The 53067-nt window shown below is 45.8% G+C and overlaps 1 protein-coding gene across 5 annotated transcripts; it reads left to right on the top strand.

Annotated features, from left to right (window-relative positions):
• Positions 1 to 8059: 8059 nt before the first annotated feature.
• Positions 8060 to 50211, top strand: Mturn (maturin, neural progenitor differentiation regulator homolog). 5 transcript variants are annotated; one of them, XM_027429670.2, is made up of 4 exons: positions 29657 to 29905; positions 30410 to 30514; positions 36889 to 37011; positions 45448 to 50211. In XM_027429670.2, the coding sequence occupies exons 1-4, from the start codon at positions 29744 to 29746 to the stop codon at positions 45553 to 45555; spliced, it is 498 nt and encodes a 165-aa protein (XP_027285471.1). In that variant the 5' UTR covers positions 29657 to 29743; the 3' UTR covers positions 45556 to 50211. The 5 variants fall into 5 exon arrangements, with proteins under 5 accessions (XP_027285470.1, XP_027285469.1, XP_027285471.1 ...); XM_027429671.2 differs by lacking the exon at positions 30410 to 30514 and having other exon boundaries at positions 29662 to 29905; positions 45448 to 45540; positions 45924 to 50211; XM_027429669.2 differs by lacking the exons at positions 29657 to 29905; positions 30410 to 30514; positions 45448 to 50211 and adding exons at positions 8060 to 9733; positions 39297 to 39694.
• Positions 50212 to 53067: the final 2856 nt, after the last annotated feature.

Genomic DNA, 53067 nt, shown 5'->3' with positions numbered 1-53067 from the left:
CCTCTGAGACAACTTTTCATCCAGAGTTCACAAGCAAGCTTGATAATGCTAAGCAATACATATGCTTTTATGGCTACAATATCTCCTTTTAAAGGTATAAAGGATGATCAAAATGAAATGGCCTTCCAAGATATAGTGTAGATAAACTGTTAGACATTCAGTCCTTGGCCAGATCCAGGATAATTAAAACTCGCAGAGGTGTGGGAAATTGATGCAGCGGGTTTGTTGAAAAACTAGAAATCGGGCTGGAGAGATGGCTCAGAGGTTAAGAGCACTGACTGCTCTTCCAGAGGTTCTGAGTTCAATTCCCAGCAACCACATGGTGACTCACAACCATCCGTTATGAGATCTGGTGCCCTCTTCTGGTGTGTAGATATACATGGAAGCAGAATGTTGTATGCATAATAAATAAATAAAATCTTTAAAGAAAAAAAAAAGAAAAGAAAAACTAGAAATTACTGGGCGTTGGTGGTATGCGCCTTTAATCCCAGCACTCAGGAGGCAGAGACAGGCGGATATCTGTGAGTCTCCAGAGCGAGTGCCAGGATAGGCTCCAGCTACACAGAGAAACCCTGTCTCGAAAAAAAACAAAAAAGAAAAAAAAAAGAAAAACTAGAAATCTCCAACCATAGTCTCCTTCCCTTCTCAGACTGTAGAATGATGACATCACAGGGTCAGGACTACAACTTCAGCAGATCTCATTCCAGTTTGTTTGGGGGGCTCCAGTAGTTACCATATCATCAGGCCTGGCAATCCTCTGCTCCACTCACCACACCAGACATTCCAACAGCCATCGAGCCTCATTTTCTTCCTTCAAGAAAACACAAACATGCCCTCGACCACATATTAAAACAGAACCAGCTCCTTTCCATAAGCCAGTGCAAGCATCTTTCCATTTGACTTGAGTGAAAGTCACTTGCATGCCATCATGCCAGAATCTATCCATGGCAAATTGCTCAGGGGCATCCTAATTCAGAAGATCTGAAATGAAGAGTTCATGATTTAATGCATTATGTGGAGACTAGGGGTACAACTTCCCTTTACTTATTTTTTGAAGTTTTTTTTTTAAGGCTCCATGGGCATGTCAATTTTATGCTCCATTTGAGTCAGCATTTGCCTAGCATCTTCCATGAGCTGTCTAGAGGAACCAGAGTCACAACTGCCCTTAAGAATCTCACTGAGGGGGTCAAGATCCCCTGTAGACATTTTTAAATAGGGTCATATCTTTCAATAATTTTTGAAAATTATTTAAAGTTCGTAAGTAGTTTTTTCTAATCCAAGCTGCAAAGCTTTTATTAGCTGTATTTTCTCCTTTGTATTTTCACAGATGCCTTGTTAGGTGGGGCGTAACAGAATGCCAGTTCCCTGAGGCTTTGTTTCATTAACTTTTTTAAAAATCTTGAATTTACTTCCATTCTCTAGATTTTTTTTTTTTAACACGAAAAGTGAAGAATTTTTGTATCCTCTCCTCTCTTAAAGGCTATTGAATTGTCCATACATACAGGCTCCTTGGGCTCTCAGGCCGTGTTGGCTTTGGCCGTTTCTCGCCGACTGCCTCTGGAGGCCGGGCATGAGAAGTGCAGCTTGCCAAACCTTGTTAAATCATTGTCTGACCTGGTGTCCTTGTTGACTACATCCAAAGCAATTTCAAGGAGGTCCCTTGGCCCTCCTTTTCCCTAGGCCATTACTAGCTTGTTGGAATAAAACATCCTTAACTGACATCCCTTGTAATACAGCAGACATAGTTAACCCCTAAGTGTATAAGGGTCCAATATTTGAAAAAATTGGAATAAATTTAGGTATGTTGCCTTTTTTCTATAAGGTTTCAAAGCAGTTTCTGACAGGCTGCATTAATTAGCATTTTCCATACATTTGGCTGCATGTCTGCAGTAGAGGTAGTTTTCAAGGCTGCAGGCTTGGAGGCTTGGCCTTTCTGCCAAGGACTAGGAACCAGAGGCCTCAGCTGTGTCCTTTGCCCTCTGGGCCTGGCTGGGCTCACCGCAGGTCAGCAGTGGCTGTGGCTGCTTGCAAAGTGAATGGCAGCCACAGTAGCAGCTCGGAGACCATGGCACCCCATGTCCTGTTGACCTGGAGCATGTGTGGATGCATCTTCACTTTCCCAAGGCCCCTTGCAGCTCTGAGATAGTTGCAATGGCGACTCCCTTACAAGGGAGGTGTATTTGCAAAATTAATAAATTCTAAAATTTTTTGTGCTGGCTTTTGCTTTACCCCAGTTTTGCTGGCTATTAAAATATACCCGAATATTTCATTTGACTATATAATCATTTGACTAACTTTTTTTGTTTTATATCTACAATTATATACAATTTTACTCCTGGGATTGATGTACCACGTTTCACTTTATCGGAGCACTCATTTCACATTTTATATCCGTGGTGTCCATTTGCTGCGTCTATCATTTCTGGTATGTGTCGTGTCTTGTCTGTCCATCCCCCCTCCACCCATGCTCAGGCCCACATTGCGGCACCATCTGTATTAGCCCCCGTTTCCTTAGGAAGGATTAGGAGGTGTGACCTTGTTGGAGGACTACGTCACTGGAGGTGGGCATTGAGGTTTCAAAAGCCCACGCCAGGCTCAGTTTCTCTCTGCCCCTGGCAGAGGATCAGGATGTAAAGCTCTCAGCTAGCGCTCCCACACGTGCCTGCCTGCTTCCTGCCATGATGATCGTGAACAAATCCTCTCAAACTGTAAGCAAGCCCCCAATTACATGCTTTCTTTTGTAAGAGTTGCCTTGGTCATTGTGTCTCTTCCCAGCAATAGGACAGTAACTAAGACATGTAGGTATTTCATTACAGTGTCAGAGATCTAATTAGCACTCCTATGGACATGCTTATTCATTCCTCCATCCTTCCTGTGCAGACACAAGACACTGCCAGGAAGGGCTTATATTTGGCTGGTGCCACAGTATATGATGGTGCTGGTCATATACTTTCAGGTAAATACACTGAAAAATCTCATACTGTCTGGCTTTCCTAGCCCCTCTCACCAGAAGCTCCCTGCAAAGGCTACCCCACAGGCCAGTACCTACAGCAGTAACATACGACCTAGCAGGGAGCCTCTGACCTTGCAAGAGCTATGGTCAGCATCTGTGTTGCTTGGTCAATATCTGTGTCATACTGATTGTTGAATATTTTTAGTGTTAACCTTTGCAGGAAAACACACAGAGTATAAGCTCAGAAGGAAAGAGAAAGGACTGCCAAGCAAGATTGGAAATATAACAAGGCAAATGACACTAACATTGTATGAAACTAACAAGCAGTCTGAATGGAGTAGCATGCCACAGGTGCAAGCAATTGTAAACAAAACGATCTGGCAACTAAGTGTGCTCTGGTCAGAAGAGGGACCTGTATGGGGAACAGGTGGCTCCAGTTTAGAAGAAAAGCTCATGCAAGCAGTGGAAGTTTCTGCAGGTGTACTCTGCTCCCAAGAAACTTAGAACATGAATGCCTAAACCAACTCTGAAAGGAGATCATGAGAAAGAAGGAAGAGGTCTGAAAGGAGAGGTAGGAGAGAGTGGTAGAATATATGTGTCATGGAAACAGGTAGGAGAACCAGCAAGATGGGGAGAGGGGCTACATGGAAGGACAGTCCTGTGGGGGTGAAGAAGAAAGTGCATAATGCCAGGTGAGGTGGTGCACGCCTTTAATCCCAGCACTCAGGTGGCAGAGGCAGGTGGATCTCTGTGAGTTCAGGGCCAGCCTGGTCTACAGATTGAATTCCAGAACAGCCAGTACTATATAGAGAGACCCTGTCTCTAAAACCCAAAGGGGGGAAAAGGAGAAAAAGAAAAAGTATAATGAAATACATGCGTAACAATGCCACAATGAAACTCATTCTTTGTATGCTGCCCAAAAGTTAATATAAATGAATGAATGGTTTTTGTTCTAGGAAATTCACCAGAAAACGCTGGACACTCAAATATCCTGAGGAAGTTGCTTCACCACTGCTCCATAAAAGCAAGTCATCAGGGGTCTGGATTCCGTGGGAAACAAGCAAACAAAAAGCTTTAGCAACAGAAAGCAATAGAGGGTCATTTCCAAAGTTCTGAGTAGAAAGAAGGAAGGAAGGAAGGAAGGAAGGAAGGAAGGAAGGAAGGAAGGAAGGAAGGAAACAAAGAAAGAAAGAAAGAAAGAAAGAAAGAAAGAAAGAAAGAAAGAAAGAAAGAAAGAAAGACTGCCATGTATGATTGCAGGCAAGTGAAAAGCAGAATGTCTAGGGGGCTTGGAGTACACCACTGGAGTATACCGTTGACAGAACAGTCTATCATCAATGGAGTACACCATTTCATAGAATGAGTCAGCAGTTCAGTACAGGAACTTGTGTGTAAGAAATAAGAGATTAAAACTGGTCCACTTTCTAGACAAAGGTGCCTCAAATCAGGTTAGGCCTGACCCAGATGAAGAGAGAACACTGCACAGTTTCAGGCACCTGCCAGTCCAGCTACTGCCACCCAGGCAGAGTGTTTAGAGCAGAAAATTATTATTTTTATTGTTTCTACCCTTGTCCTGTGTTTTGAGACAAGGTCTCTCTATGTGGTTCAAGCTAGCTCTAAAGGAAATACCTGAGTCCAAAACCAAAGCCTCAAACAGGACCCAGGCTTCAAGAAACCTGCTGTCCATGGACTTCCAGAAAGTGGCCCTCCTCTGCCCACCACCCCTCTGGCTGGTCCTGAAGGAGGTGGCAAAAACAGGCAAGCTGATTAACCTCTCAGCCTGCAGCCTTTAGGTCACAAGAGTCCCCCTCCCTCCTCTGCACTACAGTGACTAAGTCCCAAACCCTGCACCATGGCTCCCCAGTTGCTCAGATACTGAGCTGCAGAGTTTGGGGACACCAACCTCTCAGGCTGTTCTAATGGTTTGAGGTAGAACTGAGTCTCTTCCATTCTTCTTGGCTGATTGATTTCTTATAGGCTCACATTCCACATCTTCCTAACTCAGTTTCCCATTGCTGGGATTTCTGCTGTGTGCTCCCTTCCTCCAGCCATTTAAATGGATATTAAAAAAAACAAAATAAATCCTCACTGACTCACTGTTCAGATAGAGATGAAACAGGTTTTGTGAGTACAAAGGAGCCCTTCTAAGGTCTTGGTGATCTTAATTTGGGGATCCAGGGTGCCAAATGATCTACAGTCACCGAAACTACCCAAAGCCCTAAGCCAAGGTTTCCAGATTTGTTGTTCATGCCCAAGAATGATTAGTCAAATCAGACGAGGAGTGAGCAAAGAAATGATGGTTGATAAGGGAGAATGAGAGACACTCCCTGCCTAAGGCATGGACAGGAATTGGATATAGACTCCAATCTTTATTGAGATTGGTTACTTTCAAGTGCAGTGCAGGAGGGCAGGAGGTGGTCTCCACATCCTTTGTATGCTCCCTAGGTCCAACCAGAGACCTAAACATGCATTGCTGTCAGGGGAGTGGTCACAAGTGGTCAAGGTCACCTTCATCCACTCATCCAAGTCATTTTACTTTCTCTGTAGGCTGTTGGTGAAGTTACTTTCCTTTCTTGGCCTTGAACTACATGACTAGTTTATAATATATCAGGGCCCTCATCCCTACAGAGAGATAACTCCTGTCTCTTTGGAGTTCAGTAACTACTTCAGTTCAGTTTCTCTTCTTTGAATGTTTGCATGCAAGTTAGCTGGATCCTTTCTCTTTAAAGATATATGTAATTAGGGGATGGAGAGATGGCTCAGAGGTTAAGAGCACTGACTGCTCTTCCAGAGGTCCTGAGTTCAATTCCCAGCAACCACATGGTGGCTCACAACCATCCATTATGAGATCTGCTGGTGTGCAGATATATATGGAAGTAGAATGTTGTATACATAATAAATAAATAAAATCTTTTTAAAAAAGATATGTAATTAGAAGTCAACATGAGAAATCTGAAATCTGATTATGTTTATGAAAATAGCCTCCATCTCTTCATGACTGGGTAGAGACAACGTAGAAATGATATTCCTGTGAAGTGAAGATGGTGTTTCAACTTTGGTTTCTGGTTTTCTTTTTTACTTTGTATGTTGCTTGCTTTTGTTTGAGAATCATGATGAGATGTGGAATTTTACTAGGCAAAATGTGTTACATTTGTTTATGCTGCAAAATACTACTTTAACTATGTAAAGGTGTATTACTTTTGTTTATGCTGCATTTGTTTAACAAAGTAAGGATGTGTGTTTAATTATGTAAAGATGTGTTGCATTGGTTTCACCTTACCTGCCTAAGGTACCTGATAGGTCTAATAAAAAGCTGAATGGCCAATAACTAGGCAGAGGAAGAATAGGCAGGGCTGGCAGGCAGGGAGAATAAATAGGAGGAGAAATCTAGGCTCAAAAAAAAAAAAGGGAAGAACAAGAAGGAGGAGAGAATGAGGGACACACCCAGGGCCAGAAGTCAGACAGACACGAGAAGCAGTGAAAGTAAGATATACACAAGTAAGAACGGTGATAAGCCACCAGGCGAAAGGTAAAGAGAAACAGATTAAGTTAAAAGAGCTAGCCAGAAATGTGCCTAAGCGGGGCTGGACATTCAAAACTAGTAAGTCTCTGTGTCATGATTTGGGAGCTGGTTAGTGGCCCAAAAGAAAAAGCCTGGACAATGATGTTTACTTCCAACTGGAGAAGGGACTGGGGTGCAGCTCAAGGCATGCACAAGGCTCCTAGGTCCATCACCAGCATGCATGGAAGAAAAGAGGAGGGGAGCTCTTGCTCTAAAAATAAGGGAGGTATGGGGTCAGCTGGTCCTCATAATGACACTGGCTTCATAGTATCACTCACACCGTAAATGTCCTCCATAGCCTGTGTTGGAGGCTTGGTCACAAGCCTCATGTGCTATAGGGGAGATGGGGCTTGGGAGGAGGAAGTTAGGTCACTAGGGAGTTGTTCCTCCCTCTCCTCTTGCCAGTCACCAAGAAGAGAGCAACATTGCTCCCTACCACTGTGTTCCACAGACAGAGTGACCAAAGATTGGAACCTCTTAAACCATGAACCTAAAACTAAGTCATCTCATTTATCTCAGGTACTGTGTCATTGTGACAGAAAGCTGACACTGTAAAAATTATCAAGTCACCGTCAATCACTTCATTTCCTCACCAAGTTTCATAGTTGCTATTCCTTTACCCACAGGGAAATATTAGTCATCCAAATAGTCCGTTTTATATAACTCGGGAGTGTTGTAACATTCTTTTGGGTCTCAGGGGGAAAACAGCTCACAGTGATACAGTTTCCCAGTCCAGCGGAACAAATGGGAAGCCTGGAGAAGCCATCTGGAGGCTACCCTCTGCAGGGAGCCATCAGGACTCAGCAGCACACGGTTTCCACCTGAACTCTACCGGTCTGTTACCGAGCAGAAAGCTCACCTTCTCTGTGCTGCTGTGCTGGGATTAAAAGCATGCGTCGTCACCACGGCATGGCTTTGACTTGGGAAATGTAATGTCAACTCTTCCCCTGCCTGAGTGAAGTCATCTTGCTGTGATGCTGTAGCTCCACGGTGCTGGGGCTGATGAAACTGGGCAGCCAGCGATGGTGAGTGAGAGGATGAGCATCAGGCTTTAGTCAGGGTGTATTTTATATCAGGACTTCTCAACGTTCTGCTGCTGGAAACCCACATGCGACCGCAACTTGGGACCTCTGTGCTTGTGTCAGTGTCTTAGAATCTCGAATCCTGTGGTGGCGGCGGCGGCGGCACACGCCCTTTAATCCCAGCACTTGGGAAGCAGAGGCAAGTGGATCTCTGTAAGATTGAGGCCAGCCTGCTCTACAAAGGTCATTCCAGGACACTGTTACACGGAGAAACCCTCTCTTGAAAAACCGGAAGGAAGGAAGGAAGGAAGGAAGGAAGGAAGGAAGGAAGGAAGGAAGGAAGGAAGGAAGGAGTTGGTGGCGCACCTTTAATCCCAGCACTCGGGAGGCAGAGGCAGGCGGATCTCTGTGAGTTCGCGGCCAGCCTGATCTCCAAAGCAAGTACCAGGACAGTCTCCAAAGCCACAGGGAAACCCTGTCTCGAAAACAAAACAAAACAAAACAAAACAAAACAAAAAAGGAAGGAAGGAAGGAAGGAAGGAAGGAAGGAAGGAAGGAAAGGAAGAAAGAAAGAAAGAAAGAAAGAAAGAAAGAAAGAAAGAAAGAAAGAAACTCAAGTCCTCCTCTTGGTCAGACAAAAGGGTGAACACAGGACTATGGAGCCAGCCACCTCTTTCATCCCCACTGTGTTCCAATGTTTAAATCAAGGACTGTAGACAACCTATGTGGTAAGTGAAAGGATTCAGGCATTACGCTGGCCTGCCCCTGTCACCCTGTAGAATGCACTCAGGCAGTACACTGGTCAGCCCAGGTGCAAAGACCCCCTTTAAAAGAAAGACCTCCACTCACTCACGCTCTTTCCACTCTCTCTATCCCGCGCTCCCCCTCGAGCTTTATAATAACAGTAAGAGTCCTACACAGGTAAGAACTCCAAAATGAGTGGTGGGTGTGGCAGTACGTACTATCTTCTCAGCTGTTGGGAGGATGAGGCAGGAGGATTGATTGAACCAAGAAGTTTAAGATGCCTGAATAAAATGTCAAGGTTTTGTGAAAAAGCAAAAGTAACAGCAACAAAACACCCCGCCTCTCCGCCGTCAATGTTTCTCAGGAGACTCAAAGCATCCCTGTCCTCTAGAGTTACCAAGCTGGGACAGTGGGAAGAGCCTGCACCTTCCAGCCCCGGCTTGCATGGGATGCTACAGCGGAAGAGAACATGGTCAGCAGACAGCAGCGCATGCCACGAACAAGAGCGAGAGAGAGAATCGGGTGCTGGGACAAACTGCCTGAGCGAGATGCACCTCACCCTCCTCCTGTGTCGGGAAATCCTCTTCATTTGAAGGCTATTGGAGTCTGTCTTCTCTTTGCTTATTACCAAAATAAGCCTGAGTTTTACAGTAAGTCCAAAACCAGTTGCCTTTGGCCAGTTTGGCGCAGTCTCTTGGTGTTTTCTATCTCCAAATGACACATGAATGTGTGGTCCTTTATGGTGGAGTTGGCAGAAGACAGCACATCTAAACTGGGATCAACAAGGGATCCAGTTTAATGTCAACTGTTCGGTTCTGCTCCAGCGTAACACCCGAGCTGAAACTTGGGGTTCTCCTTCCTACATTACAACTATGGTTGTGACTTCTGCATCGGCCACAACCATGAGAAGCTTTGTAGAGATGGCTCGTTCAACTCAGAGTAACTGTGAGGTGTGCCATTAGCCACCATCTTTGAGGTGAGTAACAGCTTGTGAGAGGATCATGGTGGGAGAGGAAGATGGCTCCTTACCACTGTCACCATGCTTCTGTCTCTGTGTCATCTGATGTAATCAAGAATAGAGACCTTGGGATCAGACAGATCCAGCCCTACCCTTGTAATTTAGAGCGTGGGTCATGCTGGGCAAGCCACTTAACCCTGATCCTTTGTTTCCTCATCTGGAATCGTGATGGGTCATATGAGTGTTACATGAGCGGTGACCTGCTGCCAGCATGGCACTGGGCCTGGCCCAGGCAAGGACTAGATCGTATACATTGTGACTGTGGAGCAGAGAGTAAAGGTGCATACATGCCACTGCTGCAGATCACTGGGCATTCTACCTTATGCGCTGGACAGACACCCACTTGGTATTTTTACTGGGGTCCGTTAGCAAGTCTCCTGAAATCAGATGACAACTGCGGGAAAGAAGGAACCAAGAGCTCCCAAGCTCAGCTTGTAAGTAGCATCGCTTTGTTCTTAGTGTCTGCCAAGGCTCTTAGAACTGACTTGTCTCCCCATGGCTTGGCCAAGCTTACTGTGCATAGCCGAGGCAAAGTAGTGGTTTCTAATGAGGGGGCCACAAATCTAACCTGTCGTGACCCGGCGTGCCTCAGCCTTAACCCATGAGGTTCGGCCTGAGTGGGGGGGTGTGGACCTGGAAACTCCTAGCAACCCAGCGGCGATAAAGACCAAACACAGGCATCTTGTCATCTTTAGAGAGCTCTCAGCTTCATGTTGTGAAACTAGAGTCTTTTCTTTATTTGCCGTCCTTTCGGCTATTTCTTAACCGTCCTTCCAACACCAGGAGCAAACCATTTCTGTCCTTCTCCTCTCCTCTCTCGTCGCTTGCCTCTAACTCTCCTTAGTTCCTTACACCTTGTCCCTTCACCCAGGTGCAGGCCTATCCAGATGCTTAGGCCCATAGAGATGCAAAACTAGGAGGCATCCTATACTGAGGCTATGGTAAACAAGAGTAGATTTGCTAGTATTAGCAATACAATAGTGGGCCGGAGCTTTCCGGTGCTCCTGTTTAGTGCAACCCAAGGCTGGATCTCAAAATATTCCACATCGGAACTATTTTGGTTCCCCCACACTAACCTCCTGCAGCAAAGACTAATGGGCATAGCCAACCTCCAAGATGCTGAGGTTGGTGAGGGTACCACCTCAGAGACCCCAAATACTCCTTCAAGGAGGAGAGGGAGGAAAGAACTACTGTATGGCTCAGAATAAACCTACAGGCTTTAGGGCAGGGCTTGCACAGACCTTAGTATGCTGAGATTCTTAGTCCCACTACTCATGACAGTCAAAAGTAGAATATAGGAAGCCCTGAGAGTGAAGTACTGAGTGAATGTGTGTTGTTGACATGGGCACAGCCAGGTCAAGGACTCCATAGACTCAGACTCATGGGAAGATGGCAAAACCTTTCCCCAGGCATGAAGTTTAGAAGGATAGTGAAGCCTTCCAGAGGGGTCCAAGTGCAATTATTGACTGTGTGCAGAAAAAGTCCACCATAGCTTTCTCCCCAGCTCCAATATTTACCACCCAAAGACTGCTCCTCTACAGAGACTGCTCCTACGGAGGTTAGCTAAATGTGCATCCTTGTTCTAGCTGTTTGCCATAGACCCTGCCTTCTTATTTCTCTATATACCAGAAGCCCTGCCTCCTTGTTCAGTTATAGGAAATAACCCTGCCTCTCTGTTCAACTCTATGTAATAAACACACTGAGCTTCCTGAGGGCTGCAGCTTCTCCATCAGAGAGCCCAGACCACCTGATCCCAGCTCTTTGGTGTGTCTGTGTGTTGTCTTTTCTTCATTCCCTCACCGCCCCAGTCAGGCCTGCCCCTGCAGCTATGTTGGACACAGCAGTGGAAATGACCCAAGTGTCTATCAACAAATGAAGGCATAAACAAAATATGGTTTAAACCATGGAATATTATTTGGTCATAAACAATAATTTTGTGTCAAATACAACAATATGAAGGAAGCTTGAAAATCAAATGCAGAGATTTCTATGAAACGAGTCAACTTACATGAACTTTCTTGAATAAGCAAGTTCAAAAGGACAAGAAGTAAGCTATTGTTTAGCAGGGTGCGGGGAGGAACAGAGAGTTCCATAATGTTACAGAGCTTCTCTTTGGAATGATGAAAATGTTCTAGAACTAGACATTAGCACTGCTCTTGTGGTATCATCCAATCAATGTGTTAATTCCTTTAAACTGCTCGACTAAGATGTCCAACAATGTCAATGTATGCATACTTTAGCATAATTTATAAAACAACAATGTAATATATGCACGTATAAGTACACCACGGCCCCCAGTGGAGGCTCAAGACTCTCGAATATTACCAAGTCCTCTACATGAAACATTTTTCTCATTTACACATACACATCTGCTAAAGATTATTTAAAAATTAGCTGAGGATAGGGATGGGTTAGCCAGAGAAATCAATTAAAATAGCTAAAAATGGCTCCATGAGTGCAAGCCTACTGTAAGTCACTTGTAGCCCCGAGCCCCTGAGATGCTCTCTGCAATGGAGGATCTCAGACCACACACCTTGTCTCCCTCTCCTGTGCCCCGTGTTGTAGATTCACTACAACACAGCCCATTCTTTATCTCAACCCGTGAAACACTGTAGGATTCATCGTGAGCCAGAAACCTGACCAGTTGTAGTAATGAAGGGATGGCCACTGCACAGCCTGCTACAGCCTGACCTTAGCATCGCAGTTTCGTGTGGCCTCCCTACTTTGTAGTTTGCCTGTGTCACATCTAATTGTGTGATCGCTCTATTAACAGAGCATGCCAAAGGCTTGCAGTGGCGGCGGCGGGTGGCTGCTACTGTTTAAGTTAGCACTTAAACACTTTCAGATTTATAAGAGTTGCCAAGGCGGCACAGAATCCATGTGTAACAAGCTCCTTGCTTTCCCTAAGCCCGCGTTTAAAAAAATGATTTGCTCTTTAAAATGTGCGATTCCATGGTTTTTATCACACACACACACACACAGAGTCATGCGGTCCTTTCTACCGTAATTTCAGACTGCCTTTCTTAACCTTAAAGGAATCTGCACACCCGCTAAGCACCTGTTGTGGCCGTGTGACTTGGGGAATGTCTCCACATACACAGCGTTTGAGCACTTGCTCCCCAGCTGTGACCATCTGGGCTCACACGCCCTTGTCTTCCCACCATGACGGACCATTTCCTTTACACTCGGGAGCTTCTTCAGTTCTTCTAGTGAGGTGTTTTGTCATAACAGCAAGAACACCCCTAATCCCTTCTTGCTCTCTAGCCGCAGATACTTGCAGATTTTCTACTTCCATAGTGTGGACTCTCTGAGGCCTCTTATGTAAATGCAGAGGTGCAATATGTGGTGTTTTATGACTAATTTTTTTTCAGTTAGCAAGTTTTTGAGGTTCATTCATATTGTAATTTAAATCTGTTTTATTCAACTTTTTATTGCTGTGTGATACCCCCTTAAACAGCAATAAAAAGTTTACCCACTCCCAATTAGTGAGTCTTTGGACTGTTTCCAGTTTTGGGTTATTAATAATGCTGCTATGGGCATTTGTGTGCCAGTTTTGTGTGGATATGTCTTTTTATTTCTGTTGTGTATACTAAACACAAAATTGCTAGGTCATATGGTAAGTTCATAGTTAACATTTCAGGAATTTCCCAACTTCTGATACGGTAGTACCATTTCACAGTCCACTGACAATACATACTGGTTCTGGTTTCCCCATACCTTTATCAGCACTTGTCGTTATATGGCCTTTGTTTCTAATTATAGCCATTCTAGTGAGTATTAAGTGGCTCCTATTGTGATTTGGACTTGTATTTCCCTAGTGACTAATGGTGTTGAGCAGCTCTTTTTGCTTGTTAGCTCTTTGTACATCTTCCTTAGAGAAAGTTCTGTCCACATCTTTTGCCTGATTTCTGAGTTGTTTTCTTGTTTTTGAGTTGCAAGAATTCATAAGTGTACTTTGGATGTAAGTCCCCTTTCAGATCTGTTGTTTTGAACATATTCTCAGTCAATAGTTTTGTCCTTTTGCTTTCTTAATGGTGTTATTTGAAGCACATTTTAGTTTGATGACATGTCTGTGTTTTCGCTTGTGTGTTTGTATTATGTTTAAAAAGAAGTTGTTGTCTTATCAAATATCATGAAGATTTTCCCTAGGTTCTCTTCTGCAGGTTTTTTTTCAAATAAATTTATTTATTTACCTGTCTATCTATTTACATATTTATTTGTTTTATATCCTGGCTGTAATTTCCCATCCCAGTCCTTCCTCCCACCCTCCTCTGTTCCTACCCCCCAATCCACACCTCCTCCTCTGGGCAGGTCTCCGATGAGTGTCAACAAAACATGGCATATCAAGTTGCAGTAAGACTAGGCACCTCCCCATGTATTAAGGCTGGGCAAGGTGACCCAATATGAGGAGTAGGCTCCCAAAAGCCATTAAAACTCAGAGACAGCCCCTGTTCCCACTGTTAGGAGTCCCACAAGAGAACCAAGCTACACGACTGTCATGCATATGTAGAGTGCTTAGGTCAGACCCATGCAGGCTTCCTGGTTGTGGTTGGAGTCTCTGTGAGCCCCTGTGAGCCCAGGTTAGTTGATTCTGTGAATTTTCTTGTGGTGTTCTTGACCCCTCTAGCTTCTACAATCTTTTCTCTCCCTCTTCTACAGGATTCTACCTAGTGTCTGGCTGTGAGTTTGCATCTATTTCCAATATTTCCAATAGACACATGTCTGTGTCTATTTCTATCAGTTATTGGATATTGCCTTTCTGCTAACAATTAGGCTAGGCACCAGTCTGGTCACAGGAGATGGCCAGATCAGGATACCTATCTACAATTGCTAGGAGGCTAAGCTGGGGTGTTCCTTGTAGATTCCTGGGATATTCATTGGGCAAGGTTTTTACCTGATTCTGAAATGCACCTCTTTTCCAATAGTCTCTTCCAGTCCTCTCCTCTCCTCCTGCCTTCCCCAACCTGAGCTCTCATTTTCCCATCCTGACCTGCTCTCAGTCCACTCACAAAATCTCTTCTATTCCCCCTTCCCATGGAGACCTGGGATTTCCCCCCCCATGCACCCTCCTTGTTACATAGTCTCTCTGGGATTGTGGGTTGTAGCAAAGTCATCCTTTATTTTACAGCTAATATACACTTATGAATGAGTACATGCCATGTTTGTCTTTCTTGGTCTGGGTTACCTCACTCCAGACAATTTTTTCTAGTTACATCCATTTGCCTTTGGATTTCCTGGTGTCCTGGTTTTCGACAGTTGAGTAATACTCCATTGTGCAAATTTTCTTTATTCATTGTTTGAGTGGTGTCTAGATTGTTTCCAGGTTCTGGCTATTACAAATAAAGCTGCTATGAACGCAGCTGAGCAAGTGTCCTTGTGGTATGATTGAGTGCCCTTTGGGTATATGTCCAAGAGCAGTATAGCTGGGTCTTGAGGTATGTTGATTCCCAGTTTTCTGGGAAACCACCACACTGACTTCCAAAGTGACTGTATAAGTTTGCACTCCCACCAGAAATGGTGGAGTGGCCCCCTTGTTGCACATCCTCTCTAGCATTAGCTGTTCTCACAGGTGTAAGATGGAGTCTCAGGGTCGGTTTGATTTGCTTTTCCCTGATGGCTAAGGATGTTGAGCCGTTCCTTAAGTGTTTCCTGGCCATTTGAGATTCTTCTGTTGAGAATTCTGTTTAGATCTGTACCAATTTTTTAATTGGATTACTTGGCATGTCAATATCTAGTTTCTTGAGTTCTTTATATATTTTGAAAATCAGCCCTCTGTCAGATTTGGGGTTGGCGAAGATTTCCACAGGTTTTAAGGTTTTAGATTTATGACCCATTTTTGTATGTGATGCAACATTCTGGTGCCATTGGCAAAGAAGAGTCCTCTTGCCACAGTGAATTCCTCAGTATGTTTGACTGTTCCTTAATATAACAGTTTACATGTCACACTAACTTGAACTCTGCAACTTTGGTCAGTTTTGAAAAAAGAAGGTTAAAGTCCCCTAACATAGTTCTTTTTCTAGTGTGCTTTGGTATTCTGTGTCATCTTGCTTATTTCTTTATTAACTGCTTTAGGTGTGTGGTTTTCATTTCTCCTTTCTCAGTTTTCCCTTTCATGGAGTCTCATTCTTATTGTCATTGTTTCCTAGGTTGTAGACTCTTGGATTTGTGTGTTTATCTCACAACTATAAAGTGGGCATTAGTTTCAGCATCTTTCCAGGTTTCGTTTCCTAACACACAGCATGAAGGCATCAATGATTCCAGTGTTACTGTAGCCACATACCTCAAGCTTTAGTTGGAGGCGTTGCTGCCTTTGGGGCTAAACATGCTTACTCCTCAACAGTTCTCTTTAGCAAAACTGTTTTTATCCCTAACTTTTAAAAAGTCTCTTTTATCTAATACCAACATAATTCCACTATCTTCTGGCTTCTGTTGTGGCCACTACCCGTTGCCCTGTGGGTTCTTCACTGGGAGTAATTATTGTGTGATTTCATTATTTGCAGTCTTTATAGATTGTTGGGTTTTGAATGTGCCCATTATGGAAGCTACTATTGGGGTTTTGTTTTTCATATCTAAAATCTATTTCTATGTTTGGGGGTGTATTGAACATTACATATGTGTGCGTACATGCCTTCATATATGAATCACCCATGTAGTTTAGTTTACTTATAACACCAGAGAAAGCTTTCTTTTTGCCATGTTTCACTCCACTTCTTTTCCCCATTCCCTGTTCTGCATTAGGTTGAATTTTATTTTTCCCAATATTTATTTATTTATTTATTTATTTATTTATTTATTTATTTTGAGACAGGGCTTCTCTGTGTAACAGGCCTAGTGCTGTAGACCAGGCTGGTCTGAAACTCTCAGAGATCCACCTGTCTCTGCCTCCCAAGTGCTGGGAGTAAAGGCGTGCACTGGAGATAATGCATTTCTTTTCGTTCAGTAGTTACTCTTAAAACTTTAGCATGTACTACACTACACAACAGTTGAAAGTTTATCAATAGTGCTGTCTTTCCCCCTGAAGGCTGTGTAATCTTAGGATACTTCAACACCACTCAACTTGTTATTGTTTTGTTTAAAAAGAAGAAAAGAGAAATATTGAGACAGACATAAGACTATAAGTTTATTATAATGCAGAATGGGGAGACTAAGAAGAGGAACAGGGAACAGGGGTAAATGGCTGACCGCCATGGCTGGTCGCCTGAGAGAGAGAGAGAGCGGGGAAACAGAGACGGGAGAGCACACAGAGAGAGAGAGAGAGAGAGAGAGAGAGAGAGAGAGAGAGAGAGAGAGAGAGAGAGAGAGAGAGAGTAAAGGGGCAGGGGCCTATCTTTTAAAGGGGTCCTCTGCACCTGCATGCAGACTTCTTTCCCATGGAACCTTGGGCTGACCAGGTTATTGCCTGAGTGGATTCCACCAGGTAACAGGGGCAGGCCAGCATAATGCCTGAACTTTTCACAACTGTCACTTGCTTTTCCTATACTTTGTGTTCCTCCTTGGTTTTAGGCTTCACTAATTGTTTCCCTAAGTTGAAGCAGTATCAGACAGTGGTGGGTCAGATTTACTGCCTGTTTGTCTCTGGAGATCACTGTTTCTCTCTTCCATTTCCCTCTGACTTTGGTTTCCTCCTCCCAGGAGTTTACCCACAGTGATATTCTCTGTGAGAGTCTATGAGTGATGAGCTTCCTCGGACTTTACCTAAAAAATAAAATAGCTTTTTCTGCCTTGCTTTTGATTGGTTCCACTAGTTACAAAATTCTAAATTGTGACTTATTTTCCCTCTACATTTTGAAAATAAGTTCGTTCCCATTGTCTTCTTGCCTTTGCTGTAACCAGTGAGTAACCTGCTGTCACTTGGCTTGCTGGATAGCTGGCAGTCTTTCATCTCTGGTCAGACTTACAACCTCTTTCTTGTGAGGTCTATGATTCCCCCACACAGTGTCTAGGATGGAGTTCTTTGGAGGCTTTGCCTAGATTATGCGCCTTTCGGCTAAGCATTCTTTCCTTCCTTTGGTCCGGGAATTCTCTCTCACAGCTCCTGCAGTGACACCACCCCCCACCACCCCCCACCCCCCCCCCGCTTCTCCCGGCTGCTTCTTTGATTACCTCCTCTGCATATACTGAACCATCTTATTCTTAGTGTCTCTTAAACTCTATTTGCATTTTCAATGGCACTGGTTAACTTTGTCTGAAACAATTAACTTTTTTATTTTTTTCATTCATTGTGCATACCAACCACAGCCTCCCTTTCCTCCTTCCTCTATTCCCTCCCCCTACCTCCTGTCCATCCCCCCAAAACAATTAACTTATAAAGATAAATAGTTTAACTCCCAGGCGGTTCCAATCCATAGTTGATTGTCCTTGTTGCCTTTAGCCTTTGTTGAAGAAGGATAGCATGGTGGAAACTAATGAGGTCAAACTGTTCATATGTCTAGGAAGAAAAGTGAAGAGGGAGACTGGGGTCCACAATCTCTTTTAAAGGCATAGTTCCAATGACCTAAAGTCCTTCCACACAGCCCTTCTGCTTCATGGTTCCAGAGCCTCTCAACCACACAGCTCTGAGGACCAAGCTTTTAACACACAGGCCTTTGGAGATATTTAACATTCAAACTATAGCAACCAAACATTCCCTTCATATTTGCAATTTTCTAAGCAGTGTAGGAGGGGGCATTTAATCCTCACAGCCCATAACTGCGGGCACCATTAATATCTGCCCTTGACACATGAGGAACCTAAGCACAGGTCTATGAGGTGAGTCTCCCACAGCTACCTGGTCAGTAGATGGTAGTGTTGGCTTTCAAACACAGCAGTTGTGCTCTAGTGTCTGTGCTCATAGCTACCATGGGAAAACAACTTTCATCCAATTTGTTCTTTTCTGGTGTTTTAATCGTTCTAGGATTTAATTATTCGAAGCATGATTGCTTGACAATCTGTTTCATATCATCATTTATCATGTGAAATCCTCAAGATCTTCTAGTGCTGGTCTGTGTGTCTGTTGACTCTTTCAAAGGATTCTTCCTGCATTTCATTGTTTTCTTTGTGCACTCATCTTTAGTAAATTTGTTCACTGAGACCGCCTTGTGACCTGCATGGAGATGAGTCCCTCAAGAGCTCTTTTGCATTTGCTGAAGAAAAATCTCCACACTTAGACCACTTCTTTGGTTACTAATCATTTAATGGAGCACTAATTGTCATGGTTTCTGTACCACTTTTTGTCAATTATCATCCTAGAGAGCAACATCTGATATTGGACCACTTTGGTCACTTATCATCTTGGGGAGCGCTCTATTCCTCTTCTGGTATTGGACCACTTCTTTGGTCACTTTCCATCTAGGGAGCACTCATCTTCTTGTCCTGGGCTACCTGCAAACTTGACTCTACATTCAGGGAGAAAACCAACCAGAATCTGTTTTTCACATGACCATTTTTCTCCACTAAGAGCATACATTTTTTTCTGTCTGTCTGTGGTAGTGGTGGCTTTCTGAGATTTCATTTCTGGTGCAGCCCTTTAGGAATCACTGCAGCTTTTAACCAACCTCAGCTGTAGAAACCTTTCACATTCTCTCTGCTGACTTCCCTTTCTGTTAGGCACACACCTGGGTCTTCATTTATCTTGTCAGTTCATCCAAGTATTAAAATATTTTTGATAGATTTTGTGCAGCTTTCTCAGGCAATACAGCAAAAGAGAATTATCAAAATTATTCTTTCTTTTATGAAAATTAGAAGTCCCATTCCACTCTTTTAAAACCCTTTCTTTTTTGTTACAGTAATAAAAGGTCAAGAACATTCATAAATTAGAAGGAAATTAAAAAAAAAAAGAAACCAGTACTGGAAATGGCTGTATGTTTCCTTATATTTTACATGTCTATATATGCATGCATGTTTATGCATGTGTTAATATAGGTGTAACAACTGGGTTTGGATGTATACAAGTATTTATATCTGTCATTTTACTTAATATTGTATTGTGTTTTCCTTATAAAATTAAAATTTATTTTAAAATAATGATAGAAAAACTGTGGATAACTGGAGGCCATTGAGATGCATAAAGAGTAGGTAAAGGTGTCTGCTATGTAGCTTGACCACCTAAGCTCCATCCCAGAATCCCTGTAGTGGGAGGAGAAAACCAACTCTCAAGTTGTTCTCTGACCTCCACATGTATACTTTGGTGCACACCCCTCACAAACAGGAGAAAAGGTAAATGGGAAGTTTCAGGCATGTATTTGGCTATTCTGTAAATATACTATTCCATACCCACCACTTAGATATTTAAAAAAGAAATGCCTAAGCTAATATGCCTGCGATTCCAATTAGTTCTAGAGCCCCATTAGACTCCATCTATTGAAAAGGTGTAATTTAAAGACTGGTTTTAATTGGTTATTCTGAGTAACTCAACCATTATTTCTGGTTTCCAGTGTGCTAAAAACTTCCATACTTAGATATTCCCCCAGTCCACCTTTCTTGGTGGAGACTTCTCAGCAAGGCTGGGATGTTTAAAGTGGGCCTACAACTAGCTGCAGTGCATGCTGGGAGAGACTAGAATGGATCAGCAAGTTCCCCTCTAGGCCAAAAGACAAAGAGGACCTGAAACGAGTGACAAGGTTGTTAGATGGAATGGCACTCCTCTTTCCTCCTCCTAGAAGCAATCTGGCTTTAAGAGAATGGGCAGATGCCAGCCTAGCATTGGCCCAGCCTTTTGTCTCCTCCAGGTTACAGAATTACTGAGGAATGCAGACTGATTATCTGAGAGGAGATTATCCTGGAATCATGGGGTGGGGAGAGGGGCGCGATGGTAGGTTTGCAAGATGGAAAGCATTCTTGGGAGGCAGGTTCTCAGATCCCAGCAATCAAGAAATAAATTAAACTCGTACAGCCTGGTAAATGGTATATATGCACACCTAAGAAGTCACATGATAGCCCTCCTCATCTGTCAGCAAACTGAAATGGTTCAACAAGATACTTGTGAAAAGGAAATTGAACCACACACTGGATAAAGGGTATAGTTGGTTATTTATTATGGGAAATTACTCACAACAGAAGCTGGCAGCCCAGGTTAGCCTCTGCGTGTGTCCCTGTCCCCAGCCTTTTATTCCACCTGCCTACTATGTACCTGTGACCACGCCCCAAATGGGCATGGTCAATACTACAGGTACCTGGGATATCTCCCTACATACTTGAACTCTGAGTCAGGCTCTCAGTGATGATGTTGATGATGATGATGATGATGATGACCACAATGACAATGATGATGATGCAAGTTGGGTCCTGACATTCAAACTTAGTTCCAAGTGAGATTCTTTATAACAAGTAGTAGTAGTAGTAGTAGTAGTAGTAGTAGTAGTAGTAGTAGTACTGACAGATTCTCATTCTCAAGACTGGGCTCGAGTTTAGAATGTGGTTGAGGATGCTCTTCAACTCCTGATCATCTTGTGTCCATATCCCAAGTTCTGAGATTACACCATGCCCAGTCCAAGTGAGATGATACAATATGATGATTCTGGACTAAATGTCTCCCATTCCAGTGCAACCAAGAAGCCCTGTGGTACCATTCTGGAAAGAAGACCACTGTGAGAATGTCCTGAATTTGGGTGAACCCTAAAGTGTCTGGGCACCTGGACATGCCTGAGTTTATCTGGAGCTGATATGGTTGCTTTTCGGCCACTGGATGGAAGGAGGTCTCCAATGGGACATTACCGCAAGCTCCACTGCTTGCACGGTTAAGTCTGTGACCTATGAAAACCTTGCCCACCAAATTGGAGAAGCAACCTTGAAAGCCTTTATTATAACTAAGCAGGTGGCTGTACTTCCAGGTGAAAGAGAGCAGCAGGGCTACCTCGGGAAGGGCCGGCACCAGAAACAGGGAGGCTGCTGGGCTTTCCTTAGCTCTCCTCAATAGTCCCTGCTGCTTGTCTGCTTCCCTCTGCTCCTTCTCAGAGGGAAGTGGCACGCCCACTTGCCCACCATTAAGCTAGAAACCACTGGCAGCATCCCTAAGTCATGTGCCGTAGTACTTGCTACATACAGCTTGTATGGCTTGAGCCATCTGTCTTTTGACCTTATTCCCAAATCCTCAGACAGGAATGGACTGGCCTACTTTGGTCCCGTTTCTGTCTCCATGCTCAATTAGAAGTGGCCTGAGGGGCACTGATGTAACTGCTGTGTGTTCACCACTTCTGGTCAGCACATAGTTATCAGGGAACGGGCAATGGTTGTGAGCCAGGAAAGCACCCTCAAAACTGATGGCGTCTGTAGGACTAGCGCCTCACTTTCCAGGCCACAAAGTATCAGTCAATTCCTCTTTTGAGAGAAGCCAAAGGTAACAGACATGGGTTGTCTTTTGTCCATGCATCTGGCACTGTAGGAAGTTACATGGATTATCTTCACACACCCTGAAAACAACTGTAAGAGATGGGCATTTTAATTTCCATATCTCTAGATAATGAAATGGGTGCTCATAGGGGCTAGCTAGCAAATGGCAGAGCTTGGGCCTGAACCTAGACAGAATCAGCTTGCTGCCATGGAGAGGACTGTTATTAAGAATGATATAATGTCTGCAAGCTGTGCATTCTCAACTACTAATAACTTGCCTGGGGCAAGATCCCACACAGTAAATGCTCAGCCCCGGAAGGTTATTAATAAGAGCCTCTCACCCTTCCATTACAGCAGCAGTCTTATCATCACAGAGTGTTTTCCTCACATTAGTACAACAGAAACCTTTTAAGAAGTAGGTACCCATTTTCCTTGAAAGGTTTCACCATGACACATTTTATTAAAAGTGAAAATGGAGATGAAAACAGCGGCTGGTGACCTTCAGTCACCATTTAGTATAATGGGATTAGAGAGGCTTGGGTTGAACTATAAATTTTCTAGCTTGCCAACCTTTAGGATGTATTCATAGGCACTCATCCCCTGTCTCCCCAAGCCGAATATAACTGTTTTGGGTACTCAGCTGATATACAAAGCTCATCGTGTCTCTGCAGAAAAAAGCTGCCAGGGGGTAATGAACACTCATCTCCTGCAGCAGTTCTCAATCTGTGGGTCACGACCCCTTTGGGGGTCAAATGACCCTTTCAGCAGGAGTCGCCTAAGATCATCAGAAAACACAGGTATTTAGATTACGATTCATGACAGTAACAAAATTACAGTTATAAAGTAGCAATGAAAATAAGTTTATGGTTGGGGTCACTACAACATAAGGAACTGTATTAAAGGGTCCTAGCATTAGAAAGGTTGAGAACCAGTGATCTATTGTATTTTCAGTCCTGAGTTCTCTAAAATACAATCCACGGTATGAGACTAGTCTTGTATGACCTCAGAAAGCCAACAACTTAGTCATTAAGGAAATGTGAGCTAAAACTACAATAAGATACCTCTTCATATTCACTATGATGGCTGTAATTAGAGGGCGAAAGGCCAGATAATAACAAGTGAAGGCAAGAACGTGGAGAAATTGAACCTTTGCATGTGGTAAGTGCAAATGGCACAGCTGTTACAGAAAAGCAGTTGGGCAGCTCCTCGGTGGGTTAAACAGAGAACTACTATAGGGCCCAGGAATTCCACTCCTGGGTTCCCAAGAACTGGAAACTGATGTTCAAAGAAAAGCTCACATACAAATGACAGTTGCCAAAAAGTGAAATAGCTCAGGTGCCCATCAAGTGATGAGTGGATGAACGCAATGCTGAGTACCTGTGCAATGGAGTTGTATTCCACCATAAGAAGCAATGATACAACTGATATATGCTATAACATGGGAGCTTAAAGTGGAAGAAGCCAGATATAAGAGGCCACATATTGTATGAAGCACTCGTAGTTAAAGCCACAGTCTGAAAGCAGATTGGTGCTTCCCTGGAGCTGGAAGTGAGGAGATGGGATATGACTAATGAAATGGATATGGGGTTTCATTTGAGGCAATTAAATGTTATAAAAGAGAATGATTGTCGCACAACAGTCAGCAAACTCTGTCATTGTTTCACCATAATTCCTAGGAAATGCCTAAGGACCTCTCTGCAAAGAGAACCAGGTTTTCTTTCTCAAGTATATGAGTGAATGAATGAGATTTAAAAAGTCCTACCCAGCTGTGATGCCTATGAACCACAACAATAACCAGCTTGGCAAGATAGCCCTAAGGGTGCAATAGTGGCATTCATATCTTAGCAGTTACCAACATCGGACTAATTGTACTCAAGGCCTGCTCAACAGGATGGAAATCATGCCTGGTCCTTGAAACCTGGCCAACTACTGGAGGCTGGTGAGGTTCTGGATTTAAAGAACTTTCTACTGCTACTTTACTAAACCAGAATAATTCCTAACTGCCTTCTAAATGTTCGCCCTCACACCCACAGATAAACCTAGTCTCATCCCTCATCAAAGAAGCTTGTCTTTGCAGCAGACGGAGACCATCACAGAAAACTGCAGCTGGCCAAAATGCAGATCATGGGGTGCCCAGCCCCAGCTGGTAAATCCATAACCGAATTCCTGCAAGCATGGCTCAGGGAACATGGAAAAAGAGGGGCAGAAAGGTCTAAGAAGCAGAGGACCAGGGCATCTGCTCTGAGATCGTTTTTCTCCTAGAAATGCCAGGGAAGATTCAGCCATTATACACCAACAAAGTGGCTGCCTAAACAAGACCTGAACAAGGACAGGACATACTAATGTGGAAGGGGGGGGGGGGGGGGGGGCCTCATTGGTCCCCACCCCTAGACAGAGAGCTACAGGATACTAAGGAATGCTGAGATAGGCCCCTGAACTTATTATACAATACCAAGTTTCAAACATGCAAGCAGCAATAAATGGACCCAGTAGGTCATGTTTATATATTAGTGTACATATATTACATAACTAATACTATAACACACACACACATATAAACACATTGTGTGTGTGTGTGTGTGTGTGTGTGTGTGTGTGTGTGTGTGTGTGTGTGTGTTACACAAGAGAAAATGAGACAGAGACCCAGAGGCAGAGCCAAGATTACATACTAGGATTCAATCTAGAAGCTTTGACTGGCAAGGTTGCCCAGGAAAACACATAGCTTCTCCCCTCTGTCACCCTGTCTCTTCATGGATGGACCAGGATCTATTTCCATTTCCTTGTCTGGGAAGCTGGTCCTAAAATGGTCACACACAATGTACATCAGGAAGACAGTGGTCAGAAACAGACTTGAGAGAGGTTGGCACACATACTGGATGAAGAGTTTATGGTTTATCTATGCTCCTTGCCTGGAAGATGAATTGGCTGCATTCATTTGTGGCTTAATCATTGCTGTCTGTTCAGAGGCAGATCTTAGAGAGGATGTTGTTTCAGTTTCTAAATCAAAGAAGCAATGTCAAAGATCCCAAACTAGCCAACTGCTGCTCCCAGGAGAAGTGCTGGCCTCATCACCGTGCATCTATCCTTCACGGAAGGTGCTCATATTTTTCCTGCTTAAAGCCATTTAGAATTCTTTCCATCTAGCTAGCTAAGACAATTACTATGAATTTTGGAAAATGGTTGAGTCAGGTGGGTCTTAGGAGAAAGCAATATGCCTACCTCGCTCTCTGTATGTGCAGATGGGTCTACACTTCCTCCTAAGGAAGATGGGGAAACAACATGTATATCCAGTAAAAAACATGATTCCCAAACTAGTGACATGTTGTGTAATCTTTCCATCAGTGCTGAATGGTGCTGAAAACTGCGTTCCTAGTCGGCCCTGTTCTCCTGAAGGAAAACCACTGACATCCAGGAGCTGTGTGGCTAATCTAGCATGTTAGGCAGGTTAGTAGATCCGATGTATCTTTGAAGTTACATAGTCTCCATTTCCGATGATTCAGTGGGAGACACCTCAGTCCTAAGTGCATCTGTATAGAGAAACAGAAGAGCAAAGACCCAAAAGCACAAGATAGTCAGGGTGAATCTCCTGATTCTTCCTGGGCTTCCATCCAGTGACGCAGAATCACAGCACACTAGCTTGTGAACTGCTGCAAGAATTGGACCGTCTGCCTATTCTAGTTGTCTTTGGGAAAGAAATGCTGTCATATCTGTATATGGACCTCTCAGTGTCCTTGTTGCCAAAGTATACACAGATCATACAAGACCCTAAAACGCTGTGTGCGTGTGTCACACTTTGAGCTGTACTTCCCACTGTGTCATTTCCCTGCTTTATTTCTTAAAAGGGCTTACTATGAGTCACATTCAGAACACTCCCTCCGCCAGGGTTTTGTTGCTGCTGCTGCTGTTAAAACATTCTGAGTCCCAGCCGGGCGTTGGTGGTGCACACCTTTAATCCCAGCACTCAGGAGGCAGAGGCAGGCGGATCTCTGTGAGTTTGAGGCCAGCCTAGTCTCCAGAGAGAGTGCCAGGATAGGCTCCAAAGCTACACAGAGAAACCCTGTCTCGAAAAACCAAAAAGAAAAAAGAAAAGAAAGAAAAAAAAAAAAACCATTCTGAGTCTCATCACCTTAAAGCTCTTCTTTCTTTATGGGCTGCTGTGAACCTGCGTGTAATTTCTCAAGATTTCTTTTTATTTATCTGTGTCTATGCATGCGTGTGCCTGCAGAGGCCAGAGGATGGTGCCAGATCCTCTGGCCTAGAGTTACAGGAGTTTGTAAGCTGTCTGGTATGGGTGCTAGCAATCAGACCCAGGTCCTCTGGAAGAGTTGTGGATGCTCTTCCCTTGTGATGAGACTCTCGGTCTCACGTGTGTACTTTCTCTGAGTTGTTGGAATGGTTGCCATGTGGAGTGCATTCCCGGCTCTGCTCTCTTTCACTGAGAGTGTCCATCTTCATAAGGCATGTTTGTGATCATGGCAATACCCTCCTGGCTGCAGGGAGCCAATCACATTGATGCTGGGATTTAGGCATGGTGGTAAACCTGGGAGCTGTGATGAAGGCTATGGACATTGGTAAGTGGAAGCTGCCATTGTGGAAAAGCATTCTCAACCATGTGTCTGGAGAAGGAGAAACAGTGGGCATTCGAGAGAAGAGCATGCTAATGTGAAGGGGTTAAATGTAAAGAAATCCTAGCGGACAGAGGGAGATGGGGGCAGATGTCAAGGTAGGGGAGGGGAGGGGAAGAGAAAAGGAAGGGGAGGGGTGTTCTTAGTGGTTTTTAAGTTCCTGGGTTTTGGCTCTCATAAGACCATGGCTGGCCCTGGGATATGTGAGATACTAGAGATTTTTATGCAAAGTTCCTCTCTCTCTCTCTCTCTCTCTCTCTCTCTCTCTCTCTCTCTCTCTCTCTCCCTCCCTCCCTCTCTCTCTCTCTCTCTTCCTCTCTCTCCCTCTCTTTCTCTCTCTCAGATATAACTTTGGAATATTAGCATGCTTTCTGCTCTGGATTTGATTTCTAGCTTTGGAGATGGATCTAGATTCAAGCCTTTTAGAGGACTACCAACAACAACAAAAGTAAAAACTAGCAATGGTGTATTAAAAAAACACATACTGAATGAGCATCCCCAGCCAGAAGATAGGATCATTGACCGAATTCACTCCCCTGAGCTTTGTAGATACTTAGAGTAAATTTCAATGATTCTTTTATGTAAATTTTAATTTTTGTTCATCTCTCATTTTTCTTTGGACTTTGTTTTCAAGGAGGTTGAGTTTTTTGACAGCCACTCTCTGTGTCCCTATACTCCTCCTCTCCCTCTACTGACCCTCCAGACTGTGTTTCAGGGGTGCCCTCTCCTTCTTCCTGGGTTGCTCTTTCGTATGTCACTCCTCAGATGTTGTATTAAACTACACGTGCCTTACCAACTGCCTGGACAGTGTCTCCTGACAGGATGCGGCTGCCTTGGGCTCAGACCAAGGGTGACTTGGAGATAGCGTTCTCCTCTCCTAGTTCCCCCTGCTGTGGAATCAAGAGGTTGTGTGGGTGACGCTGGTTTTGCCAAAGAGTAGACTAAATAAATGGACTTGCCACGTGGGGGTGAATAGGAGGTCCACTTGTGTGTTAAAGTCAGCCTTACTCAAAAGGAGATTAAAAAACCCAGAGAACTGGAGAGCCAGGTGGGTGGAAAGCTGGCTTTAGCCTGAGTGTAGGACAGACTCTGCTGCTCCACACTGAGCTCCTAAGACGTCCCAGCCGTGGGTATGCGTCTGCATTTTCTCTTTCCCAGTGCACAGCTCCCAAAAGCCAGGTGGTAATTTTTAAAGACAGCAAGGCTTCTGAGCAGAAATATTTTTCTAAGTATGATGAAGACTGCTCAGCTCTCAGCTTGCTAGTAGTAATAAACGTTCACTTCCTTCCACTCCCCGCCCCTGGTAATAGGCTTGTGGGAACACAAGAAAAGGAGTTCTGTAAGCCCTGGAGTTCCTCCACCCACTTACAACACAAATACCTGGTAGGAGCTCAGAAGGGTTCCTGCCTTAGGACTGGAATACTTGGGCTGCACCCCAGGACCAGCCTGGGGTGGTGGAGGCTTGATGAAGGTTGATGCTTTTATTTAAGCAAAGGCCGCTTTCCCAGTCATCTAGGGAAACTGAGGTTCAAGTGGAACACTTTCTGGATCAGATTTGGGCTTTGATTTATGGACAAGCTGTTAACTCGTCAGTAAGCAACCAGATGCAGAACTGCACCCTGCATCTGTGGCCCTTCAGGAAGGGCGACTTGGCCCTCCAGATTAACACATATTTTAGTGTCAGAACCAGGTAAAATTAGAAGGATGCTTGAGATATCTTGTGTTGCCCACTTTGCAACTTTATAACTTTTTACTGAAGTTGTGGAATTGTTCTGCCTGTCTCTAGTTGCCTCTTTATTGTTTCTACTACTGCAAGAGAAATTTAAACAAACTCAAAAGCTTATTTGGTGGTCCACAGTTCGGAAGCAGAGAGTGCAGCTCAGAAACGCATAAATGGCTTCTTGGCTCAGGGCATCCCAAGCCTGTAGCATCAGCCAGGGACAAGTCTTGTCTGGAAACTTTGTGAGAAAGTCAACCTAAGCTTAGTCTTGAAGTCTGCTTTCTTACTACTGGTTGTTGGCGAGGATTGTTCTTAGCACCTGTGCTCACCAGGTGCCCACCTCCATCCCTAGTGGATATTCTCCAGGGTGTACCCAAGTACATCGCCTCACCAGGCTCAGAGGATCATCTCTCTCTCTTAAGTGCCTTAAGTGCATCTGCAAAATCCAAGAACAGCACCTAGATTAGTATCTGACAGGATAGTTGATGGGCCATTTAGGTTCTGTGTAGAGTTGTATGTTCCTTGAGGGCAAAACTGTGCGCATGCATCTTTGGTACCCAGCATATACTCCATAGTTGGTCACTGAACTAAATTGGCTTCAAGGAAGACGGGTGAAATCAGGGAAGTGTTTTACAGGGTGAAGATCTAGACATGCTAAGGAAAAGAGAAAGATCCAGACACATGTGTTGTGCAGGATGCCTTTGGGCTGCTCACCGTCTCTTCTTTATCTCAGAGCCTCATGGATACACTGTAGGGATTCTGCTTCAGTTGACTAGGGGGAGCCAAGAGAATGAAATTTCTTGCCCCAGTAATGATCAAAGCAGACAACTGTGGAACACCTCTGGCCTTTCAGGAATAAGAGGTGTATTAATTAGCTGGACTTGGCTAGAATGCCTGCTCACTTAGGTAAAGACCAACCCTTCATGTTTACATCCCCAGCCTAGCAAGGCACACTTTAAAAATAACCATGATGGATGTTTATAGGATGGATGCTGTTTAATGTGTCCTTCCTGGAAGCTGAGTGTCCAGGCGAGGACTCTTGCACCCCCTGTAATCCAAGGTGCTTGTTGGGCAAGCAGCATCCCGAACATTCAACAGGTGTGGCCAATGATCAGGCTGCCTGCTTTCCCAGCAAGTAAGCTGGGCTCAGTGGCTCAGTGGTAGCATGCCTGTATAGGAAAATACGTCCCTGGGTTCAATCTCCAGGAACTCAAACCAAAACCCCAAACCAACCAACAAAACATTTGGGCATTCTAGGTCATACAACATACATTTAAGCCGAATAATAGTGAAGACATTTGTAAAAGCACTGAACTTGATGTACACTTCCCAATCGGTCTGGAAGAAACATTCAGGGTTCCTTGGAGGACAGAATCTTGGTTTCTGTAGATAGCAAAGCTGTTTTCCTAGGCTCTCGCGGCACCAAGCAGTCTGTAGTTCTGCGAGCGACTCTCGCCTTTCGAGCGGATTCCGGGGCAAGCCTACCACACTGGCTCGGCACCAAGGGTCCGGAGCCAGACCCGCCCCACCCTGCCACCACCTGCGGAGACAGGGGCCCCGCCCACACCCTGACGTCACCGGGCTCGGGGCCCCGCCGGGTCGGGCTCCGAGGATTGGCCAGGGCTCGTGACGTCACGAGCCGGGGCGGCCCCGGGCTGGCGGGGCCCCCGGGTGCTTAGGTTCCTTTCTAGGCGGGCGGCGGGGGTGGGGGTGGGGGCGGGGCGGAGGCGGAGCGGGCGGTGTAAACAGACCCGGGAGCGGCGAGCCCCGGAGGAGGCGCGGGCGGCGCCGCCATGGACTTCCAGCAGCTGGCAGATGTCGCGGAGAAGTGGTGTTCCAGCACGCCCTTCGAGCTCATCGCCGCCGAAGAGAGCGAGCGCAGGATGGACTTCTATGCCGACCCGGGCGTATCCTTCTACGTGTTGTGTCCCGACAACGGTTGCGGCGACAGTTTTGTGAGTACCCGGGAAAGGCGAGCTCCGCTGCGCCCGAGCCCCTCCAGTGAGGCCGGGTGGGGCGGGGTGACAGAGGCAGGGCGCCCGGAGCCGCGGAGCCGCCCTCCCGGACCACCCTGTGCCGGACGCGGGGCTCGGAGCATCCCCAGGGAGTCCCTGTGTGGCATCCACCGGGCGGGGCGCATGGCTCCTGCGTCTAGATCCAAGGTCCAGTCCGGGGAGGTGTCCTTTCCCCTCGCGGTCTCAGAAACAACTCTGAAGCCGCCCCGCCCCAGGCTGCGAGTCTCTCGGAAGGACACAAAGCCTCTGTCTACACCCGCAGTGCTAGATCTTTTGAACCCTGTTTGCAGAATTACGCCCTGAAGCTTGAAAATGTATGCGCGTGCACACACGCGCTCGCCCTCGCGCGAGGGGATGGAGGGGGGCGGGGGTCACGCCTATCCCCAGTCCCAGGCTTCCCTAGCTCCTCAATGAACTGCCAGCAAGTGTGTGTCCCTTGTGCAGGTTCTGGCCATCCATGAGGCTGCTGTGGCTCCACCAAGGCATTTCAGCTTTTCCAGAGGAAGAACCCACACACCCCGGCCCAGAAGGACCGGGACAAGAACTATGGTAGCCAAACCGTCGACCCGCATCTCCCCCACTAGGGATCCTGGCCCTGACAGTTTAGGAAGGGGATGCAGAGAGCACGCGGTTGTGATGGGAGGCGTGGAGGCAGGGCGGGGATGGCGCGCCATGGCTTGTTTGTAAGCACTATAAATAATAGTCCCCAAATGTAAGATGGAGGCAGCTGGGAATGAGGGTTATCGTGTGGTCGCTGGCCTGAGGCTGGAGCAGGCGCTGCGGCTGCTTCTGCGGAGGGAGATGGGGCGGTGCATCCACTGGCTTGGCTCATCAGGTGGAGTGACAAAGCTGGACATGGACCCCGCGCCTGGCGCCCCTGACTCATCCTTGGGAAGTTCAGCCTAGGATCCGTGAGACCCTATCTCAAAAAAAAAAAAAAAAAAAAATGCTCCTGGCTTTGGGTGGCACCTAGATTTGAGTTCTGTCCACTTGTCTTCTCTTTAGTTGCCTTTCCACAAAATTAGTTTCCTAGTACCAGTTCCCTGGCGATCGTTTAGGGCACATCTAGCAGTTCAATGCACAACGTGTCCTGCAAATTTTAAGTTCAGAGACCTGATGTTCCCCACTCGCTTTGTTTAAAAGCCTTACCTGGAACTAAGGATGTAGCTTGGTTGGTAGAGTTCTTGTGTAAAGCCCTGGGTGTAAAGCCCCAGCACTGCAAAAGTGGAGGTGGGGTGTGTGGGGTGTAATCCCTACACTTGGAAGGTAGAAACAGAGGGTCGAAATTCAAGTTCTTCTACCTAATAAGTTCCAAGTCAGCCTAGGATCCTGAGACCCTCTTTCAAAAATAATCCCTCACCACAGAACAGTATTCACTGTGATGACTGGTAAACTATTGATTCATGTTCTTAAAATGAGCAAAGTCTTGGCTGACCATCTAGGGGATGAAGAAGAGAGAATGTAATTCCTTGGACACACGAGCACTTTCTCAAAGTTTCTGGGGACCACGATGGACAAGTTGCCAACTACAGGTGTTTTCTTAGCCAGATTGTTCCTTGACTCTTTACCAGGCTGAGTGTGCTAAGTGCTTGCCTCTAATTAAGTGGTATCTCTGCTACTTGAAGATTTTGGTAACAGTAAGAATGTTGTGTAGCATCTCTCCATTTACAACGTTTTAGATCATTGAAAAACTTACAAACACTGATGAAGGCTTGGTCTTTCCTGGGTCAAGGCTATCCAACATACAAATGGCATTGTGGCTGTCAGGACGTTTGGCTAGCTCAGAAGTGATGTAGCAACCCTGCTTCTGCTCAGACATCCAAGCTCCCACTTCTGTCTGTGTGCTTGGAGACAACATTGAACCCCTCTCTGCTGGCTTAAACAGCTGTGACCTCCTGTTACCTCACTTAAAGTGGCAGTCTGTTGTCAGTGCCTGGCAGGGCTACTGGAGAGCACATCTGCTTATGCTCAGTGCTCATATCTGGGAGCCTGTGTTACTGTAATCACTGTAAATGTTACTGCCATCCATACAATACGGCCTGGCCCCATTTCTAAAGACCTCCTAACTTCTCTGCTTCACTTCCGGGGTCCAGATCACGAGAGTTGTGCCAGCATTGTGGGTAAAGCATGTGCAGTCCCCTCTTGTTTCCCTCGGTGACTACAAAGGCACTTGGGGATGAGCCCTCACATGTTTTCTCCCTTATTGAACTATCTCCACCAGCATCTATCTAAAGTATGATCTGGAGCTGGACATGGTGGTGGTAAGCCCAGCACTCAGAAGGTGGGGATGAGGGTGGTGCCCTCAAGCCTTTATATGACCTGTCTCCTGACATTTCTAAGTTCCTACAACACAGGTACTTCATGCCTCAGGGCTAGTGAGACCTGAGGATCCTGCTCTCCACTGCTGGGGTTATAAGTTTTTACATGGGTGCTGGGGTTCTGAACTAGGGTCCTCATGCTTGTACAGCAAGCACTTTACCCACCGAGCCATCTGCTCAGCCTTGAAAGATGACTTCTTATTGGGCCTCACAAATTTTCTATGAGGTAGATTTTATACACATTTTATAGATGAGGAAACTGAGGCTTAGTGTATAAGAGACTCAGATAGCCCTCACTGAAGATTGACCCATGGTAGATACAGAGGTCTAAGGACAGAGATTCTTTTCATTGCTACACCCCTGGGCAGCTTGTTGTTGTTTTCACAGGCCAGCCGCCAATGTAGCCCCTTTCCAAACTGCCCACCATGCTGGGAGTTGTGGTTTTGCAAGTAGCAAGAAGGTCTGTGCCACTCAGGCAGAGGGGGCAGGAACTCAGCAACAGGATGGTGATTCCCTATTCTACCAACTCAGAAGGTCTTGGTGGCTATCAGGCCTGGGAAGGGGAATGTGGGCAGCCATTCAGGTACCAGGTGGACAGAACTGTGTGCATGAGCAACTTTGCAGTTATGTATCCAATTGGCTGCTCCCCTCCCTTGTCCGCTAATTGAGGAGTGTCCTACATTCACTTAGATTAGAAATTACTGGTTATGCTGGGGGGGGGCTGGAGAAATGGCTCAGTGGTTAAGAGCACTGATTGCTCTTCCAGAGGACCTGGGTTCAAATCCCAGCACCCACATAGCTGCTCACAACTGTCTGTAACTCCAAGATCAGACACTACCACTGAGACATACATGTGGGCAAAACACCAATGTACATAAAATAAGAATAAATTAAAAAAAGAATGATAGATGATACCTTTAAAAAAAAGTTACTGATTGTATGGAGGACCCTGTTTACCTAGTAGCTCCACCTTTTCTGAGAGTCCATCAGAAACATATTTGGATCCACATTTTTGTGCAGTTTCATTCCCCCTCAAACCCAAACAAAAATAACAGTCATATTATTAAAGAAGCGATACTCACGGAGGGGCTCTGGGACCAACTCTTGTGTGTATGTCTACATCGTTCTGACTTGTGAGCATGTCTCTTCAATGTATTTAAATGGAACTGCATCGTGATTTTGTGATGGTGTGAAGAAAAAAAAAAACTTCTCTTTCCCTGCTACTTTTGGTTTCCCATCCACAGATAATCATACTATAGCCATTATTACTGTGAGCGCTGTATAAAGACTCATGTGCACAGTGACATTGCCTTATTCATCGGTTATTTCAAGGAAGAACAAAGCCACTTGCATATTCAGCTAATCATAAAGAGGGTAAAGATGGGGTGTGATGAGTGCAAACAATGGGGAACAAGCAGTTATTGATTATCTGCTAAAAGATAGGCAGTTCGCAAGCCGACACCTGTGATCTTCAGACCCCCTCTGGGATGGCTGTGGTCTGTGACTTACATGTGGCTGAGCCAAGGCCCCCCTAATCAGCTTGCACAGAGGCAGCTGAGGGTGTTCGTGCCAAACCTCTGTGGGGTGCTCTCTGCCTTCTGCTGCCCATGTACCACTAGCAAGTCACTTAGCCTTTTGAACCTCAGTTTCTTGCCGATACAATCAATGCTCAACACAATGAGCAGGCTGCCTTAGTTATGGCTAACCATGCTGTTCCCACTGGGTGTGCCACAGGTAGCTTGTGGTTTTTGTGTTCTGCCTGCTCTGAGGACAGACATCGGTTTTAGATTAAGGAACACCAATTAAAACTAGAGCCAGAATCGAGTTCCAGGACAGCTAAGACTGCTACACAGAGAAACCCTGTCTCAAAACCAACACCCACACCACCCCCCCCCCACACACAAAAGAACAAGGATAGCAGATCAGATGGTCCATGGGGAAATTGGTTTTAGGACCTTCCTTAGATGCCCAAATCTGAGGCTGCTCAGAGCTGTTGTGTGAAATGACATATTTACACATACCCTACACACATTTCCCTGTAGTATGCCTTAACTGTCTTAGATTACTCAGGATGCTCAGAACAGTGAGAATGTGAAGTAAGTGTGCATTGTTCTATACTGTTCAAGAATAATGCTAGACAAATGTTGCTTGTTCAGTACAGATGCTGTTTCCCTTCAGATAATTCCCTGGTTAGGTCTCATCCCTGGCTCAGAACCTGTGACTGACTGTAGGAGGCTGGTTACATGACGACGAGAAAGTCACATAGCTCAGGACACAGGTGTTCAGAAAGAGTCAGGGGTGTGCTCTGAACCGTCTTGGCCTCGAGTTCATAGCAGAAAGTCTAGCAGCATGCCCCCAGGACAAGAAGAACTCAGCGGGATTGGGTTACCTTACTGATCTAACGTCACCTTTTGATGACCAGATGTTGTCATCTCTATATAGAAAGTGGAACATGCTCCCTTCCTCTTGAGGGTGACTGCTTGTGCTGCCTTAGCCGGGTGAGGTCAGGCCTGATGTAACAGAAAGAAGAGCCACAGTGTGGTGGTGGCACCACAGATGGCCTGTAATTACACAGTGCTCACATCGGGCGTTTGCTATGGGAGAGGCAGGCCACTCGGGGTGTGGGCTGTGGAGGCCACTTCACTGCAGCTCATGACTGTGGTCAGTATCGGAACTGCTTGAGTTCTCCATGAAAAATACTGAAATGTAGCCCACCTCCAATCAGAAACGCTGGGAGGTAACAAGCTTCCAAGTGACTGTCAACTGCTAAAGCTGGAGAACCCCTGCTCCACTCCACTTCTGGCTTCCTTGGCATCTTCTGCCATCACTGGAGGCCTGCAGCCCACTGTACCCATGGGCTCTAGCACCGACTGTACCCAGGGGCAGCTAGGATTCTTCAGTCTGACACTTCCAGCTGAGCTATTTCTATGGTTGCAGCCAGCTTCTCCAGTTGCTGCTGCAGCTTTTCCCTGGCTAATGTTGTGCTCGGTTATGTGTGCCTGGCTAATGTTGTGCTTGGTTATGTGTGCCTGGCTAATGTTGTGCTCGGTTATGTGTGCCTGGCTAATGTTGTGCTCGGTCATATGTGCCTGGCTAATGTTGTGCTCGGTTATATGTGCCTGAAGTATTTTGCCAGCTGCAGCTGCAGTGGTTGTATCTGGTGGCCCAGGACTCTGGGCTTTAGCCACCCACCCATTTATCTTTGTATGAAAGACCTTCAGACTCTGATGGCAGGCTCTGCCCGCTCACCTGGCTGCTTGCTCTCTCATCACCCCCGGTTTTATGTTTCTTTCCTTTTTATTATTTTTCTTTTGTCCACTCCCCTCCCCCCGCCCCCCTCTCCCCAGCCACACACACACATCAGACTTATTTTTCAGATCAAACTTGTCTTGTATTCCAACCCTGCTAGATACCTTTAGTTTTGGAAAGAAGTAGTTTAAATAAAATGAAATACTTTTTATTTTTAAATACAGTAGATATAAGATGATTAGCAGTTAATAAATGGTGTTGTCATATCCTCACTTAGACCCCAGCTGTGTCAGAGGTCTCCACAGCTCTTCTTGGGCACCCTGCAGTGAGAAAGAAGATGATGAGCTGCGCTCATGGGATGGCAAACAACTTTCTAGGGTGATGCCCTGCTTATGTACATGAATAGAAGCAGGCAGGTAGTGCTACGTGGGCCCCTAGGATCCCTTCTCTAGCTAGGTCTTGTCTCCTACTGCCTAGCCTCTGAGTCTCCTCCAGTCCACCAAGCACCTTCCCTTTCACCAGGCCTTAGCACTGTCTCATTGGTTGACACCCTGAGTCAGACCCCTGGGCTACCCTGTGTTCCTGGCTGGTTGGCTCTGCAGATCTGGGGCTTCTTCAGCTAGACCTCATCAGCCTGTTTCTCTGGCTTATTCTAGATCTTTGACCATTATGGGAAAAACTTTCTTTAGTTTTAAAGACATAATAAGGTGGATTTCCTCGAATAGAGAAACATTTCCTGGCCTCAGTAACAAGAACAAACCTAAATGCAGGCTGCTCTCCACAGGCACTAGGTTGAATTAGTGATGTGTGGGTACGATGCCCACCTAAGGTGCCCTGAAGGATGACTGGCTTCCTGGTGACTCGGTGCCGACTTTGCAATTTCTCATAAGTTTGTTCCATTCTGAAGAAATTTCCCAACACCCCTTTTCAAGGGGCGATCTGCAGAGGGAACACCTTGTTCCAAGTACATGATTACAAACTATGGTTAATTAATTCTTCAGCTGTAGCTGAGGGCAAAGTAAAGGAATTTGAAGGCCAGAGCTCTGATTTCTCCTCCCTCCTCTTTTAAAATGAGCCTCATGCACCCGCTGGAGACGGTGAGCAGGGGTGATGTCTGCCTCCCTGGTCTCTAGTTACTTGGGAGCAGATGGCAGACAGCAGGTGACACAGGGAGCATGAAGCTTGGGGAAGTCCTATGGATTTGACATTTTCTGATCCCTTGCCATGCAGAGAAACGAAGAATGAGTGGATGGGTTTCACTCTGTAACAGAGGCTGACTTTGAATGCGTGATTCTTTAAAACTCTAGGGTAATGACTTGTGTTCTCTGTTTCCTTCTTGCCCTTACGGGGCCGCAGCACGTGTGGAGTGAGAGCGAAGACTGCCTGCCCTTCTTGCAGCTAGCACAGGATTACATCTCTTCCTGCGGCAAGAAGACACTCCATGAAGTCTTGGAAAAAGTCTTCAAGTCCTTCAGATCTGTAGGTGCTGCATGGCTTCTGAAGTCTCCCTGTAACACTCCATAACCACACCATGATAGCGGGGATGGTCGGAAAGGGGACAAGCCCAGGGTGACTATTCTTATGTCTGCTGTTGGCCCTGCAGTATAAAGATAGCAGCCAGTGTGGGGAGGCAAAGATGGGATGTGACATGGCCTTTTGGTGCAGGAATGGTGGCTATTTCCAGCATCACTTGAGTTGAGAAGTACTGACAGGGTGGAAGCAAACAGAGCCTTTCCGAGACAATGAAGTAATCCATTTCTCGCCCACTAGACTCCAAGTCCACCTGGAAATAGTGTGCTTTTTGTTTGTTTGGTTTTCTCATAGTGGTGCTTACATCAGGGACATGACCAGAAATCTAGATAAAGCCCGTCCACATTTGTGCCTGTGGGGATGGGCGGCGTTGGATAATGATTCTTTTCTTGTCTCCGTTCTCAAAAACACTTGCATAAAACTTGCCTCCCCTCTTGGGATTTAGGACTCTATTTCTGTGGCAAGCTGATGGTCTGCTTTCTTAATAGCTGATGACATGTGAAAGTGACTGTTCACCCTAGCTTGGTGGTTCCTTACTTCTGCCTCTCTCCCAAAGCATCATGATATGCCCCGCCCTAGTTTGCTTCCCTGCCCACTGTGAATATATTCCATGAATTCAGTAATATGCTGTGGAATTTGTATATCTACTTCTCTACTAAACATTTCAAGCTTGCTTTCTGGTCCAGGGAGGTCGGTTGCATAACTGCCTTCTGACATCTCAAGGTTAGTAAGCATTTAGCCTCCTGGCTGGCACTTGTGGTATCCAGCAGTTGTGTGTGGCATTGTCTAATTCATGGACAGGAATAAACTGAGGTCCAAGATGACAGTACCTTCCAGAAAGGACTTATGTTGGCCCTGCCAGGACTTGAGAGCCTTGTCAGCCTGTGGCGGCCTTCAGTTCTTGATTTGCAGTTCCCAGACACTCTAGGTGATGAAAAGACAGGCTTCGGATCTTGTGGCTTTAGCTCATCTTTGTTCCAGGAGTGTGGGCCTTTGGGAGACCTCCAAGTTAAAGTGGGGACCCTGCTGTAGTATGTTCCCATAGAGGGCCCTCAGCTTTGATGCCTTCATAGATCTTAGAACAGTTCTAAAAAATACAGTACACTTTCTTGCTTTCCCAGTCAGGTTAGGCCAACCTCTCTGGCTTCCAAGTCTTCACCATACGGAAGAGGCTATTTCCATATGAAATGCTTGAAAATGTGTTAGCTGTTCTCGGTAGAAGGGTTGGTCCTAATTATTCAGTCCACCATTATGAGAAACGGAATTTCAGTGGCTTTCATCACATTCTCTTATTCCAGCCATTCACCTGGTCTTCTATTCTTTTCCTTGCTAATTTTCTAAGCCACTTTAGCTTTAAAGGGCCCTGTGCCCCGCCTTGAGTCTGTTGTCAGCATGTGGTGAATGCCCACCAAGCCATTTGGACCATTTCCTGCTCTGGTCCTAGTATAGGAGTCAGGTGGTGAACCTCAGAGATCAAAAAGAGTTTGTGATTTCCTTGGGGAAGACAAGGTAAGCAGTACAACTCAGTGTGTCCGCAGCAGGTGCCAAGTAGGGAGGAAATAGACCTAGAATGGGGGGGAAGAAGCATTACCCTGAAATTATTGGGAGAGATCTAGGAGTCTTCAGTGAGAAGGATATTTTGGAGTCAGCAATGATCATGAGGAGAGCCAGTGGGGGTGGGGGCTAGGTGTCCAGGCACGAAGACTAGCAGGTTTGAAAGCCTAAGGGCAGGAGATTGCCTGTGTGCCTGATATAGGAGGTATCTATGTGACTACAGGGCTTTGGAGTTGGGGACCTGGGCATAGTGAGAGGGAGTTGAGGAAGACATTGGGTCTCATAGCTGTGGAAGGACTTGGCTTTACCTGTCATGGGGAGCCTAAAGATTTAGAGCAGGATGGCCACGATGATGTCTTGTTTTGAGAGGTTCCCTTTGGCAGACTGGAGTTCTCAGATTGACTGTCACAGCAAGAGCCAGTGCCATCTTCCAGGCAGATGTGAGGCCAGCTCAAAAATAGCAAGAGTGGAACAAAAGCCTTGGATGCCTAGAAAGTAGACCCAGCTGGCCTCCTGCTGGATTGAAGTAGAGTGTGAGAAAATGAGAGAAAGATGGAATCTGAGTTTCCTGGCCATGCAGTGAGTCCTTAGAAATACCCCAGGTAGGATAGACTGCCCTGTCCCTTGCTATGTGACTTCTGGCAGTTTTCTTAACCTATGTGTTCCCATCTTTAAAACAGGGCCAGCTTCTACTTCACTGTCCTATGGATCCATGGACAATGTCCAAAGCAGACTGTCAAAGTCCAGCTGCCCTGAGATAGGGATGTGATCACTGATGCAACTGTCCATCTTTTCACCTCGAGCGGCACCCATTTCTCTCCACTGGAGGAGCATCTGGCCTCATGAAGGAGGATCTCAGGCCTGATACTTTCCTCCTCACTATGAGCATGTCAGATAGCACTGGTGCATGAATGCAAATGACTGTTGCCACCTGTGAGTAGCACTGCTCACGGGTGATGACTTCAGAGACCGCTGGCAAATGTGGACAGTCATTTCCCTCACTTACGAGACTCTCGCTGGCCATCACATGTAGACGTAGATAGTGGGCCAGTGATATCAAATAAAACAGTGACCGTCACTTGTGCCTGTTTTATTTGATGGTGAATGTCAGACTTGATTGCTGGTAATCAGGCAGAGGTGGAGAGGAGAGGTGGTCTTCTAGTGCCAGATTCCCCCCAAGTTACATGAGCATGAAAGATCGCTGCTCTCCCAGTGAGGTGCCTTCCTCCCCTCTCTCCTTCATGGAGGTCAGGTCCTATAGTTGTGCCTGTGGCAGTGGTGAATGCTGTTTGGCGGCTATTGCCATGATGGCCCAGCCTGGCATTACTTCCTGTGGCTCCCATGGCTTCTTCCTCTGAATGGCCCAGCCTTCCTGCTGAGGATGCTGTGTGACACTGTTTCTTTTCTCAAGAAGGGACTCCTAGCAAAAGAACACTCCCTTGAGTCTGGACATGGGCCTGAGGGAGGCTAGTGTTTTTAGGTTGCACCCAGTGATCCAGGGAGCCAGGGATGACTCCACACAAGAAATCATTCATGGCCCAGAGCAGTGCAATTTTTGCTTCTGCTCCCACCATCTGGGTAGTAGGAACCCACTGGTGCTGAGTTTGCCTGAGTGGGACAGAAAGTCTAAGGAAAACATTTCCCATGTGGATAATCATGAATGGCAATAAATATTAGAAATGTAACTTTTCAATATCTTTTATTTTCTGCTCATGTTGTGGACATTCAAACCTTGTCGTTCTTTAGCCAGGCAGTAGTGGTGCACACCAGCAATCCCAGTGTTCAGGAGGCAGAAACAGGCAGATCTCTGAATTTGAAGTCAGCATGGAGCAAATTCCAGAACAGCCAGGCTATACAGAGAAACCCTGTCTCGAAAAACCAAAATCAAAACAAAACAAAACAGCAAAAACAAGACCCTTGTCAGTTTTAAGCAGGACAGTGCCCCCTATAACCGCTTCTGCCACTCTTACCCATTTGACTCCTCCGCAGCGCTCTCTCCATCCTAATATAGAGAAGACTGGTTGAAACTCAGCATGAGTTTTAGGATAAACAATTTCAAATCCCCCAAATGCTTTAGCCAGTCTTGCTGCCCATAGTAGGGCTTCTGGGCCCCCTTAGAGCAAATTAGAAATGTGGGGATCCCTCATTGAGCCAGGATCTGCATTGTTGGTAGTGTTCTTGGTGACTCAGAGACACAGTAAGTGTGGGAAATGCTGATTCTCCCTTGGAAGCAGTGTGCAGGGATGCCTGAAGCTCCAAGGACACACTACACACACCAAAGCCAAAGCTGATCCCGGATGCTCTAGAAGCCACATATGCCTTCTCTCTCAGAATAAAGACACCAACCCAAATTGCCTGATGTGTGCCCTTTCAGGGTGCCACATGCCAGCCACTGCCTCAAGTAATTTGCACCTTTATCCACAGGACCTAAATAGTCCCACGGGTGACCAGGGCCTAAAGAACTTTAATTCTCAAATGTTAGCAACTCTTCCTTTCCAGCAGTGGCCTGTGTGTCCTGATGGACCTAGCAGTCTGTAACTGTGGACTATTCCAAGGGAGTTTTGTGGTCAGCAGGGCCTGGGAATGTTGGTGTGTTCCTGTACACAATGAGCAGAAACTTGTTTGAGTCCCAGGCTGCTGAAAAATAACCATCAAGAATCATTTAGACATACCAGGCCTGTCTGATGGGTTTTGGCTGTTTCCATTTTCTCATAAGAACATGTGGGCACTGTCGCAATAAGGACTCCTGCTCTCTACCATGCTGTTTGTCATCCCACCTCTGATTTAGATCCTCTACCACCCATGGCTGTGACAATGGTGCTGGATTGTTCCCTATCTGTGTGGTGCTTCTGGAACTCCACTCTGGTAGTTTGCCATGCTTGCATGTACTTCAAGGTTGTCATAATACAAATATTAGTTGCATACATTTCCCACTGAGGACACCTTTTGAAAACATGTATTGCCCAGTTAGAAACCATGGAAACTTCCAAGTGCCAGACACAGCATTGGCAGGCATCTCTACAGTAGCCAGCCTGGTGGGGGTAAGTGTGGGAAGACTTCAGGCCAATCACGAGAGTTTGAGTGCTGGCTGTGTCATGTCCTAGGTGACTCTGGATAGGCTCCCAACATCTTTTGGTCTTGAGAACCCCATGTAAAGCTGCTTGAGATAGAAACAGGCATACACAGTTTTCATTCACTCTGAAGTGTGGCAGCCTTGTTTGTCTCATCAGAGTGCAAGGATGGGATGCAGAGGCTGGCAGGGAGTTCTCCTTTCTTCCTGCTCCCGGAGTGCTCACTCACAGCAAGGACCTCCTAGAGCCAGCTCAGCAGGAAAGAGGCAGGAGGAGGCTGGAGACAGGCTACTTGGGCAGTGGGAACTCCCTAGACAGCCCAACAAGATACATATCTGTAAGGCTGGACAGTGGGCAGACTGGCTGTTTACTTTTGCCTCTGAGCTTGAGTCGCTCTGAGTTTCAGTCAATGCCGAACTTATTGCTGTACAGAGAAGGGTGCATGCCAAAGGTCAAGTGCCATCCTCCAGCCTCTCTGTGTGTTTGTAGAATCTGTACCAAGGAACCTTGGAAGTCCGTTGCCACTACGAATGGTGTCTTTACTTCCCCATTCTGGAACTGCAAGGGCTGACCAGCCCCATGTAGTGGGAAGATGCTTCCTGTCCCCAGGAAAGGGCCTCCCTTCAGGCTGGCTCTCTAAAGCTAGAACCGTGTGCTTTGATATCATGTGGAAGAGTAAGGGAGGGAGCTGAGCAGGGGAGAGGTGTAGTTTGTGCCAATCAGCCTGCCGGATCTACTTCAGCAAGGCATGCTGAGTCCATGAGGCCATTGAGAGCTACTTGTGGCTTGGGTTAGGGTGAATAACCAAGTGTCCTGTGAGGAAGAATCATGGTAGATACATGTATGTACAAACATGGCTCGGCTGTGCCATTCTTACCCAGGAATGTCATGGCTAACCACAGTTTCCCACTGAGCCTCAGAGTCCTCTGAACCCAGAACTCCAAGTGACCATGTGCCACCTCAGATTCATTAAGTGGGATGGACAGATGCATTGGCTGTTTTGCAGTTAGGGACATCCCGCTCTTCGGCGGTCTTGTGTCTCTTGTTCTGCTGTTGAGCTGATGTTCAAGCTCTGAGTTCAGCAATGCTGCTGTGCCAGATATGGCAGCATTCCTCTCCCTTGACACTTCCACTTTGCCTTGTCATCAGCAGCTCTCCAAATAAAAACTGGCCGCCAGCATAGCGACCATCTGCTTCCACTGTGACTAGCCATCTTCTCTCTCTGGAGGCAGTTTTATCCTGTATTTCATTAGAGTGTGAGAAGGAGACAGTGGTGACACAAGGGAGCTTCTCTTTTCTTCTGAGGACACATGAGATCCATGTGCCAGGGCTGGACAACCTCTCCCTGCCCTTTCCTTCAAGTGAGCAGTAACTCTCTGCGACATCAGCAGCCGTGAGCTCTTCAGGGTCAGCACGTATCTGCAGTAGGCTGTGGCCATCTTGACCTGTGACCAGTAATGCTTCACATATGTTTTTGCTCTGCTTTCCTGGGGCTCTGAAACTGTGAGAGCTCTAGAGTATAAGCATTGTCTCAGTTGGGACTTCGTGCTTGCTGGTCCTCTATTTGAGCCACAGGGAGAGTGGAGGTGAAGGACCCCCAGAGGCTCAGGCCCTAGGATCTCAGCCCAGGACCACGGTCACCCCAATCACCAGGTGGAGTCGAAAGCTTGATGCAAACTGCACGAGGCTTTATTGCAGTTGTTTAACAAGCTAACCCCATATTAGCTTGGGCCTTTCATCCACCCACATGGCTAGGAAAGACAACGCAAAGCCACAGCATAGAGATCTTATAGGGCAGCGTAAGGGGAGTGTCTTGGGGTACGCACAGGCTCAGGATTGGTGTGCCTCCAAAATGGGGAGCTGTTCCCTTCAGAGGAAGGGTGGAAGGGCAACGGAGAAGCCACATGAGGAACGAGAAGGCCTACCTTAGATGTCTTAATGCAGCTGAAGTGTAGGTCACTGGGGCCACTTAGTTAAGAGGTCTGAAGGTGACAAGTCCTGGGTCTCTGTGTGGAAAGTCTTTGGCCACTCTACTCAGTCCTCAAGTGCAAAAGCCCAGGAGCACTAGAGCATGGCTTTCTGCCAGCACACAAGAATTTGGTTCACACTGATCACGACTGATTAGTACTGTCCAGTTTCTAAGGCTGGAGAGATGACTCAGCAGTTAAGAGTGCTTTTCTTCCAAAGGACCTGAGTTTGATCCCCAGCGCTCACACTGGGCAGCTTACTGCCTATGGAGCGCCACAGGATCCGACACCTCTAATGGTCAGGGCCACAGGATCCGACACCTCTAATGGTCAGGGGCACCAGCACTCACTTGCAGATAACCCCAACACATACATGCACACATGTGCATAGTTAAAAATATTTATCTTGAATTTGTAGTGTTTCCCTGATCATAGAATATTTGTGGAATATAATAGATGAAAAGGAAACTGGAAAAACGGTCTAGAGCATTTGTTGCTCTTTCAAGGGACCCATTTTGATTCGTGGAACTCACACAATAGTTCACAACCATCCTTAACTCCATTTCAGGGAGTCTGGTCCGATGCTTTATTCTGATGTCTGTGGGCACTGCGTACTCATAGTGTACATACATACTGGCAAAATATTCATATTCATAAAATAAAGGTAAAAACATTTTTTAAAGATGAAATGGAAAAAAGTTGTCTGCAATCCCAGTTTTATAGAAATTCTTTACACACGCGCGCGCGCACACACACACACACACACACACACACACACACACACACACACACACACACGTGCGCACACATGCTGGAGGACCAGTGAGATGGCTTTAGTGGGTTGCAGCACTTGCGGCCAAGTTGGAGGACCTAAGTTCCATATCTAGTCTTTGCATGGAGGAAGGAGAGAACCAGCTCTTGCAAATTGTCCTGTGACCAGACACATGCTGTGACATGCAAACACAAAAAATAAATGTAAAATATTAAAGAAAACTCAATGTAAGTATATTTAATTGCAGTCTTTTTTCCTGTGCATCCATATGAATTTTAAGAAAATCTGTATCATAATAAATCTGTAATTTTATCATGTTTTTTATATTAGTGTGCCTCATATCATTAATTTAAAATTCAATTTAAGTATATGTAAGATTCTATCTTACCACCTTGCTATAGAGTGTAACCCTTTGCTACTAAACATCCTAGTTGTCTTAGCATTTTTAATCTATGTGCTACTCTTTTTTAAAAAATATTTTTTATTTAGTTATTTATTATGTATACAGTGTTCTGTCTGCATGTATGCCTGCAGGCCAGAAGAGGGCACCAGATCTCATTACAAATGGTTGTGAGCCAGCATGTGGTTGCTGGGAATTGAACTCAGGACTCCTGGAAGAGCAGTCAGTGCTCTTAACCTCTGAGCTATAAATAACACCGTGTGTTTGTGGGAGAAAATGAAGCAGATGATTGGCTTGGGACATTTGGGAGGCACATCAGCACTGCTCGTGGTGTGACTCACCAGCACTCCAGCTGCACCTAGTACAGGTGTGGTTTGTGGGCCTGTCTGTGCTTTGACATTTAAGAGAGAGCTTCTCGGAGGTAGCCAGTGACATTGATAACCCACAAAGACTTGATGTGTCTTCTACGATATTTGTAAAGGCTGCGGTGGGGGAGTTGAGCTCAGGGATGCACTGTCTGTGTTCAGCAGTTGAATTTGGGTGCAGTGTCTTTGGTCTTCTCCCTGAAGTCTGGGCAATGCTTACAGCTGTTGCTTTTCTTGTCCAATTCTTTCTCTGTAGCTGCTGGGGCTCCCAGATGCAGATGACGACGCATTTGAAGAGTACAGTGCAGATGTGGAGGAGGAGCCAGAGGCGGACCACCCCCAAATGGGGGTCAGTCAGCAATAAACTCCTAGGTCACCTCCCAGAAGGGGATGAAGCCCTATGCTGCCCATGGGGTCCTGTGCTCCTGAGGTAGCCTTTTGTATTAGCTCTTCAAAACAGGACACCGGGCTCCTGACATCCAACTGAAAATGAAATACCTTTTAAATGACCACACAATGTCTGTGATGAGCTTTGCTCAGAAGTGATCACAATTTCTGCCCCACTTTGGCGGGGTTTCTATGGCGATGTCTTGGTAGCCTTTGCCACTTTGAAGTTAGAGTCCATGTTGTGGCTGCCTCTTCCCTCTTGAGTTTATGTTGGAGAATTAATGTTTGCTGATTGGAATGTAGAGAACGCTGAATGTATTAGGGATGTGTTTTGAGTCCTCCCAGGTGACCTTGCTGAGGAAAAGCATGACCAAGGAGAAATGCAGCCTGCACTTTTCATGTACCTTTTAAGTGTCCATAAGTGAAAGGTTTTGCTTAGAAGGCATGAGTTTTAATATCTAGTCGTGAAATGCATGTGTGCAAATGCAGAGGGTGAGGGTGGCTGAGGCTCCTTGGAGACTTGCTGCTGCTGAATTGGTTCCCTGGGCATGTGGCAGCCAGCTGCTGGTTAGTGTAAATGTTTCGTGGTTGTTCGATCATTTTAAAACATGCTGATTCCAAAGCCACTTTTAAATTCTAATAGTGGAAAGTATAGATGGGGTGAAAGATATAAATTATTGATTCCTTTGAGCTGTTTCTAAACCTGCATATGAAGTGAAGCCTTTGCCCTCTTTCTTTAGGAGGAGACGGTAACTCGTTAAATCATGAAAACAACTAGAATCCAAGCAAGTGTCCCTTAGTTAGGCTTTGAAGCCACTGATGAAATCTAATAGGAAAATAACCCAGGATAAAAAAAATAATATAATGAAATCCTGTACTTTTCTAATCTTTTATTCTGTAGAGAATGCCAAGAAAAGTCTCCCGCTGAGTTAATTTATTAAAAATTATAATTAAATACTCCAGGGAACCTACTTGCAGTGAAATTTTAAAGTGACATGGAAGTGGGAATCTTAGAGGATTGCTTGGTTAAAAAGAGGACGTTTTTAATGATCAGGACACACAGACAACTCCCAGAAGTAACTGCTGTCATTATTTAGCCAATAAATACCAGGACATTCTCTAATGCCACTGTAAGACCCTTGTGTGTCTCGGGTTCTCATAACTTAGGATACAAGAGCTCCCTTACAGCACTTGATTCTTCCAATCATCCCGTTTGGGAATGTTTTACACACACACACACACACACACACACACACACGGTGCCATCGGTATTTTAAGTTAAAAACAAACCAAACCCACAGTAGCAGAAGCTTGTGTTTGTGGCAGCCGTCTGGGCATTTTCTGTTGAATGCAGTGGTACTGTGAAGAGTCCCACTGCTCTTGGTGCACAGCAGAGTTCAGTTCCTGGGTGATGTCGCATCGTGGTTTTGTATCTGTGTTTTTATTTTCTGGAAACTTAATGGTTAATCTCAAGCCGAGTTACTTCCCTTGAAGTTGCCCATTAGCTAAGTCAGACTTAGTGCTCCTTCTAGGGTATGAGGTCCAGTCCTGCCTGTGCTTCCCAGGCCCTGTCTGCTCACAACCTGGAGACTGAGCTCTCTGTCTTGTAGATATGGTCCAGAGCAGGTAACTTCCTTTTAAACATGATAGGCCACACAAATAAATGGCTTTTGTAGGTTACAAAGTTTGCTCAATTATGAGGTAACCAGGAATTTTATACAGAGGCTTCAAATCTAAATTTACATGTGTTTGAACATTAATATAAGATGGATTTTTATCAAAACATTTAAACTTTGACCAAATATACTTGGTATTCTCATATTGGTATTCTCTATTTCTACAAGTTAAGACCCCTGGTGGTGCAGTGGGCTGCTGGAAACTCTGGTCTTTCTTCTGCCCAGGGGTCAGGAAGAAAGACCATCCCTGGATGTGGCTGATTTCCATGACAAAACCCCCAGGCATCAGCAAATCCACTGTCCTTGCAAACTTCCTTCTCTCTGCTGTCACGTGTGTATCCCTTCCAGTGTGCACTGTGTGTGCAAGCATGCACACACCCACTCCTACCCATTCTGTTGACTCTCATATCACAGTTGGGGTTGAAGGCAGATAGCCTGTGGTTAGTTATGCAGACAGCTCCTCAGTGAGACCCTCCCCTAGCCTACAGAGGCATTCCAGTGGCAGCCATAGGGTGAGAGGAGGAGAGACTCTTCCTTCTAGTTTTGACTCAGCCAGCGACTGCACCACATGGATAAGTCATGAAACTTTTCTATGTGACAGGGAGGGGCACTTGCTCTTGTAGCTCTAGAAACCATCCTGATGCGGCTGCCGTAGGAAGTGTGTGAGCAAAAGAGCAGCAGTTGAGGACAGTGAGGGACATGGGAAGAAAATAATTTGGACTTTGGCCAAAGATGATGTCCTTAAGATGTTGGCCGTGCCACTACCTTAGAATATGGTGGCCGCGGGTGTCCAGATCCCTGGAGCCTGGTGTCGGCTCCGTCCCAGGCAACCTGATGAAATTCTGTTGCTTTGAGAAGTGGGTAACCAGAAGCCCCTGAAGATGGTTTGTCTCTGCTGAACCTGCTCTGCCAGCGGTGGGCAAAATTGCTTTTTGGTCCTGTCCCCATCCCCCCACTGAAGACTTTGGAAGTGGTTGGCAGTTAGCACAAGAGGGGAACTTGGCATGAAGAATAGCTGGCCATGAACGGGTGGTGAGCACTTTGCGTGTCCCATCACTCTGGAAGACAAAATGACAGTGGAAAACTTGGTAGGTAGTGAACAGAGTGAGGAGAAACATGGGGGGGGGCTGATTGCTTGCTGATCAATATGACCAGCTGTGAAATCTGAATTATGCCATGGCAACAATACCAAGCCTGATCCTAGCCCTGAGTGACCCACGGAGACATTTTTCTCCTATCTGATTACCCTGCCCAGGGATAGCACCGAGCAGGTTTCAGGGATCCAAGTACAGAGCCAGGGAGGGTAGTGAAGCCCCAGGCAGTGCCTGGCATCACTTGGGTTCAGTCCCACGGAATTTGTGACTCCTAGGCCCACTGCAGCACAGGGTACATTTTGTGTTTCCATGACCAGAGCACAAAACGTCTGCCACATGATGAGATTGTCCTTGCTCGCTGGCACCAGTAAAACTGAAGTACACTGGGAGCGACACCATTGTTCAGTACAGACAGAAACTTCTCTAGCACAGTGCATGTTGAATGTTGTTTCGGTTTCTCAGAGCACAAAGAGTGTGTTCCAGGGTGTTGTAATCCCAGAGCGGAATTTTTAGTTATTGCATGTTAAAACTCACCAGTTGGGAAACAGTTTAAACAAATCCTGTTTTCTACAGTGAGAGGAATGGAGAAACGGACAATGTGGTTTGGGAGGAGATGAACAGGACTGTGAGAGAGTTAGGTCTCAGTCCGTCTGGGTTGTAAACAAGGCACAAAGCCCACACTTACCTCCCGGGGTACAGGACAACTTGTTTTCTTGGCTGTCTCTAGAGGACTGCTTTCCTCAGAGCCTGGATGTTTCCAGGGTGTTGATGATGGCTCTGTGACTTTCACAATGCCCCCTGCCAAGCCAAAGGCAAGGCAGGTGTGCTGTACACCTGGTGGAATTCCTTCCCTTAGAAGTAAAATCAGCTGCTAGCCTGAGAAGCATGCCTCCCAGAGTGCTGGCACCAGAGCGGCTGCCATGGCAGCTGGAAGAACGTGAGCCATACCTGTCCTCTCCTCCACTGTTGCTTCAGTGGTTAGTTCCTATACTAAGCCTTGAGGGAGATGTCATGCATGACTTGTTGCATCATTTACAGATGTGCATAAAATCGTTTTTGCATTAGAAACTCCTCTTTCATACAAATTCAGTTAACCTTGGTTTAAAATGGTAACTGGTGTGACTTGAGAAGCCGAGGTCTTTTAGGCTTCATACGGAGTAGGTGTAAAACTTGCCAGAATGCTGGTAGTCTGTGGTCTGTATCAATGGCCATGAACAATTCATGTTAGAAACCGCATTTGCCACACTGCAATGCTGAATAGTTCCAAGCAGCTTAAAGTGTGTACTAAGCTACATACATAGGAATTAACATTCATTTCGATTAGGACTGTTCAATTTGTTCAGCATTAGGGAGAAAGTTGGCCGTGTGCTCTTCATAAACCTTTCCCTGGGCTTCTTTCATTTTTGTTTCTTGAGATTCTGTTTTAGCAGGTACCTTCTGAACTGGCCAGGACCAATGCTCTATACAAGTGACAGCTTTTCTAAAAGGCGCTAAAATAAATATTCAGTGCTGGGCAAGTCCAACCCAGCTGCAATCCAGTGCTAATTTGTGTACAAGAAAGATTGCAGCCATCTCCAGAGAAGCAAATCGGAAGAAATGAAAGCAAGGGCCCTTGTTCGGTTTTTGGTTTTTCGGGTCGGGAGTTTTTTCTGTGTCATGCCTGTGCTTCTTTGAGTTCACATTTCCTTTCAGAGAGCTCTCTTGTAAATGACAAACTGTCCTTTCTTAGATGCTTCAGACAGAACTGTGTAAATTCTCTCTGCACCCTGTCCCATCTGCTCCCTCCTCCCTCCCGTGAGAGCAAGGACCACATCCAAGGATGTAATTACCATAAGCTTGCTATTAAAGAGCCCTTCAGCCCTAGTGGTATTTGCCTTGGTTTTTGTTTTGTTTTGTTTTGTTTTTAACTCTTTCCACAGATTTTGGTTACAGAATACTATATGTGACTTATAAATGTATAACAAAGACCATGGATACCGGTGGGGGTGGGCAGTTACATCAAAGGTGTGGATTCACGAGTTTGGGAGCATACATCTAACTTACGCTCTGGCTGGTGTTCAGCAATTTTTCATCAGAATTCCTTTTTGCAAACCTGGTTAGGAATCCTTTGTGGCACAATTAGAAATATGTGTCCTGCGACAGTTCAATAAGGACATGAAGACATTTCCTCCACACCTTTGTTCCCAATTGCTGTTATTCATTAGATAAAGGCATTTCAGTAGGAGCTCTGAAAGTTGTCAAGTTTCATTCTTTAGTTAAAGATCAAGTTTTTTCCTCTGAATAAGGGGGGTCACTAAACTTGGGAGTGACTTAGCAAGCCCAGCTTGTGGCTGTGTGTGTGTGTTTATAATGTCACTGAGAGTCGGTCCTTGGCTTTGGCCAGAGATTCCAAGTCCAGAGCAAGGCTGTGCGTGAGCATTCTAAACCTCTCCAGTAAGCCTGGCTGCAGAAGGGCCGTGTAGACAGATTTTTATCATGGGAAAATTCCTGTTTCTCTGACTTGCTCACACAGGCTCCCTTGGCCCCTTCATACGCAGGGACAGATACTAGCATTACTCACCTCTCCTCTCATTGCAGTTAATCTCTGAAATCATTTGGCAGGTGGAAGGTTCTGGCCCAGACAGGTCCCTGACAGTCTTTGTGGCACTACTCACACCCCCATCCCCTTGGTTTCTCATGGGTTAGAGTAAGAATGGTGACCTCATCTTGGATTTCCTTGAGGGAGGATGGGTAGAGCACCTGGCCCTGCTGTAGAGGAAGTAGTGCCACAAGGTCCCATAAAGCCACAGTGGCTACCTGCACTGCTATGCTTTTCTCTGATTTACCCCACCTTTCCTAGGATCCCCTTTTCCAAGTGAAGAGCCACAGCTAGGTATCAGCCCAAATGCCACTGCTCGAAGGTGCCACATCCTGCCCTGCCACACATCCCTTTTCTTTTAGGAGATCTCAGGACCAAACTACAACAAAGAGGGAAGGCAGGGTTCCTTGCTTAGGGAGTAATAAACAGTCTTGTTTCCATAGTGAAGTCGGGCAGGTGGGGTGAGTACCACAATATCCCCAGAGCTTGTTGAGCACACATGGGTGGATTCACAGCACAGGAAAAGAAACAAACCCCACAGCCCAGTATTTGGAGGCGCCAAGGCTAGGTGTCTAGCCCAGTGTCCTGATGAATTGGGCGACCAAATATTCTTCCATTTGCCATGTTTGGCCATCTGGGAGTTTGGAAGCAAGGTCGAAATGCCTCCCGAACCAGCTGACACTTATTTTTTTTATACCATAATAGGCACAAACCCCCTCTGAATCTGTCCCATCTTCCTGTTTTTTGAGTAGAAAAAAATGATGCTTCTAAAAACCTGGGCAAGCTATAATTAGACAACCAAAGAACAAGTGAGGAAGGATCACCAACCCCTCCTTTTCCATAGAACCAGCCCCAAAAGTGGATGTCAGTGCCAACCAGGCTCAAAGTGAAGTGTGTCCTCCGGGATGCCTTTTAATTGGAAGCCTCTAGAGGTCAGCACAGCATAAACAAAAGTCTTCCTAATACTGAGGCCACTCTCTTCCTGGTGCAGCCTCAGGGAGGAGCCAGCCTGGGTAGGACAGGAAGGCAGTAGGCACCACGGTGGGTCTCAAGAGGAGAGGAGAAAATGTGTTTCTCCAGTGCAGCCTGCTTTTCTGCTCTGTCTTTCTGGAGTGTTTCTGCAGCTCCCACACCTATGTCTCAAACTGTCTGCTGATGGATAGCCGAAGCACCCGAAGCAACAGTTACATCTTGTACTGAGCAGACTTGGCTCAGGCCTCTTCCTTTTGCTGCTTAGCACACAGCAGGCTTTGCTAAACTGCAGCTAGCTGTGGGCTTGGGAAGAACCTAGTCAGGTCCTAGAGAGCCTGTGAGGGTCACAGATGGGGAAGGATCGGTCAGGTGGGGGGCTGGGGGTGGCTACAAGCTGCTAGAAACCAGGGCTCCAAGCATAAGGAGCAGAGCTCCAGGCAGGGATGCCCCCGGCCTCCCAGGACAAGCTCCAGTCCCAAAACAGGGTCTGGAAACCCCCAAAAGCTTCCACAAGAAGGGCAAATACTAAAAAGGTTTTTCTCCCTTTTTCTTGTTCCCTGTTCTGTTCAGGGCTTTTCTTGTTTCTGCCTCCTAAGGACACTTAACCCACACCCCCCAAACACATGCCATCAAAGAGGGCCCTTTGGTGGGCACTGGGATGCACCCAGGACACAAACGCAGAGAAAGGATATTGGTGGAAATGTCAAAATATTTCCCACTTGGTAACTTAGTTTGATTTGAACCATTAAATTTCAGAACTATGGCTTTTTGATCCCAATGAGTGTAGACTACATGTTATTTATAGTTCCAGAACAGCCTGGTGACTTTCCAATCCTTTTTTTTCTCGTGAATTAAACAGTGCTGAGTGAGTAGACTCAAGCTGTGTGTGCCTATTACATACTAAACCTATTTTTTTGTTTTGTTTTGTTTTGTTTTGTTTTAAATGGTCTCACATAGCCCATCCTAGCCTTTAGCAAGCCTTGTTGCCAAGGCCCTTGAACCCTTGGTCCTCCTGTCAGACTGCAATCACTGGGATTGTTACATTGTTACACTCTAATTCCTCACTAGTAGGTAGGAGTGTGTGTGTGTGTGTGTGTGTGTGTGTGTGTGTGTGTGTGTGTGTGTGTGTGTGTGTGTGTGTTGTGTGTGTGTGTGTGTGTGTAATTTTC

The sequence above is a fragment of the Cricetulus griseus genome, chromosome 8 (genome assembly GCF_003668045.3).
Source record: "Cricetulus griseus strain 17A/GY chromosome 8, alternate assembly CriGri-PICRH-1.0, whole genome shotgun sequence".
Lineage (NCBI taxonomy): Eukaryota > Metazoa > Chordata > Mammalia > Rodentia > Cricetidae > Cricetulus > Cricetulus griseus.
The sequence above is the reverse complement of the archived record's forward strand: the minus strand, read 5'-3'. Positions and strand labels throughout refer to the sequence as shown.

Excerpts from the sequence above, each read along its gene's own strand:
- Mturn (XM_027429668.2), top strand. The coding sequence starts at position 9,299 with ATGGCTCCTTACCACTGTCACCATGCTTCTGTCTCTGTGTCATCTGAT. Across the intron at positions 9,734-36,888 it reads AGAGCTCCCAAGCTCAGCTT|CACGTGTGGAGTGAGAGCGA; the intron begins GTAAGTAGCATC and ends ACGGGGCCGCAG. Across the intron at positions 37,016-39,296 it reads CAAGTCCTTCAGATCTGTAG|GGCCAGCTTCTACTTCACTG; the intron begins GTGCTGCATGGC and ends TCTTTAAAACAG.